At 47.9% G+C, this 55025-nt stretch overlaps 3 protein-coding genes across 9 annotated transcripts; 1 reads left to right on the top strand and 2 right to left on the bottom strand.

The window, feature by feature from the left end:
* Window positions 1-1628: 1628 nt before the first annotated feature.
* DYRK3 (dual specificity tyrosine phosphorylation regulated kinase 3) lies at window positions 1629-13092 on the bottom strand. 3 transcript variants are annotated; one of them, XM_071817928.1, is made up of 3 exons: window positions 12953-13092; window positions 11843-11958; window positions 1629-8204 (listed from the first exon to the last, which is right to left on the bottom strand). In XM_071817928.1, exons 2-3 carry the CDS (start codon window positions 11924-11926, stop codon window positions 6642-6644), a joined length of 1647 nt encoding a protein of 548 aa, XP_071674029.1. In that variant the 5' UTR covers window positions 11927-11958; window positions 12953-13092; the 3' UTR covers window positions 1629-6641. The 3 variants fall into 3 exon arrangements, with proteins under 3 accessions (XP_071674029.1, XP_065710343.1, XP_065710342.1); XM_065854271.2 differs by lacking the exon at window positions 12953-13092 and adding an exon at window positions 12621-12820; XM_065854270.2 differs by lacking the exons at window positions 11843-11958; window positions 12953-13092 and adding an exon at window positions 9271-11776.
* Window positions 13093-13158: 66 nt separating this feature from the next.
* EIF2D (eukaryotic translation initiation factor 2D) lies at window positions 13159-23510 on the top strand. 2 transcript variants are annotated; one of them, XM_065854806.2, is made up of 15 exons: window positions 13159-13380; window positions 14147-14337; window positions 15008-15091; window positions 17009-17099; window positions 17471-17578; window positions 17986-18275; window positions 18480-18597; window positions 19014-19059; window positions 19751-19854; window positions 21004-21162; window positions 21814-21903; window positions 22009-22104; window positions 22739-22859; window positions 22987-23161; window positions 23262-23510. In XM_065854806.2, exons 1-15 carry the CDS (start codon window positions 13325-13327, stop codon window positions 23330-23332), a joined length of 1800 nt encoding a protein of 599 aa, XP_065710878.1. In that variant the 5' UTR covers window positions 13159-13324; the 3' UTR covers window positions 23333-23510. The 2 variants fall into 2 exon arrangements, with proteins under 2 accessions (XP_065710878.1, XP_071674027.1); XM_071817926.1 differs by lacking the exons at window positions 22987-23161; window positions 23262-23510 and having other exon boundaries at window positions 22644-22755.
* Window positions 23511-24074: 564 nt separating this feature from the next.
* Window positions 24075-51598, bottom strand: RASSF5 (Ras association domain family member 5). Of its 4 annotated transcripts, none has more exons than XM_065854724.2 (6): window positions 51262-51598; window positions 41876-41994; window positions 29328-29441; window positions 27829-28126; window positions 27346-27461; window positions 24075-26833 (listed from the first exon to the last, which is right to left on the bottom strand). In XM_065854724.2, exons 1-6 carry the CDS (start codon window positions 51596-51598, stop codon window positions 26681-26683), a joined length of 1137 nt encoding a protein of 378 aa, XP_065710796.1. In that variant the 3' UTR covers window positions 24075-26680. The 4 variants fall into 4 exon arrangements, with proteins under 4 accessions (XP_065710796.1, XP_071673866.1, XP_071673867.1 ...); XM_071817765.1 differs by lacking the exon at window positions 51262-51598 and adding an exon at window positions 45443-45782; XM_071817766.1 differs by lacking the exons at window positions 27346-27461; window positions 51262-51598 and adding an exon at window positions 45443-45803.
* Window positions 51599-55025: the final 3427 nt, after the last annotated feature.

The following is a 55025-nucleotide window of genomic DNA, read 5'->3' as shown; positions in this document are numbered from 1 at the left end:
ACTTGCAAAGTTAAATATCAGAGTTTCCGAGCTAGCGGGAGGAATGCAAATCCTTACATGGCTCCGCTCCTCAGCAAGAGGCCGGGGCCGACTCTCCATCATCTTTAGAAAGCTCCTCTCAGCAGTTAAGAATGGGCAGACTTAATTCAGGCAACTATTTCATCCCCGCAGACAAAGCAAACAGACAGAAACGCACTTCAGGGACCGTTCATCAAAAGGCCAGGGAAAAGATGAGCCCATCGCGCTGCAATTCGAGAGCCGCATCCCGAACCCTCCTTCGGCTGCGTGTCTGTTGCCACTGGTTGCAAATGCATCAAGGGTGTCCCTGCACATTAATTCTGTCTGTGAAAACACCAGGGAGAGATGGAGAAAACACAGGAAAACACACAGTGTACATCATGTGTGCTTTGTTTGAAGAACATGAATTCGCATGAAGAACACAATCTTTGGAGGAAAAAGACATTTCTGAGCATCTGTGCATGTGGTTGTCCTAAAAAGCACTTGTAAAGCCCGTTAGGCTAATTGGACAAGGGGAAGGAAAACAAACCCAGTGCTGCCTGCCATCCATTCATCGCCTGTGCAGCGAAGAACAGTTTATAGAAAGGATTTGATGAATCATACAAAGAGTAGCACTCGCTTCCTAGCTGGTGCTTAAAGAAATCCTAATTACGGGCAAAATTCACCTCTGTGGTCCACACAACAAGCCCCACGCTGCCCCACACCCTGAGAACAGTGCGTCTTGGATGCAGCTTCGGGGTCGAGTTGGCACTGAGCAGCACTTGACATTACAGCACCCCGTGCAGCTCCAACCAGCAGAATCCAACACGATACCTTATCGTATTACAGCAACAAGCATGACAGCACGACAAGATAAGCTTATTTTTGTTTTAAATGAGGTGCTGTGCCTGAGAAAATGCCACACGGTCACACGAAATCCTCATACAGAAACGGTTCCACGAGGATCAGGAACCGTGGCAGACCGAGCGGGCACTGTGCCCAGGCTACACAGACACATAGGAACGCTCAAAGAACACTTTTACACCCCCACGTACATATTCTGTTACTGTTTTCAGATTGTAAACTTGTTTTAGTAGAATATTTGCCATTCATCCCTGTTAAAGCAAGGAAAAAACAATCACTGTGTTGTCTGCAAACTTTGTGTAACATGCGTCGTTTAATCATGTAGGTCATGGCTATTTTATTGCAGCATGATTTCATCTTCAAACTGTTCCAATATCCACTTGTGTACAGTAGGTTACCCATTTATAGGTTTCTAATAAAAGCAAATCTTCCTTAAGTGGCTATTACTGGATTTCTCCTTCCAGCCCAGGGATAAGCGGGATTCTGGGCTTTAAAAAGCTCTCCAGTGGGCTGAATAAGAAAGTGACAACTGCAGAATGTCACGGCAAAACTGCGATGCGTTCTAATTACAGCACCGTTAACGAGAAGAACATTTGTCAGGCCAGAGCATCCGTCACGTTTCACACAGACACACTGGAATCATCTGTTCACAAAGCCCGAAAGTTTCCTACCGATCTCTACTTCGATACCACAGAATGCAATGTGTGGTAATACGAGGTAGGTTACACCATTTATCAAGTGCTTCTTTTAGGAATTTGCACATTGAGTTGCTAAAGAAAATTATGTCTTTATTTTCTTTTAAAAATGAACCAAAATACAACTTTAGGCAATATCAATTCATTACATTCCAATAGTTTGAGACCGACTTATTTCCAAAGAGTTTTATTCACATGCACCTTATATGTTTTCTACATCCTCCACCATATTACACCTCATCATAATATTTCTAATAAAACCTGTATATTCTTTAGACATCGACATTTAGTATGAACGTCTGCAATGTATAAGAAACCCTGAATAATCATTTGATTGCACCGAGACAGATGTAGGCTGGTAAAACCATAAGGCACAGTGCTGTGTATAGGGAACACGGGTTATTCTTTTAGCACCACAGACTTACTGACCCAGTTAACCCGTATTTGGATTAAAGTCACTGCACCTACCCAAGACTGCTCTGGCGACCCAAGGATTTGTGTATGTAACATGCATCACGTTACAATGAGAGTTAAACACATTTAAGATATCAGTGGAGCTAAGAACATACAAGGGCTTCTTTATGGGAAGTACGAGACGGATACATTTTTTCCAAAGCCTTATCAAATTAAAACAAAAAACCAAAACCAACCAAACTAAACCACAAGAAAACAACCCTCCAAGCCCCCTGCCATCAAGTGGTATCTGGGATAAACACTAAATATAAAGACACGATGTCCAGTTCTCAAATCTGCCAGGTGCCCGCAGCTCAACACCCACTACAGCTGCAGGTTTTTGCATTAAGGACAAGCCTGGTTTGAACCTCAGCCGGGTACCACGGCTCTTCCCATGTTATTTTGGCTCTCGGCTTCCACGACAGCATCAAACTTTGGCAGGCGGAGGATTTGCATCCATCATTTCAGCAGGGATCTCTGGGTGCACAATCAGCCTTTCGCTTGTTTGGCCGGGATTAGGAAGGCGTTGCTGAGATCATCATGTGTACGTTTCACAGCCAAAACAGCTCTTAGTATGAAACAATCGATAAATTTTAAAAGGAGCTGTAGTTTGCAGTGAATACCCCTTTAAAAAGGACCTTAGGTTTATTCCGGAGCTCGTTTTAAAGTGGATGAGCATTGTAAAGAACCTCTGTTGATAAATCACTGCTTAAAATGTTTTCGACTGCATGGAAGTCCTAACAGGTCACGAGGGTTGTAAACAACTTCAGGTTGAGCAACACATCCCCCTCTTCCCCGAAAGTCACCTTAAAGCTTTCCAGTTAGTGTGTCCTGAACTCGGAGGTCACCAGACACATCGAGTTCCTACTCGAGCTGGACGGAAAGGATTCAAAACCCCAGTGAAGTGTATCTGTTGTAGTCAGAAAATCTCCCCAACCAGGTCACTGGTTCAATCTTGATTATCAGATAATTAAACCCGGCCTGGGTGGGGGTCTGTGGGGAAGGAGAATATTTTGCAGTCAAATAAAATGAAGTTTCTCCCTGCAACTCGGACAGGCAGATGATGTTTGGACCCCTGTGTAAAGCAACGTGTATCTGTCAGCCGTGACGCTCACGCTTTGCCATTCGTTAGCTAAAGATAGCACTAAACCAAACAGCTAAAACTGCAGATGAGAGCGTGTTATTTACAACACAAAGCATGTAGGAAAACAGAGGGAACATCGTCAGGAACGCGTTAAAACAAGTTTGGGTGACTTTTATAAATGCAAAGTCTGTTTTGTTGTAAAGCCAAGTAATTTGTATTTGTTTTGTGCTGACTTCCTACAATTTCCCTGAAAATAAGACCTACCCCGAAAATAAGCCCTAGCCTGATTTTTTAGCATTTTGCTCTACTCCAAAAAGAAACCCTAGTTACAATTCATTAAAAAGTCAATTTAAATAGTGTCGAGGCAGCTACACATGTAAAAAAGTAATACATTTTGGAGGAAAAATTAATATAAGACCCTGTCATTTTTGGGGAAACAGGGTAGAAGAACATGATTGAAGTTCCACTGGAACCTCACTAATGCTGGTAGGTTAACAAACTCGCCGAGCAAGTAGTAACCACCAAAATAAAAGCTGTTCTGTTCATCTATTTAAACGAGTTTACTTTTAGACTATTTTAACATTCTAACCAGTATCACTATTAGTTAAATATGGTGATTTCAGACCTCACTAGTGTTTAGTTTTCCAAAAAACCACAAACGTGTGAATTTGGGATTTGATCGTATCTCAGTGCAAGCAGCCCCTGTGACCGTGACAACCCCCCATGAATGACAGCACCTAGTGACACAGCCTGTGGTCCAACCCTCCACATTATTAATTATTATTAATAATTCCTAGAGGACTCAGCAAGCCCAGTGCTCGCAGGGACGATTCCTCAGCTCTCTCCCAGATATAACATTTCTTAGCTCACCTGCAGGGCTCTCCCAATGTGGGAATACCTGCTCATGCTCTTCACCGCAAGCAAATATTTTGTAAAGAAAATGGGGCTCAGTAACTGGAAACAAGACCAAAATATCCTCAGCTGCATTCCCTGGGTTAGGAAAAAGTGCTTTGCAATAGAGTAAAACTCTTCCGAGGCTGCTTAGTTTCCCTTCTCACCTACTGTGGCTTTATAGACAAGAGCCCCAAAGTAGCAAGTATGCCTTGGTTTTAAAACACACTAATCCCGAGTAGGAACGACTCAGTCTTAAACATCCGCAACTCATAACGGGCACCTTGTGCAATCAGGTTACGCCGAACACATTTTCTCGATAAAAAGCCCCGTTCTCACCAGCTCATTATTTATCTGCAGTTTCCCAGCACCAATCTGAGGTGAGATGCTGTGTGTAAACCCCAGGGCGTTACGCTAGAAGTTACCTCATCATAACCAATTCCCAGGAGCAAGATTATTCTACATTTGGCGTTTTATAGATGAAAACGGTTTAGAACCAAGCGGCTGCTCTGTGTTCCTATGAGAAGCCCTGTTTGTGCAGCACACACCCTAACAAGCTTTCCTAACAAGATATTGCTCCTTAAAAGTTCCTTTCTCCTTACTCACCAGGTACATTGAGTAAAAAAGAAATGCATAAAGGGCAGAGGAGGAAGAATATCTCTGGCTTCTGAAAATGTGTCACATCTAGTAGAGATTCTACCAAAAAAAGGATTGATGGTGTCTTCTACCACTTCCCCCAAAAAGCCACTTCCCTGATGCTCTATTCAAATAGAACTTCACCCATAGCAGCCATGCATCGCTCTGAAGTGGACCACAAACATACCGCACGCACTGGTGTTATTGTAGCTGCACAGCTAAAGGCTGGACTCCTATTTTAACATTATGACAAAGCTTATTGAATTGAAACTTGTAAAACAATAGAATTTCAACTCGTAAAACAAAAGAACCCGGAAAAAGCTACATACACGAGAACGTCGGTTTCAACAACGGTCCTGGAAAGTTTGGAGCTTTGCCTCTGTCTTTTTGACTTTTCACAAAGGTCTCCACCCAGAATTTCACCAGTGCTGCAATGGAACAGACGGAGGAAACGCAGCCCCAGTGTCTCACAGGGAGGGTCTCGCACTGAACATGCACTCACCTTATCTTAAAAATCCCCCTGATAATTCCTTTGTTTGCATACGGAGAGTCTCCTTGTTTTACCATTAAACGCCTGCTACAGAGAAACTCATTCCATTTCAAACCTTCCGTTCATAAAAGTTCTAAATTGTATTTAAAATTGTGCTCAGGCACCTGGCAAGAGATCAGATGGTTTTTGTAAATGGACTCGGGCCATGTGGCTGCAAGAAGAAACAACCCGGAGGAATTGTGCTGTTGTCGTTACGGGTCACATACCTTTTCATGTTCTTGGAAGATAAAGGAAGAGGAAATACAAACTCACATATTTCAAGAATGAGAAAATGTGGGCATGTCCCTCTTAAAGATCTGAAGACATTCGATTAGAAAGCAAGCAATTCTTCCCATACCGTGTTTTGATTTGGGTCCACCAGTTGTTGCACCTTATCAGTCTATGCTGTATTGCACAGATCACGCTTGGATTTCAGAGCACACTTCCAATTCTTAGGTGTGACATCCCACCCCTCCCGTTTTCTAGTTACAGTCCTGGGCCTTAAACATTTTTGCTTGTCTGATGAGGGTGGCATGCTTGCTTTTATTAAGAGTTCCATTTAATTCAATGGAACTCACTCTACACAAAAAGACACTTCTAAAATGACCAGAATATCGAGCATGTATATAAAACAGCTCTAAGTTCAAGCTCCAAGTTTTGGGAACAACACAGGAAAACCAGCACACAGACCTGGCAGAAGTGATGATGTAAATTTGAGCTCATTAATCCATCAGCCCTGAACAAACTGGCCCACGCTTGTGATGGACAAGTCCTGCCCTTGACCTACCAGCTTGCCATGGACTTCTAAGGGAAATAGCAAGAGTAGAGAGTTAGGAGTTTTATTTAGATATATCCTGTTCATGGCATTTCCATGTTCCTTTAGAAAAAAAAATAGAGATGATAAAATTTCAACACCAAATCCCTTTGGTGCCTCCATCCCATGGTATTTTTAAAAACCCCAGTCCGGATAGGTAAGGGAAGAGCAGCACAGAGAATCAAATCCTTCAAGCACAAGTTTGCAATTTGCAAGTAAGTTCCTAATGCATCAGATGAACACATTTGTGCTTTTGACAATAGGTGTAAAAACTCTCCCCAGACTAAAAGGAGCTCAGTTGGAGATATTAACTGAAAACATATATTTTAAATCAATTTCCCTTGCTGTTTTCAGCAAAAGAATGTGTTAAACCATCCTGATAAGAAATAGTTCGATTTCTAAAACAACATTATTGAATAGCACGCCTGTCCAAGTGTCATTTTCCTCGACAGCTGAGCCGACCTACCCAGTAACGTCATATGCACCACGTTGTCAGCGGAACAACTGGATCAAAGTTAGCCCTTTAAATGTGTACATTTTGACTGAACTTCTGCTGTTTAGGCTTTAGCCTCTAATAAAAAGTAAATCCATTAAAAAACTCTGCATGTAACTTCCTTACACATTATTAACAAACAATTAAAATACAAGGTGTGTATTCTGGGAATAGCTAATTCTCCATTAGCTGACCAGTTTGGGCAGCACAGTACAGAGAGGTATCGCGCTGTTGGAGTCAGAGGTCAAATTAGCTCTCAGCTTGTTCGCGACCCCAACTACGGGAGGCAACTTGGAACCTAATCCTGCGAATGAACTTGTGTAGCTAGAAATCCGTTTATTGGAAGTTTTATCAGTGCTGGGTGGTTTGGGCGTTCGTTTACAAATCCAAGGGTGTCTCAAAGCTTGACTCGGAGTCAGGCGGGTGGAAGGATCCCAGCTAAGACATTCCTTTAAGAACTCAATAAACAAGGGATCGTCGCAGCCTTTCAGCGCCGTCACCCAGTCTTTGTTCCCTGGAGCGCCTCGGATTTTACCGCGGCGCGATCGGCTCCCGTTAAGGGTCACTCTGCCGTCCGTGTGCGTCGTTACGGTGCAGTAGCGAGGATGACCCTTGGAGTTGATGAAGTTCTTGGCTCGCTTGGATTGATCCAAAAGTTTCTGAGGTGGCATTCCAAGCAGTTCCATCATGCAAGCCAGCTGATCTCCCTCGTCCTCTCCAGGAAAGAGAGGGTATCCAGTCAATAGCTCCACCAGAATACAGCCAAAACTCCACATGTCTATGGGCATCCCATAGCGACTGCCCAGAATCACCTCTGGTGCCCGATAAAATCGAGACTGAATATACGTGTAGACTCTTTGGTGCTCAAAACAGCTGGACCCAAAATCTATAACCTTGATTCCACTCCTCCCTTGCTGTTTTAGGAGGATATTTTCTGGCTTCAAGTCACAGTGTATGATTTTGTTTCTATAAAGGGCGTCCAAACACTGCAGTATAGAGTGAGCGAACTTGCGTACCAGTTGGATACTGAAGCCCTGAAACTTATTTCTTTTAATCAGCTCATACAGGTTCATACTCAGGAGTTCAAAGGTCATGCAGATGTGGTTCCGAAAGGTGAAGCTTTCCAGCATGTGGATAACATTCATACTGCCCGTTTTATCCTGCTTCTTCAGATGCTCCAGAATACGGATCTCTTCCGCTGCTTGGCGATGGAATCTCTTTTCATTGCGAACCATCTTTAAGGCTAAGTGTTGGTGGAGCTTGTGATCGTAGACTTTAGCGACTTGTCCAAAACTGCCCTTGCCGATGATTTTGAGTACTTCGTACCGGTACGCAAGATGGTCATGGGGCACGTGAATGTAGCTGCCTTGGTCATCATCATAACCTCCATTGTTGGGACCACCGATTACTCCTTGTCTCTTTTTTGCAGCTGGACCCACAAAGTAGATTTCAGAAAAATTAAATATCTCTTGCTGCTCATAAGCAGATAACTGATGTTTGTACTGTTTGACAGCTTGCTCTGGAGCTTGGGAAACGCTTTTATGGGCTTTTGAGGAACCACTACCTTTCGAAGTACTTATGCTCTCTGTACTTTTGTCTTTTGTCAGGGAAGGAAGAGATCTCTCAGTAACTCCTGCAGACTGGAGACTGCTGCTCCTTCTGTTGCCAGAGTCCTCAAATAACTGCTCCACTTTGACCTGACTTCCCGTCAGAGGGTGATCCTTCATTCCCAGTTTGTTGCTAGAAACCTACAGATATAAACCAAAACAAAAGCTTTACTTCATATTTTACAGCACAGACTAAGAATGAAATCAATACCACGTAAACCAAAAGCAGTAACATCAACAGGTTTTGCACTTCTGTTAGGAACAAAGAGAAAATGTTAGACCTAAACTAACTCAAGTCACAAGCACAGAAGGGCACACAAAGAGAACGCAACTTACTGAAACAAGCACTTGCACAAATGTAGTGTGTTTTTAAGTCCATAAAGGGTAAACCCCAGACAGTCAAACGCTCCAGCAAGGACACAATACCTTTCCCTAGTAGTATGCACGCAGTCAGCAAACAGTTGGGGGAACAGCTATGTTTAGCTTTAAACGTGGGTGCAGCAAACGTAACCACCGACAGATGCAACTTGCACCTGTCTGAACCATGCAACGGAGCGGGAATGTGCCGAGAAGCGTCGGGAATATTGCAAAGACAACTGGGCCAAAGGAGACAAAGAAACGACCACAAGTGACATCAGGCTGGTGTAACCAAGCTGAACAGAGAGCCAAAGGATGACAGAGCAAGAGAAGATAAACCATCCTCTTTCTTTTTTTTCTTTATAGGGGAGAATACCATCATATCCACAACTCCTTTTAAAATCATGAGAGCTGCACAACTATCTTAAGACAGGCTCAGAAGCTTTGAATAATCAAGAATCTCTCTCACACCAACGTTGCTGGCAGTTCTGCAACCACTGCCTCTTATTGACATATTAAAAGAAAGTGAGAAAAGCACTGTGAAATTTTTCAAGCTTGTCATTTGTACTAAATATTAAGTGCTCAGCTCCCTGGACTTCGGTTCCAGTTATTCCTCTTTTCTCCTCACTGACGCCGAGGTGTTGGCTCATCCTGCGCAAGGCTCGAGAGCCAGGACTAGAGTAGCAACATCTGTTTTCCATTTTGTCCTTTAATCTAAAAATAAAGATTCGAGACGCATGCCAAACCGAATCCCTGAAAACCAAAATAACTACACAGGGATCGAACAAAAAATATAAATAAACCTGCATATCCACAGCAATAAACCCAAATTCCTTTTTGAGTTACATACCATCCGACATCTCAGCACAGTCAGTAAATAAGGGAAGCGAATGTTCTCGCCAAAAACAACTACACACGTCTCTTTCAAGAGTCTGTTTGTTGGTGCTGCCTCGAAATGTTCGCTCTTGCTCACCAGACCTAAAGAAAAAGGGCATTTCCTGCCGAACTTGGTCCTTATCAATGGTGACAAGGGGCCACTGGACATATCCGACTAAGTTCCACTACTCTGCGTCCTATCAGCCCAAAAATACAGCATACCGTAAGAGACACGCCTTTCCAGAAAGTCTTAAAAACAAAACCAAACCAAAGCCCAGCCCTGGTAACTTAAAATAAACGCTGAACCTCCGAGATAAGAATGACATATTTTCACAAGTGGCTAAAAGGCTGTTCAGTCCAGCAGACTCAAACAGTGAATATAAGCACAGAACATGTGCATGTTTTCTGAAGTTTTCCAAGGGTGACAGGAGATAGAAGGGAAAACAACACAGTACAAGTCTTATTTTTGCCTTTGCAATCAAAATTTGGTTTCCAGAAAGTGGGGTTAACAGCCTGAATGTCATCGGTTGTAGCAATGTGACAAAGTATGAAAGCCTCGTAAAGCATGCTAAGTCTAAATATTCTTGCTTCAGAAGCAACAGCAACTCTGCTAATGCTGTTTGTGGCAAACATTTTGTACCTTTAAATCCCTAAATAAACAAGGAATTCATTATTCCATTTATCCTGGAACTACTTCTTAGTGAAGTAACTATGCCTTTGGATCTCAAACTTGATTCAACAGCCTTTCAATAGTAAGGACTAAATTTTCGTTCTCAGACGGCTACTAAAATAATTCGCTGCGTGACGGCTGGACACAAATATAGACCCATCTCAACGTGAGCTCCGAAGAGCAACACTCAACGTCAGGTGACTCCTGGGTAACAGCAGTTTTCTTTCAACAGCTTTCTATTACAAATCACAGGCCACACAGGTTTTGTTTTATTGCTAGAGTGCTATTAGCAGCCAAGAAATGAGATTGCACACGTGGCGCCCTGCTGAAGATTTTCACGTACTTACAAAGCTTTGTTTTAATTGAGGAGGAAACTGTTAATCCAATTCCTACACAATTGGTTTTGCAGAAGTGCATATTATCTTCTGAATACCGAATTAAACAGAGTTAAACCCACGTATTCTCCAAACACAGATATTCACGTTCTCTTGGAGCTAAAATGAAAAGAATGGACAGCTGCAGACAGCAGAACTCATCAATTCTCATGTCACATTGCATTGTAATACAAAAAAATCTTGCAAGAAGGAAACCAAATATCATCTAATTCCAGATACTTCCCATTAAAATCGAGCAACACGATTTCCCTCCTTGCACGCTTCACCTCAGTTCCTGCTTGCAAGATACCACTAAGGCTGTATTTTTTTGATGTGTCATGTCATCACGGTAAAACTAGACATTTATAATCCTTGATCTTGCCTTAAGAAGTTAGCAGGCTTGATGGGCAAAATACAAACAATAAGTTACACCAGTGAAACAAAATATTCACAGTGTTATATTTGTATTTAACTGTATGGTTCCATTCTACTGATTTCTGTTCAGTTATGAACTGTAGTTACACCACGACTTAAATACCACAGTTTAGAAGTTCCCACATCCCTACAAAAAAACCCCAAACAGCCCACTAGTCTTCAAACTCTACAAATCTCTGTATTTCTTCTGCTCTCCCTCAATATTGCTACAAAGGGAAAACACAGATCCACACTAGCGAGTGTGCTCTGTCAATGGCACAGACCGCATTAATTACTAATATCTCTTACAATAATATCCCACAGGGTGATGATGTTCCAATGCATCTTCCTCAGTGGAATGTCTATTTTCACCTTATAGAGAGGGGTTTTTTAAGCTCCAGCTCCTTCGCTTCTGCCAGAATTCAACAAGAGCCAAAACATATTTAAAAGTATATAAAGGTCAGATCACTGCACAGCTAAACATGACCACTACGCCCCGTTGAAACAAGTCAAGGAAAGATCTCATAACTCCACATCTGCTGAGGAAAGACAGCACTTATGAAGAGCCACATTAACACTTCCAAGTCCATAAAGAGCTATTTTGCTAGCAAATGAAGTGGCAGATAATGCCAAAGCTTTCAGAGGAGCAAGATACTTTTGTAAGATGTTTGGCAGCCGTGCAAACCCACACTGATCCTTCTGCTGTTTGTAAGCACTTACCTCTTGGAATTTTCATGAGGGAAACTAAAATGGAAATGTGCAAGAGTCAAAGCAAAGCATGCGTGGATTTACATGCTTATCGACATACAAGGTGTCACGGCAGAACACTTCAGCCTTTTGCAAAATAAATTTCTTTATTAAACATGAGCTGAGGAAAGTAAGGTGGGATTTCTGAGGCTGCCTAGCAAGTTCTACATCAAGCGCACCACCACATCATTTTTATGCTTAGCAAAAGCAATAACGTTAATAAGCTACTACAAAGCTGCAACATCTCACCTTTTAAATTTATTCTCTAGAGCAAGATACCTAACTCCTTGCCAGTTTTCACTGCCACAATGTGAAGACCCAGACAACTTTAATATACTCACATTAGATCTTCCAAGGGAAGGAAGTCCTGAAGGGCTGTGTTCTTCATTTGTAGCCTCTTGGTACCTAATCTGATCTATCCTCATATAGGAGTCATATAATCCATCTGCGAACCTGGCTGGAAATGTTCCATATACAAATCAGTTAGTCACGCCAATTCCCGTTGATCCAGACAGATACAAACACCGAGATGTGTCTCCCTCAGCACATTTTAGTCTGTAAGATCATAAGTTCTTGTTCATTTATTAAATGATCTTTAGAATTTAACTACATTTTAATACCACAACAGAGTGCAAAGCTCTTGGGAAATCTTAGTTTGTGACACTTCTACTTTAGAGCTTTTTTTTAATCAACTTTTACACCACAAGTATATTCTTAAGAAACATTAACCAACATCCTCTCCATTTTCCCTTAAGCAGGATAATCCAGAACGAGCCTCATTGAGAAGAAAATGAGCGCACACATAAATACTTGATAGGACCATCCTTTAAAGTAGGTTGTCCTTTAAAAATTATAGATGGGAATTAGAAATCGGCTGCAAGGGCGGGGGTGGGAAGGTCGTGCCGGTTCGCACCGCAACTGTTGGCAAATACTGGGAAAGAACTTAAAACCGCAGCGTTTAACGCGGCTGACTCCGCACCGGTGCTTGGAGAACGGGAGAAAAACCAAGAGGGGGAGCGGGGCGGGGGGGGATCCCGGCCAACCCCCCCCACCACGGGACCCCCGGGGTGGGCCCGGCCGCCGCCTCACCCCGCTCCGCTCCCCCCAGCCCGGCCTCACCTGCACCGAGCGGCGCCTCCGGCTTCCTGCCCAGCAGCATGGTGGCGGAGGGGGCTCGGCCCCCATCCCCCGCCGGCCCCCGAGCCGCCTCCCGCCCCGCGTTCCGCCGGCCAGCGCTGCCCCGCCGGGCACCGAGAGCTCCGCTCAGGCTGCGGCCGCCCGCCCGCCACCGGCCCGGCCGTTGCCACGGGAACGTCCCCCCGCCGCGCCGCGCATGCGCAATGGGGCGCGGGGGAGGGCCGGGCCGGGGAATGGGGCCTCCCCGGGTCGGGGAGGGGCTGGGAACCGCGACAGCGCCTTCTTCACCGAAAAAAAGTTGTATTTTTAAATACCCGTTCAAAGCGTTTGGGTTTAATCGCTCGTTTTCTTGCCCCTCTACCCCATCAGCGCGTCTCGCAGTGCTCCCCGCCCCAGGAGAGCCCTCACAGGATAAAGCACAAGCGTTTGGGGAGAGGAAAAGGCTCCGTTAGGAGAGAACCGCCCCACGGCGATCGCCTCCCGCGTGTGGAGCGGCCGAGGCGCACGGCGGGGCTGACCCAGCGGCGGGGGGAGCGGGCAGGGCCGGGCCGGGCCGGGCCGGGCGGTCGGAGCGAGGCCGCGGGGAGGCGGTTTCCAGCCGGACGCTTTTGCACCGCGGGACGGGCGCCATGGCGGCCGCCGCGGCCTGAGGGGAGCGCGGCGCCGGCCGGGGCCGCGGGCCCGCCATGTTCTCCAGGGCGTTCCGGGTGAGATCCAACACCGCCATCAAGGGGTCCGATCGGTGAGTGCTGGGCCGGAGCCCCCCGCCGCGGCTCGGCTGAGGGGAGCTGCTCGGTCCCGCTGCCCGCCGGGCCCCGGCGTGCGGCTCGGTCCGGGCTGGGGCCGGCACGGAGCTGCGGCCGCTTCCACCCTTGGATTTGTGCTAAACACGAACTGCCGCTCTGAATGCGAAACGCACTTTTCGTGTGAGGGTGCTGCTGTAATGAAACCAGGCTCAAATGAGTTATTATGTCGAGGTCTGGCTGCTTTACTATGATATTCTTGTGTAGCGATGCTGGGCGGACTTGCCCATCTTTGAGATTGACTTGGTGCTGCTGTGAATGGCCACAGAAACCCACCTTGTGCCCATCGTCGTGTCTAAAAATCAGTTAAAACTGTCCGAAAGGGGATGGGGGGAGAGGGAAGTTTTAACCCCCCTGCCCCTCTGTGACAGGTTGGGCTCAGCAAGGCACACACTCACAGATTTGTGCTCAGTAGCTCAAGAGCAGTAATGAAATCCCAGTGTGAAACCTCAAAGACAGCAACAGGAGCTGTATGCAGATGCTTAAGGAAGAATACGAGCAGCTCAAGCATAGTTGGCCTTTCTGATATTCTTCCATCATGCAACTGCCTCATTTGTAAAGCCGTGCATAAATGCTTCAAATTATCTTCTGTGAAAAAGTGGGAATATCGTGGACGGCCAACAAAATAGTAACTACTGACCTAGGGATTATTTTGAGCCGTGGTCTGGACAGCTTTGTAACGCATTTGTGATTTTATCGTTACAGGAGAAAACTGCGAGCGGATGTCGCAGCAGCTTTTCCTCACCTTAGCGCTGAGCAATTGGCCGAGTTTATTCCGAACAAGGAAGAGCTTAATGTCATCAAAATATACTCTCACAAAGGGGAGGCCATCACTGTTTACATGAATCACAGGAATCCGATACTGTTTGAAATTGAGAAAGCTCTGTATCCAACAGGTATGGGGAGTGGACTGGAATAATCCTTCCCCTTATTGGACACCAGCCTTTCCCCAAAAGATTTCCTTGTGTCTGTGTTAAATACTCATCCTATCACTACAGTATTGGTACACTTCATAATCTTTAATGTACTTATTCTACCAACATCTTTGTGAAATCAGTGGCATTTCTGGGTTCTTTATGCAAAAAAAAGGAAATTGAGGTGCTCAGAGCTTATAAACAAGGCTTTTAGGTCATTGTAGCATCTTAGCCCTATTTCTCTCTTTTGTCCATTGCGAGGTGTAATTCCAAGATGGGTGATGTTTGCTTCCAGTCAGCCCTGGATTTAGGCAATGAATTGCTCTGGTATTCTATGCTTTTGCTTTTCCCATACCCAGCAATTCTTCCCTGTTGGAGCAGCATTTCAGCTCAGAGTGCCCTTGATTTAAGGAAAAATAATGCAAACATTTGTCTGTATGTAACAATTAACAGGAGCTTGAATTAACTATCAGTTTCTTTTTCTCCATCACATCTAATTATAGTAGGATTGTTCTGGCTTCAGATTTCTCAATTACCCGAGTAACCCGAGAGTGTTTAGTTGTGGTTAGTATTGCACTTAAGGATGGGAAGAAGCAACAGCTAGAGAAGTTTTTAGTGACAAATCTTTATATTTGGTTCTGTTTTGGGACAGTGTACACGCTGTGGCTCTACCCAGATCTTCTCCCTGTTTTTTCGACATGGCCCCCTGTGCTACAGAAACTAGCAGGAGGAGCAGGTAAGAGGACCAGAACTTTGTCAAATTGTGTTGCAAAAAGCTGTTGCCTTCAGGGCTTTTTTTTTTTTTATGTTGTCTTTCCCAGTGGCAAAAATGTACCTGAAACAAAAAGGTGTGAAGAATACGTACTCCCAGAGTAATTCATGGTGATGCCCTAAGTAGGAAAATAATATGAATGAAAGAAAATGTAGGTTAAGCTGTTTAAATGCAGTGACCTGTTCCACGTGGGAGTTTTGGACTTGGAAATATCTTCTCAGGGCGATCAGCAGCTCTGAACTAGGACACAGAACTGTCTGTGTCATTGGTCTGTCTCTCATAACTTTCCTTGAGCAGCTGAGTTCCTTTGCTGCCACCCTGCTTCCTGTCAGTTCAGAGGTGAAGTAGCTTGTCCTGTGGATGAGAAGTGAGCTTATATGGGAACCTACAACTATAATAACTGTCAAGTAAACTGTGGATTGTGCAGGTGAGGTAGGATTTGAATTCCTGGATTACTGGCTCAGCCACCTAATTATGGATCAAGACTAACAAGAAAGGAGTCTGTTCTCTGGAACCTGCTTTGGATGCAATTCAGACTCAGGAGAATCAAGTCTTTATAAACTTGAAATTGCAGAACTGCTCAACCAGAAAAAGATTAAATTGCAGTCGCTGCACCCTTAGTCTGTCAATGGAAGTGTACGTGTAGGAAGAGACGTCATCTTTTTTCCATTACACAGTATCTAAAGTAGAACTGAAGTCCCTCTGTTTACTTTTGGGGATATAAAAGTGCTTTAATGTGTAGCTGGGATAAGACATCTGAGCAAGACTTGTAGTGACCTAGTTTCTGGGGGAAAAAGGTCTTGCTAAAAGAGTGCTGCAGGTCATTCATCTCCCATGGCAACCAGGCTACCTCAGGGTAGATCCAGAGATAAGAAGCTGACAGTGGCCAGCAGAGGCAAAGAGGACAGGTAGAGCCACATCTCAAGAGGAAAGGCAGGAGGCCATCCAGTGCTGCAGACAGACAGGGAAGGAGCACATTTAGGGAGCCTTCCATTAAAAAGAGATGCAAGGTAGTACTATTCCTACAGTCTGTTCAGTGAATTCAAATATCTGCTGTCTTCCCTGATTATTTACATGATGTACTCATGGTACTTACCTGGTCAGGTTAAGGTCTTTATGTGATTTCTGGCCTCAGAGGTGTGGAGCTTTTGTTGCAATTGCAGAGTTCATTCTAGATTTGCTGAAAGTAGTTGTGAGAGTGAATGGGAGGAAAAATACATCGGCTTTTTCAGCATACATGGTAAATCTATGATGCTGAGAAAAAAAAAGGGAGATGCCTTCAAAACCAAACGGCGGAACACGGGTCAGCCCATGAGACTGCAAGCTCTGGACAATTACAGCTGCTATGAGGGAGAGCAGATGCTCTTTACATTATTTGATGGTGACGTGATGCCACATACACAGCGTGGAAAACTGGTGTTTACTCCCATGCCGGTCTTCATCCCAGGGACGGAAAGCAGAAGGAAGCACAGCAGAAGGTGTCCTGTTTCTGTCCAGATGAGCAAGGAGATGGTTAAGGCGGCTCCCTCAGCTGAGGAGAGTTCCCAGCTATTGTGCGGATCAAGAGGGTTGGGTCAGCAGTTGCAAATTTGAGGCAATTCTTTCTTCGGGGCGGGGGGAGAGAGCAGCTGGGATTACCAGGGGCTGAGTGTGCTCAGCTCTTCTGCAATTTTTTGGGATGTGCCCAGCACCCTTGTGCATTGTATCCATTACTCCACAGTGCGGTAGCAAGAAGCGCTGCCTTGCTAGGAAAAACAGAGAATCGTGTGCTCAGCTATTAACAGGCTTGTGTTTTTGCTGAGTAAGAGGAAGGATGGGGGTGGAGGAGGTAGTGGCCGAGTCTTTCCTTGGGAAATGGATGTACTTTATTCTTTCCTTCAGATCTGATGCTACCAGGAGTTGTAGTGCCATCTTCTGGCTTCCCTCAAGTGGAGCGGGGCGCGCTCTGTGCTGTCGCCCTCTTGGGAAACAGGTATGGAGGGTTCTTTAGCCATGTCTTTTTCTTAGAAAATAAAAATGAAATGAAGTTATATTTTTTTACAGGAAGGCTCTGGGAGTTCTGAGGAAATAAAAGCAGAACTGTTGTCGTGCATTTGATTAAAGCAAAGAACATGTCGCTGCACAACCTTCAGTATCACAGCTGCACATATCCCTGGCTTTCTTTGGAAGACTTTACATAGCAGAAAGATAGCTAGAAAACACCTAGATGCTTTAAAAATCAGGCTGTAAGGAGCAAGGACCTTGTAAAAGCAGTTCAGTGTCTCACAATGGCACGGTCTTGTCTTTGTGTGAGCAGCACCGTGTGTTTGTGCTGTCCTGCTCTAACATCTTTTCTTTTCCCAGAGCTCCAGTAGCAGTTGCAGTTGCCACAATGTCCACGGCAGAGATGCTGGCGGCTGGAATGAAAGGGAAAGGCTTTGCTGTGTTGCACACATACATGGATCACCTCTGGTGGGTAAAATTATTCATTTGGTTCAGTCCCTTCAACCTGAGAGTAATTATTATAGAAATAAAGCGGGAACACCCCTGTTACTCTGATTTTAGAAAATCTTGTTCTACAAAAAAAATGAGCTTTGTATAATTTTTACTTGAAAATGGTCAACTGTGCTGATCTCAACCAAATAAGAGTTGCTCTGCATTTGTATTCAACTGGTCTGTTCAGTTTTAAATTGAGATTCATGGGGGGAACACAGAGTTTATGGAGGAAGGTGAGTTAAAAATAGATTTTATAGTTCTGAGAACGCAGAGGAAGATCCATGCAAGTGCCAGTGCCTCTTGTCAGGGTGACACTTGTTGTGTCCTATGGGTTTCAAAGCAGTAAACAGAAAGCTATGTTATGCTTTTTTTTCCTTTTATAGGGAATATGGTGACAAATCTTGTCCTCCTACCTTAGCTCCCTTGGTAACAGATTCTGCTGAAAAGGAAAGTGCTGAAGATGAGGAAGAGATGGAGGGAAAGGAGCCCGTCATCAGCTTCTCCACTGACCCATTGCAGCATGTGGACGTTGGTGATTTGAGCCTGAAGGAGCAAGACAGTTGTGCCGTTCTGATGGGAACAGAGGAGGTCGAGGCGAGCAGAGCTGCAGAAACAGCTCAAGATGCCAATGCAGAAGTTCAGCAGGAAGCTGAAGACAGCAGGACTCCACAAGGTATTTTTTTGCATCCACATTAAATGAAACTGTGCCCCTGTGGTTTACTGAAGCCCATACCCGCCATCTAGACCACTCTGGGCAGCTCAGTGCAAGAATGGTGTAGAGACAGTTCTGTGTGATCTGAAAGACAGTCTGAGAGAACCAAGTTCTCAAAAAAGATGGAATACTCACAGCTTACTTGTCCTTTTTTTATCCCTGCAGAGCAAATGGATGCGTTATTTAATCAGTGCTTTTTCCATGCCTTAAAATGCAAAGTCAAGAAGTCAGATCTCCCTCTGCTCACCAGCACGTTTCTACGCAGCCATATGTTCTCATGCTGGTATGTGGTAAGAAGATTGTCTTCGGATTTGCATGCTGGGGTTTTGGCTTTAAAACCATGGGGATCAAGTGTCAATGAAGTTTTTGACTTGTAAGTAAAATTCAATCCTTTTCTAAGATGATGCTCACTTCTTACATCAAATACTTTAAGGATTGGTTGGACCAGTGGTGCTGAACTCAAGTTGGCTGATGTTTGTTTCGGGTTTGCTTGATCATTTAAATGGCTGGTTGCCCACCCACAGGAACATCAGCACTAATTTCACTCATCATGTTCTATTTATTAGCTTATTTGAGGTAATTCTTTCTTTGTGTGATTCGCATTTCTACTCTTAAGAAACTTATAGCATAAGGAGCAAGATTTAAGAAGAAATGAAGGGTGACTTGTAACTAAAGAACTTTTAAAAAATCCATTTATAGCCCTGCTGGACAACAACTGGACATAAAGAAATCAAGCTATAAGAAGGTAAGGTTTTTCTGTTGGTTCTTGCATTAATTTAAATAAGAAATGGAAGGAGAGAAAAAGTTTCAAGTCAAAATTGTTCAGGTGTTAGTAAAACAACAAACAGAAAAGCCTAGCAGCTGTTCTTAAAAGCCAAGTTATTTTTTCTCAGCTCTCTGCTCCTGTGGGATCCAGGGAGAAAAGTAATTGTGCTGAGAGCATGAGCATCAATCTGCTTTGAGTGCAGCTGCATTTATCTGCCACTGTCTACTACCATAGCTCGTAGAGGCTTCTGATCTTGTTGGACAGTGCAATTACTTGCAAGAAGAGGCCATTCCTTTTCTAGGGCTGTTAACGAACGAAAATGAAGAGAAAGGAGACAATATTGTCCCTGTTGTGTAGATGACAAGCAAAGCACATTCCCAAAGATCTCACAGTGCTCTCCATGAGATGGACAGTGATTTGGCTGAGGTGCTCACAGAGCAAACAGACGGCAGAGCTACAAGAGGAACACTTGCTCACTCTGTTTTAGAGCCAGAGGCATTCACTGCTCCTTAGCAATTGTTGTATTTAGAGAAGCAAAGGCGTAGGATGTGTATTTTTTAATTATTAAATAAGTTTTTCCAACCTAGCGATGGACTTTGGTTTAGTCAGGAGCGCATGAGCGGGAATTTAAAATGTTTGACTTCCCATTTCTGGTGGTTGTTTCCTGCAGTTCTCTAAATTCCTGCAATGCATGCAGCAGCAGCACATCTTACAAGTGAAGGAGCTGAGCAAAGGTGTGGAGAGCATCGTGGAAGTGGACTGGAAGCATCCAGAGTATGTCAAATATTGTAATATTTTAAAGAGTTGGTAGTCTCTGAAAGAAGGGAGCAGAATCTGCTACTTGCAGCTCTATTACCTGTACTCTGCTTGAATTCCTGCAGCAGCTCTCATTTCCTAACCTTAACATGCTGCAGAGGGATTTTATACCCTGCTTCTATACAACATTGCTTATGTTTCCTGCTCTTTTAAAGTTCTTCCAGGTAAACTCTCTTCTTCCTCCTTTACTCAGTGGCACTGAGTGTGCTGAAGGTCTAATGGCAGTGTCATGATTTCCACCTCCCTTGTTTGTTGTGCATACATCCATAGAACTTCAGATCAGAAGGGACTGTTAAATGATCTGAAAATTGCATATGGCTCTTTATTCTTGTAGTGGGTGTACAAATTTTCCAGAGAAACAGCTTTGAAAGCATTACAGAGGATTCAATCCCTTGCAGTTTTTGCAGTGTTAAAATGACAAATTTCTGGCTTCCAGTTTGGATGCTAATAGAGGAGTTCTAGCATCAAGCCTGTTAGCAGTCACTAAAAAGTACATTCCTTCGACAGTGTCTTGGTAGTTTGTGTGGGTTTCTTTGTTGGTGTTGAGGGGAAGGAGGCAAGAAGGCAGTTTTCCATCTATTTAAGAGTGACTATAATGGTCTGACTTTCATGCCCTCCCAGTTTAAGCAGGTCTCCCCCTCCCCATTCCATCTATGTGACAAATCAAGCACTTTGCAAAAATCAGAAGCCAAAGTTATAATCTAAAAAAAAAAAGAAGGTTTGAAAAAAGATGTGTTTTCCATTACACCTACAGATTTGCACAAATACTCTTTCAGTTAGTTACTGCATGATTCCTCTATCGGTGTTCCTGTTCTCTTTTGAAGGGTTAGTAGTTACATCAAGAGCGTCCTACTCGTTCCTTCTGCATAGTGGCACATTAGCTCTCTTGGAGTTTCCCAGTGGGCCTGAGGCTTCCTGTTCCATGACATCTCCTTGGCAACTAATGGCATGGAGAACATTTCTGTAGATACAAGCGTATCAGCTTCTGCGTTTGGAAAGAAGCAGAATCACTTTGACTTTTTGCATTAACTTTTCTGTCATTGTACTTGACCTTATCATTAGGAGACAGACGTACTCGAACTCAGTTTTTGTCAATTCTGGTTTCAGCATTAAAGCATTTGCGGTACCTGAGGGATTTTCTTCAGCTTCTGCTGCCCAAGACAGCAAGAGTGAAGACAGAGAACACGCGTACCACGCTCCTGAAATAATTCCGCTTTATGGGGTCTCAACAAAAATGATCCCACTCTTTCAGGAATCTGGACACAGGTAAGCACTAGAAAAATACAACAAAACCACAGGAAGAGGGAGACTAACAAACCGATGCGGTCAGGAAAGGTGATGGGAATCAAGAATGTATTAATTGCTTCACAAAAGAGAAGATAGATAAGAGGCTGTGACAACTGTGTTCAGTAAGCACTCACATCACTTCTCCCACAGTTAAGGAGGCGATAAGTGTCAAAATTGATGCATTTTTCTTGAGTTGTCTTAATTTGCCATTGAATAAAGCATATTGTACCCACCCACAGTATGGTTTACTGGAAAGAGGGTGCCTGGATAATTTAAGGAACTCGCTTGCCTCCTCGTACCCTAATCTTACCTGTTCTGATGTAGTTCAGGTAGCACTGGCAGCCTGTCTTCAACTGGGCACTTCAGTACAAGTTAACCACAGTCCCCTGAAGTTTGAGGTGCCCTTGGGGTCACTCTCCCTAACTGGGCTCCCAGAACCAAGGGGTTTAGGGTCTAATTACTGCCACGAGCCTTTGATCTGGTACGCAGCAGCTAAGGTGTGACAAGAAATCACTCCCCAGCAGCTCTATTTCAGTACTGAGCTACCAAATGTAGTCAGGGTAGTGGGTGTCTTCTCTCTCAGTGACAGAACCCAAGTACTTAATAAGTTTAAAAGTTTCCTCTCTTTAGAAAAGGCAGCATCCTCTCAAGCAGTGAGGTGAGAAACATCATCATTAACTACGTGAAGACTAACGAGTTGGTTGATGAAACAAACAAAAAGTAAGTAGACGTGGAAGTTGTCCAACCCTACTGCCACAGGAGGGGCTGAAGTTAGAGGAAAAAAGTGAACTTGTTTGCTTCTAATGTTGTGTTTTTCTTTTGTAGCTTTGTAAGGGTGAACGCCATTCTGTGCGACTGCCTGCTAGATAAATCAGAACAAGATGAAATCTCCAAACTTAAATGGGATGACCTCTTGAGCAGGTGATTGTTTTCTCAATGTTGTGTTTCAGTATTACACAGATTTATTGCACACCACTCAAAGCCACATGTTATTTGAGCTCCACAAGTTGTAACTTTCTACTGGTAATAAAAAATACCCGGAGACCTTTACTTGAAGGATCTCTCCTTCTTCACCATTTAACAAACATCAGGCATTAACTGTTCTTTGTTGGGGTCTTTTTGTTTACCTGTTCACCACTTACCTGGGAAAGCTTCCTAAACAAACAGTGCCTGGTTCTGTGTGCAATCTGTATGTACATATTTATAAAGCCATCCTTTGCAACTGAACAGTAGCTTAAAAGCAGAATTAAAGAAGATTTTCCTCTGCAAGAACCAATTTATCAAATTTTGCCAGTAATGATCTAAGCTATAATTTTTGCAAGTCAGTAGACCAGCTTTATTTTAGTCAATTATTATTATTATTTAAATAATACCTTGAATGCAAATCTTTGCATGATGATATCGTGCATTATCTTAAGATACAAACTCTTCTCACACATAGAATCTTGGCTTTCATGTAGTCTCAAACGCCTGTGGAAGACTGCAGTGGAAAAGCGCAGTTAACATCAGACTTGCTGTTCTCTATAGACTAATTTGGATGATAAACCTTGTTCAGGTGCCTTGAACGGCTGCAGCCCCTACACCAGGTGACGTTTTTTGGACAAGAGCCTATTGTGAGGAAAGGAAACATTGAGCCCATCGACATAACCATAGCACAGAGATCATCAAATAAGAAGGTAAAAGAGACCTGAAATTACGGATTTTGAGCAGAAGCCCAGATTCCAAGAGCAGTTTTTCTGGGATGAATGGGACGTGACTTGCTAATACCCACACCAGCGATGTTTGTACTATTAAAACCCATAGGTGACAATTATCAAGAACCTTGAGCTGTACGGTTTAGACCCACAGTGCGTGGCCAACATTCTGCAACAAAAAGTACAAGCCAGTGCCACCATCACCCCCGTACCTGGAACAAAAGACAGGGTTCAAGTCCAGATCCAAGGCAACCAAATCCATCACCTGGCCAAGATGCTGCTCGGTAAGTCTGTTCTGGAACTGGGCTTGAACTGGTTACAGCAAGATACAGGTTTTCATGCTTGAGCTCTGAATATTTACCTGAATTCTTGGTTATGTTGCAGAAGAATATCAGCTACCTCGGAAATACATTCAAGGCCTTGAGAAGGCTCCAAAGCTTGGCCGGAAGAAATAGGAGAAAAATCTACTGGAAGAGTGACTCAGTTCTCATCATTTATACAAGCGTTCTGCCAACAAATCAAGATCATGTACAAGCCCTGTTCATTAAAAAATGAGTCCTGGGTGCTTGGGATTCACCCAAATAATATTGCTCCAACTGTTCATTTTTCATAAAAATAAAAAGCTGAATAAAACCTCTAGTATTATCTTTTTCCATGTATTTTCTAGAAGTTTCTAATAGTGCGCTGGTTTTCTGGCTGCAGCAGCTTTTGGCTGGTTTAACATTCTTGCTTTGCATCTTCTAGCAAAGGCACAGTAATAGAACCTCCACCAAAATGTAAGCAAAGTACATTGCAACACATTGTCCTGGGACAGCCCGGAGTGCCATAGATTGTGTCTGTCACAAGTAAAACCCATTTGCTTTTAGATTTTAAACCTTTCCAGGTATTAATATCAGACTTTTGATCACTGCAAATGAACTCTACGTATAATACAGTTCAGAAGATTAACTGTAATTTATCACAGGTAGACCTGGGTAGCAGTTCTGTCAAATCCAGCTAAAATATTAAGATTAATGGAACACTTTAGTCAGGTTTCCCAGGGGTAGATGTTCTGTACCTCTTCAGCTGGATCTTAAACACTTTATATAGCTAAGAAACTTAAATTCACTTCTAGGAAGGCTTCCTGTATTTTCCCTTTAGACTTAATACACTACAGTTCCATAGGAGGGCGCCAGAAAAAGAAATTAAAGAAATGTCTTTAATTATTGACAGTTTTATTATCGTTGTCTTTTACACTGTCTGCATATGAACAAATAGTTTCAGAACCTTCAAAAAAAGCTGGAAGTGAGACATTCTTTTTTTTTAAAAATGCCATAGAATTACTAGGGAGTAGTAAAAATAAATTACAGCATCGCAAAAATGCATTTCACTTTGCCATAGAAGCTTTACTATTCCAGTCTATACACATTATTTTACATGTTTTACAATAGAGCTGAAAAATAAACTCACGCAAACAAGGCAACACAATATATACCAACCAAAGGCACTGCCAACAGTATTTTGCGCTTAAGGAAGGGGCCGATGCTTCTCTCCTTGTCACAGCTCAACTGACTGTTGAGAATTTGAGTTTCAATATCTACCGATTCCTCAAATGCCCCGTATCTTGAATAAAAATAACCAAAGAAAGAGGCCTCCCCGTTGCGGGAGGTTTTCAGCAGCATTCACGGTAATTGCATAAGAAGCCATGCCTTGTACAAAATGTCAAAGACACGCTGGGTTCCAGGAGGGGAGAGGGAGGCGGTCACCAAAACGCCAGTAGAAAACAACCACCAAAAGAGGAATCTTTACAACTTTTAGCCAGGAAGAGAAGGGATTTAAAAACAAGCGGCTGGATCGATCTCAGAACCAATGGCGGGTTTTACAGGGTTCTTGCCCTTGCCTGCACAGAAGGATTTATACGGCGCCTTCAAGACTCAAAAGCACTAGGTAAACGTTGCTTAAATTACTTCACCAGTGCATAGTGAAGCAGCGAGTATTCTTGTAAATGGACAAACAGCCCCAGAGCATGGAAAACGCTGCTTTATTAGGGCTGTCGAGTACAGTACAGCTGGGAGGCCAAGCCCTGTTAGCAAACCCTTGTGCGCTACTGACTAAAACTGAGCTTGCAGAAAGTGGCGTTTAAACAAACTGAGGGGCTCTAAGTGATGCACTTGCTCTCTTCTGGTTTATACCAAACATACTCAAGTATAAATCTGGGGAAAAAAAACAAATCCCAAGCAGTCACTTTGAAGAAAGAAACAAAACAGCTCCTCATCCCTCTATAGCCAAAAGCAGCCTCGTCACAACAGGACTTGGGGTAACTGGGGGACAGGACTGACAAGGCCTCTTGACAAAAGCCCCTTCCAAGTTCCTCCTTAGCCCAAATGCAAGGTTTTCACACTTAAGGAAAAAAACAAACCAAACCAAAAGGCACTGAGGTAAGTTTTCGACTCTCTTACATTGTCTCTGCGGTAACTGTTACCCAAAACCTGGTCCCTCCCTCCCCGCTTCGCGCAGGTGGGATCACAGCGAAACCCATTCACGTGCTCCATCCGAATCCAGCTGGGATTAACGTTCCATTTTCTCTTAACGCCCGGTGTAAACAGAGGGAAGACTGGACCTGGCTGTGTGCAGTGTGCTGGGGACAAAGCACCAAGGGTGATGGGGACCGTCCCCTCTCGGAGCAGCGTCCCCAAGCCTCCCGTGTCCCTCAGCAACCCTGGCATCAGCGTGACCAGGGTCGCTGGTGGGAGTTATGGCAGTAACCGATGCTCCAGCTCAAGGGTTTTTATGAAGGATGCTTGGGAGACATGGGAGCCCTGAGAGAGGGAGAGAGAGGGACGTGCTGTCCTCTCCTAGCTCCACGTAGGGAGCAAAACCTGGTCATAACCCTCCTGGACACTCCCTTGGTGCCAGACCTGTTCATAGCTCAACATGGGTTTGATCTGTCAAAGAGGTTTTGCATTTTCCTGGGTTAGTCTGTTGGATACGTATTGCTAAATGTTCTATATTGAACCACCGGCCTGTGCCATAACCATCATCTCTACACTTTTCAAGCCGAATTTCTCACAGGTCCCAATTCCCACAGAGTAGAAAACCGGTAAAACACTGGCAAATTTAGCTAAGCATCAGGGATATTTACTTCAATTCACATCTATTTTTAAAATTTGAAGTTAAATAGAATCAAAATGCATGATTTTTCCTGGAATTAATATTAGCTAGTTTCAATAGCACTTCCTAACAGACTGTATGGGTGTTGCAGCTGCCTTGGTGTCATAACTTCAGGTTTCCCTGCCCGAGACCTGAACAAGTCTGTCCGCAGTTGGTTCCAGCTGCACCACCCACGTGGTTTGGTGCAACCACCTCCTCCGCTTTATCTGCTGCTTCCTGCGCTCGACTTACGAAACGAGAACTCAGCCATGCGGCACCTCCGAACAAGACCCAGTGAGCTGTTGGGAGGAGTGGGAACGGCAAGCGCTACCCTGCCCAAAACGTGAGCCCGTAGATGTTCTCGGTGGGTTCAGTGCTGTTCTCCATGAAGCTTCGCCATTCCATGGTACAGCTGAGAAGTGAACCAGCAGCTGCGTTTGGTTTGTCAACTGGCAGTTTTAAACCAGGCTTCCCATTCCTGGACTGGCTCCGGTCCTGGGAGAAGAGGTTTCAGAAGAAGAAAATGCAACATGTTCATTTTATGGGTGCTGTGAGCCAGTCCTTGATAGAAGAATGAAGAGGGAGAGTGATTACTATAAGGTGTCCTGAGAAGTGTCTTTTTCATTTAAAAAATATTATCTAGCTTAGTCTGGTGCCCAGTGCCTCCCGAAGGGTTATCCAGGCTTGCCTCTGGCTTCTTTCAAGGTCTGTTGCAGTTTCTGTTTAAACTTCTCATACTTCCTTTGCACTTGCTGGATTTTCTCCTTTTCCTCTTTGTCCAGTATCATCAAGAAGTTCTGTAGCTCCGGGATGGAGAACGCGTCCCACTGCGAAAACAGCAGAAGCAAAGTAAAGCACACACCATTCACCTTATTGCATCACCTTCACCGTTCACCTTATTGCATCATCTGCATCAGGAGCATGTTTGCTGACAAAAACTGACTGCAAATTTATTACCCTGGCTTCTACTTAAATTAGTAGATTACTTATCACAGCGTTTTGCTAATCTCATTATGGAGGATTAACTCCGGGGCGGTGTTGCTTGGTTCTGTAAACAGATTATGGTTTGGCCATCAAAACCAGCCTCAGCATTTTTGCAGCGCAAGTTTAATTTTTTAAAATCAACATCACTTAGTAGCAATAAATGAGCTTTTTATTTTTCTAAGTAAGGTACAGTCCATTCAGCTGCTAATTTAAACTTGGAGGAAAGCTGGTATCATACTCGGTATTTTAGAAGGCAAACAGCCTCTGCCATACATCTCCCAGCTCTACAACGCTGCCATGGGCTCTGTAACGCTAACGTTCATGTAAAAAACAAGGGAAAGGGTCACCCACGTACCTCAACTTCCCCTGTTTCGTTTTCCTTCAGCACAAAACTGAGCACATTGGTGTCAGGGCCCGCCAGCAGCCGCAGGTACAGGGGGTACTCGGTGAGCGGGAGCTTCTGCACGAGCACTGCAAGGGGACAGGGACATCGATGGTGAGACCTTGGCTGCCGGGGCAAGAGGGATGCTCAGAAGGTCAATGAGAGCATGTAAAAGCGGTTCATGCTCCTTAGGATCACGGTGAATTCAATGAGTCTCCATCACAGACCTATAATGATCCCTTAGGGATCTTAGGGGACATCGGCCCCCTTCTGAAAACCACTAATTCCTCAATAGCTTAAGCAGCAGCATCTCTCGTGGTGCTCAGGCCATTTATTCATCTGGCATTTAGGCACTGCCTGTCTGACACACCACCCAGCCCCAAACCAACGCTTCGATGACGTTTGTGTCACGCAAAACGGTCAATAAAGCTGGTGGCTCCGAGGGCGCCAACTCACCTTGCCCATCTTTCCGCATCTCCTTGAAAAGCGCAAACTTCTGCGGATTGTCCACCACCATGAACTTCTTCAGGAGCCCCTGGATCACCTCGCTCACCGTGGTCGTACTGCTGATGTGGAGCTGCTTGATGGCGTCCAGCGGCAGGTAGAAGGACGTTCTCTTGTCCGTCATCTCGGCCAAGTTCACCTCCTTGAGGGCATCATAGATGGACTGCGGCCGGATCCCCGCCGGCACCGTCACGGGGCGGCGCAGCTTCAAATGCACTTTAATGAAACCCGTGTATGTCCCATCGTCGTTCTGAAGCAAAGGAGAAGGGGGAATCAGGCTCTGGAGAGATTTTCCAGTCCTTCAACTCCTATGAGAGACTTGCTGGTCTACAGGGCTGCAGCCTATGGGTGACTGCAGGACTTTCCAGCCCTCGGTACTGCCAGGAGGTTGAGGGTTTCTTATTAATCATGTTAAAAGTAACCAGTAATTTGGGGTTAGTCACTGCTGCTTTTTCTCCTGTTGCCTCCACTCGGTCATGACTCATCCCTTCCTCGTGTCTGTGCGATCTCGTCTCGTTTCAAACCAACACCGTCATAAGTCAGCTATGGAAACCACTGCGTGTAATTTGTAGTCGCAATTAGGTGAGGACTGGAAACCTCCGGGGTGGTCTCTACCCCTTGTGTTCAGCAGGATCTCACTACCATATTCCTCACATTTTATTCCCCACCGATGGGATTCTCACCTCTGCATGTAATAAGTCACCATGCAAGATCAGCCTGTCTCACCACAGGTCCCTTACCCTACCCCCAGATCTACTATTTTCAGGTGTAGCAAGCACTAGGGAGTGATGTAGCTGCTGCTCTTGGAAGTTCTATGATTTAATTATTTCACTCTTTAAGAAGTTTGCCCCCTCCCCCCAGTATGATCCTGCAAAGTTTGTACCTTTGCAATACTCCAGTTTGTAAAAGAAGCCATTCCCTTGTCTTCCCACCACATATCAAGCCTTTCCTTACAGGTGGCGATAAGTAATTCTGCAATCAAAGCTTCAAAACATAAGCCATCTACTGTGGTTCTTAGACCTCAGCTTAAACAAGCCTGGCCGTGGCAGAGGAGAAAAGCGTCTCTTTCTAGAAAGGCTTTGTGTTTCTAAATCCACTTTGCGTTTCTAAATCCACTTTGCGACAGCTGCTGAACTGCAGAGCGGCAGCCCGAGTTCTCCTGTGATTCACCCCCACCAGAACAACGTGGGCTCAGCTGTTCGTGGCAAGACATTCACAGCACAGGCTGCCCAGAGACTCTTGTGCCAGTCAAGCGGGGATGGAGGCAGGGAAGGGTTCTCTCGAGTGTCCAGGATTGAAACTAAGGAAACCCCAGCAGGAGAGAAAGCAGATTGCATATGGAAAACAAGAACAACTCAACAAGCCCTTATGCCTTGGAGATGTGTTCCTACAGCCCAGAGAAACCAGCACTGACCTTTCTGCGCATTACCTAAACACAGCCAAATACGTACCAGCTTCATCAACAGGCAGTTTGTAACCTTTGCATTGTACTTCTCAATTTTCTGTTTGATCTCCTGGACGGTCGGAGGCTCAGGTTTTTCTTCTTCTACCGTTTGTGTTACATTCTGAAATCAGAAGAGACAGGCTTTAGCTGGTTTACATACTGGGTAACACCACGTCTGTTCAGCTCTACTTTTTTTTGGGAAATGCAGGAACAAGGTGGCTGCGCAGCTCCTGAGCTCACGCAAGGAATGATGGTGCAGATGGAGATGGTCCCTACAGCCAAAAGGTTAAATGTGCAGGATGCTACATCCCTGCCCCAAACCACCTCTGCATGCCAGGAACAAGCACTGGAGGGTAACACAAAACCAACCAGTTAGTGGGAAACAGGCACAGGGCAGTGAAGACATCCCAGTACAAACCAGAATCCAGCATCTAAAACCCACCTGTAAAAAAAGCCACCTACACCTGCTGAGGGCTTCTTTTCTTGCAACACTATTGAAAAATCACATCCTTTTTCCAGCATTCATGATTCTGCCCACCCAAGGGACCCCCTTAAAAACCCTGGCTGCTCCTCAACCAGCTTCCAGCAGGTTCACCCAGGCAGAACCTGAAGTCAAATCTCTGCTGTATTACCCCCTCCTTAGCATTGGAAATCATAGCTCGGAGCAGTAAAAAAACCAAGCAAGCAGCAAGCTGGTTGCATGAGTAATAAATCAGTCAGCGCAAACCCAGACTGGGCATCCCAGCCCGTGTCAGAAACTGTTCGGTGTCTGACCACGCGTGGGTTCCCTGGCAGGGCAACGGCTGCTGTTGCTCGCCCAGGTTTTGGGGAATTTCCCCTTTAGAGGCAAAAGGACAGATTTGATGTGTGGGTGAGCTTTACCTGCAGGTCAGGCATGGAAATGTCACTAATAAATAACAGGAAAACACAATCCTGTTGCAGAGAGGCAGCTCGTGGGAGCTTCTCAAACGCAACCCAGGGTTTCGAGCATTTAGCAGAAAGGCAACGAAAGGTTTGGATGAAGTGCCGGAGTAGAACCAGGAACACGCAGTTGCAGATGGTTTTGTAGCAGCCTGGAGCGAGAGCCGGAGCCCCCGCTCCCACCTCCACAAGCTGCCAAGGCCATGGACATCCTGGAAAAAGCAATTTCGGGATGCGATCCTCCACCACTGCATCCAGCACCACGGCAGAGCCCAGGCCCTGCGGGAACACAGAGCCAGCGAGCTCTTTTCCAAGCCTGCTGGAAGGCAGGGAAGGATGTGCAGGGCAGGGATGTTGTGTGTTCCTACCCTGAGAGTTCAAGTGCAGCCTCAGTGGCTGCAGAGCCCCTCAAGGCTCCCAGGGCTGTCCCTGGGTGCTGGTGCTTTGCCTGTGCCATGCATTGGGGACAGAGAGGAGAGGGAAACGCAGAGAAAAAAGCTAAAACAACTGAGTCCCCAGCAGAAAGGCAGCAAGTGCTTCTGGGGACACCCCCTGTATCCCGTCCCCATCCCCTGGGGATGGTGTCAACGAGCCCAAAGCAGCTATTTTAGGAAAAAAGCCCCCAGTCACCTTCAGCACCCATCTAGAACAGTCTGTTGCAGAATTAATGGCTCCTGTAATCATGAGATGGAAGCAAGGTCTTGTGTGACCCTGAAGTAAATAGAAATTCACAAGCTGGCTAAGAAAAAAAGACAAAAAAACATTAAATATAGGGAGCTAAACTGACCCAAGAGTTTCCCAGCTGCATGATAAAGTCCAGCAGCCACCTGAGTGTCCTCAGGGGAAACAACCTGCAGCAAGGAACCATTAGGAACCCCCTACATGAGGCTCATCTTGTCCTTCAAGGTTTTGCCACCACTTCAGCCTGGATTACCCAAAGCCCTTCAGCCAGGAGAGCAGGTCTCCTCTTAGCACAGCATCCCAAAACCCAGACCTGCCATGAACGAGCCTGAGTGTGTCTTGGATTTCGCAGCACCCGGCTGCCTTTCCAGGACTCGCCGCCTTCCCCCAGACAGGCTGTGATCACATTTCACCAGCGCCGCCTGAAACCGCGAGCGGTGCGCCCAGATTTTCTGTGGGTTTGCTCAGAAGTTGGCATTAGCACAGAGCAGAAAGCGTGAAGAGATGCGCTATCAAGGCCGGTAAGACTCAGAACGAACACTGTAACCTCTAAGAACGAAAAAAAGAAGGAAAAAAGGGGGGGGAAAAATGCAACTTTGGGAACAAAGCCCATCTCTTCCCAGGCAGCCCCACAGCACACAAGACAAGGAGGGAGCAAGCTGTAAATAAGCCAATATTGCCCAAGGCTACCCATGGTATTTCTTTTAGGAGGAGAAATCCTGGCTGCAATCTGGCAAGACAGCTACAGTCCTGGGACTCGAGAGCCCCACATTGATTCAAGTGATTCCCAGGTGAGAGCTCACAATTTCTGCTTGAGTCTGGCAAACAGCACGAGACCTCTTGAAACGCTGATCCGGAGCAGTAACCCACTGGAAGAATATTGATGCTGTATTACAGTCTCGGCATTGTTCAGTGACTTAAGAAAATAAAAGCAAAGCTTTCCTGGGGTATTTGAGATTTACACATAAATATTCACTTATCATAATGGCAATTTCAACTCCAGAATATGTCCAAGCCCTTAGGCACAGGCTTCACTGCAATAGGTCTTACACAGGTGCTGGGCTGGTGTGGGAGACTTTAAAAATAATGACAGACTTTCAAAAGTAGCACTGGGGGAAAGAAACAAAACGAACAACTACAAAGAAACTTCCCTTTAAGTTCACGGAAGATGTGCACTGAGAAACCCTTCACTTCCTCACACCACCCATTTCAAGAGATGGGCACAGCCATGCTGCCATCCATCAGGGCTGCCCCCCAAAAACTGCACAGCAAGTGGGGAGCAGGAGACCCCACAGAACTGTCTTCTCCTGCATGCAAAGCACCTTGTAACTGCCGTGGTAAGATGGGCTGTGCACACTACACTCCATCCATGGCACAAACACAGCACAGACCAGCAGCCATCCAGCCACGCACGGCAAAAGCAAACAGAGCAGCTCAGTCCGTCCCTGTCACTGCAATTTGTTTCTCCCCAGCAGGGCAGGTCCCTCCCCTCTTGTAATGTTTCCAACTGAGGAAAATAGCGGGTGCCAGCAATTAAGAGCCCGCGCCGACGGCACCCGGTTTCCATGGAGGACGCACGGTGCACCCAGGACTGCAGGAGCCTGGAGCGGTGCCGGTCCCCAGGGTTTCACATCAGGTGCTAATTGTTTCGTGCTCTGGGGAACCTCAACCCCTGGCAGCAGGAGGAGCGGGCAGCCTGGCTCAGGGACACGGTGCTGGTGGCACCACATCACTGCGGCCCCACGCAACTCCATCAACAAACCGCTGCCCAGCCCCCAGCATCCTGCCTCCCCAATGCATGCGTCTCCACAGATCAGACGTACCTGCGGGTTTCTTGGCTTGCTCAGCACCCCAACTCCCCCACTGCACCCCAGTTCTTGCAAAAAGCTTTACTCCTCCAGTCGGCCATAGGGGCGGCTGCACTGCAGAGCTCTGCCCAGGGCAGGGAACCCCCCGAGACACCTGAAGCTGCTCTGCTACTGCTGTTGGAGATGGAATTTTGCTCCCAGGAGCTGGAATCAGACACTGGTTTGTTCTGCTTGGGGAGGCAGCTCAGCTCCCACCCACCCAAACCTTTTCCCAAGTTTCCACCTTCCTCTGCCTGTCCCACGGCTTCGCGATGCTCAGAGCCTGGTCTGGGGAAACACGTTAGGAAAGAAACACTGCCCATCATTTATTTATTTACCATGCCTATTAGTTTTGATTAACCCAAACGTAAGCCAAAGCATCTGCAAACCCCAGGATCCACCTGCAAGCAGGGTCTGCAGCCCAGCAGCACCAGCAGCACGGCAAGGGGAGCACTGGAAAGGGCTGGGAAAGGAATTGCTGCTCCTTCCATCACGTACGATCAGATCAGCTACTTCTTGTTCTTCACGAACCTACCCAGACCTCCCGTTTTGCAAAGTTTCTAGTGCAGAATATGCAATTCTGACTGAAGGAAGAAAAACAGAAGCTATTAACCATAAACCGTTGCCACATTTCCTGTTGTACCAGGACAGGATGAAACAAGCTGTTAACAAAACAACAGCTCAGTAACTCTGCCTGTGCCTAAACCCTGGCAGTCACTCCTGGATCCCTGGCTCTCCTGGCTGGAAATTAGGGATGCTCTGGCTGTGGGGCAGCACATCTGTGTGCCAGCCTGCAAAACCAGCACATTCCCATCATCCCCATCCCTCCAACGTCATGTGCAACTGGAAGGAAAGCAATGGGGAGACTGGAGCTGCCAAGATGCTTCCACTCCTAACCTGTTAAAAACCTGATGCAGAACATGCCGTGGATGCCAGAGCTTCACCAACACTGCCAGCTTGCTGGCATCACTTAAAATCAGCAGGCGAGGGGTTTGCCGTCCCCTAGGAAACTGTCACAAAATAACTTGCAGGCAGTTGCGATCTGCAGTGAGACACAGGGACCTGCGGGCTGCACAGGACCAAGCCAGGGGCAGCCGCGGCAACGCAGAGAATCAAATGTGCCCTTGTCCTCCCCCTGCCCTGCTGCGCACCGGCTCCCCTTCCTTAACCTACTTTATTTCTCAATTGTAAGAAAGAACAATTATAAGAAAGGACTTGAGCCTCATCTGGCACTTGGGCTAATGCTTGGCAGGATAAAAGCTGCCCCAGAACAAGTGCCCCGGGAAGATGCAGGCGCTGCGACACACAATGGCCATGGCCTGGGGCTGGGACAGCCACGGTCACCACACCGGCCTCCTCTTTGCATCCTAGTGCTCATCTAGTGAGCTCGTGACAGGCTAGGATGGGGGAGGTAAAAAACCAACCAAGAGCCATCATGATTATGGTGACATACTCTAAAAAGAGCGATTCTGTGCCAAGAAAGGCAACAATGAAGCCTCCGTGACAGATTCTTGTGAGGAGAGACGCACTCCATGTCCAGCTGAAGAGCAGCCCTTCCTACAGCCTCTCGCATTGCAGAAGTCAACCCACAACTTAAAAAGCTTTCTAAATCAAGCAAAGTCCCGCACCACATTTCACTGCCTTTGAGAAACTCGAAAATTCAAATAAGATGCTGCGGTTTACTTTGGGCTTCAGAGGAAAAGGTAAAAGATAGAAAAGATAGGAGAGCAGTGCATCACTGGAGAAGGGGAGGAGTATTGCTGCATTTCAGAGAGGTTAGAAGCAAGTGGAGATGGGCTCAGTGTTTTGATTGCCATGGAGATTTCACTTAGAAACGGTTTTTTCCTGCCACATCCCCACTGAGAAGGTTCTCCCAGGGAGCTCCATCCCAAGAGGGGTCTGAGCTGGACAGGACCCCACATTGGACCCTTAATTCAGGGTCCCATCCCTGGATCCCACCCCAGATGAAACTACATTCTGTGCCTCTTGTGTTTTCTATTCTTGGACAGAAACTTGCTCCTTTCTCTCTCTCTAAACCAGGTTAGCTACTGGTGGAGGACTCGAAGAGCAATTTTGCAGAGTTTTAAGCAATCACGCTTCAGGCAGGAGCCACTGAAGGCATTCAGCTGAAGAGTCAGGAAAACGCCAAGTAATAGATCTCTGGGGATGAGGTCACTTCAGAGATCTAAAACGGTTCTTTGCTAATGAAAAGCGAATGTGCTGATGGTTCTGAAAATAAAAAGGAATTACAAAATTCCTAGAAAGAGGTGCTTCAGACTAATACAGTTATTTCAAGCAGAAAAATGGTTTCTCTAATCACAGTGGTCAAATTCCACTCTATTTTTTTCTTAATGGTGGGAGGCCTGCCTGTCTCCTCCTACCCCACATTCAACACATTTCCTATACAGAGATTGTTTCCTAGGCCTTTTAAGACATGCAGCCCTATGTTAGCTGGATTTAGCTTATTCCTACCCAGCACAGCATATTCCCATGGCTGCAAGTTGATGTTTTTAGCCCGTGGCCAGGAACAGGTACCATCCTTGGTGGTGAAAAGCAACGCTGCTGCCACACGCAGCTCTTGCAGTGGTGGAAACATTGGTCAAAAGAAAATGCCATGTAAAAAAGCAGGGACAAAGAGCGAAGTAAAACCCATAGGAGATGTCCACCTCGGGGCTGTGCCTGTCCCTGGCCCTCTGCTCTGCTGGCTGCTCCCCGGACACACGTTCTCCTTGCTGCTCCCCATCCACCATCCAGCCCAGCCTCTCCAGACCAACACCAACACCTCCTCCTCCATCCCACCACGCTCCAGCACCAGCTCCATCCAGAGCTGAGGTCCAGCCTCACGCTCCTGCAGGACCTACGCCAAGAACCCCCAAAACCTTCTCCCACCAAGGCCTGAGGATGTTTTCCACCCTCAGCTGGAGAAACACGAGGACCCACCTCTGCACACAGACCCATCACACATCATCATTTGCTTAAGCAGCAGATTTGGCGTGTGGTGTTTGGTTGTTTTTACCATTTTTTTTTCCATGCACAGGAACCATTTCCTCCCTATAACACCAAACCCCAAAAGGCTCCATCGTGCAGCCACAAGGTCTCCTGCCCACACCAGAAACATCCAGGTGAGAAGCTGGGCAAAAAGGGGCCACAGGAGCCCCCGACCCCACTGCAAGGGAGAGTTCCTGAGCACGAATGCGATCAGGCCAATTTTGAAAGGTAGCTGAGAATCTGCAGCGCCCTGGCTCAAAAAGAACAGAATTAAACTGGTGCGGGGTGCAGCGCCTATTGCACTAACACCGAGCCCTTTTACATCTCCTACACAAATGAATCATCAAATGACATTTAAAAACCCAGCAGTACCAGTCGGTTAATCATAGCGAGAGGGAGCTGCTGGCTAACAGGGAATATCCCATGTTAAACCCGAGGGAGAATTTCTTCAAATAAATTAAAATAAAATTACCAGTTGACTTAAACGCTCCCCCAGACCAAGCTCCCCCCAAGGAGAACAACCCCAGGTCACCGGGAGAGCCCTCCTGATGCTGAAAGCTGAACCACAAAGCACCTGCTGAGGATTTAGGCTCAGCAGCCTCGGGTGTGCAAATACAAGCAGAGCCTGAGCAGGGGCAAAGTCGATGCTGCTGGTTCACAGGGGAATTTCTGAGTGAAAAAGCTGCTCCCCAGGCCAGATCTCATCTCAGGCTCTTGTTCCTGAGCGAAACCCCCACTTCCGCAGCAGCGCCCGCTCGCCTTCTCCTTTTATGCTCAGTTCTGGTTGGGGCCCCAAAGTTCGATGGGGATTTTTTTTTTTAATAGACACTTAAAAAATATGAAGCAACCTTGTCAATGTTACCAATACAGAAATCTCATCCTGGGGTTAAACGCTGCCCAGCCAAGCACTCTCTCCAAGGCAGATCCATGCACCCAGACAAGGACCAGATTCATTGCTGTGTTCATAAGTTTGCGGATTAATTTAATGCTGCAACTTTCCCATCTCCCTATCCACCCATCAGGTGCAATCTTCACCAATGGCGCATATTTTGTGAGAGCAAACCACAGGTCCCTGACCCACGGATGGCAGCTGGCAGGGCTGCTGCCTGCCCCCCCCAAAACCTGAAAAACCACATTTGGAGTCAGCTCCTCCACTGTGGATCCCTTGTGAAGGGGCCAACCAGGCATGCAAAAGGTGGAAATGTGGCTGAGAAAAACCTGCAGCAGTGCAGACGGCGAACGGGGAGCCTGCAAGAGGCAGGTAGAGCCCTCCTCCCTGCCAGCAGCTCTGCCCTCGCTCCAGCTGCAGGCTAATTTTGGCAGCACCTGCAGCCAAACGTGCAGGAACACTGACATCTCCCCCCTGGCCAGCAAACCCCCCCACTTCGCAGCCAGCACAGCCCTTTGCACTAGTTTTTTTTAAGCTGTACCTTGGCAGGGACCTTGCTCGGTGTGCTCCGGAAGAACGAGGTTTTTGCTGTGAAAAAGCAATCCTCGAGGTCTTCATCCAAGCTGCAGTACCCGCTGCTCATGCTGCTGCCGATGGGTCATCGAAGCCCAGTGGATGCGAGAGGCTGAGTGCACACGGAGCTCGCCGGGGGGCTTGGGGGGCCGGTGACCATGGGCAATCCCCGCTCGGGCTCCCGCGCCAGCAGCGAGCCAGCCAGCTCTCACATCCTCAGCTCGCCGGCGCTTATCTGCAATAGCTCCTTCTGCTCATCCTCCAGAGCCAGCGGAGCTATTTCTCTTTAACAGGCAGCCGTGCCGGGTAACCCTTCCCTCTCCTCCTCCACCCGCCTCCCTGCGTGGCGGCGCGGGGGCAGCATGGAAGGGGCAGAGCTGCCAGTTTGCTCCCCCGGCTCTTGGCACCCCAGGGTTCGCTCACCACCCGCCGTCTGGTCCCTGGGGCGCAGCATCGCCTCCCCTTCCTGCGCTCGCACCGCGCGGCCCCGCCGCTTCCTCTTGCAAAATTGCTCACCCCGCTGCATCGAGGCGCTGGATTTGGCCCTGGGCACTGCCTGGTCCCCGGGTACCCCCAGCACATCTTTTGCTACCTGAAACACATTGCCACGGCTCGCTGGATGCTTGCTCCTTCCCTGTTAGCGCATCCTCAAGAGCTGCATTGCATCTGATGTCTTAGGGAAGCAAGCCAGGGCTGGACCGAGCCTAGCCATGCTGCTAAAGGTGATGGGGAAGGGGGGAAGCTGGTGAGGACGTGGCCTCAGACCCTCCTCGGGGTGTCAGGAGCCCCTGGTCATCACTCTCGGGAGGCAGCGGGTGCCTCCCTGCTCCACAGCTAATTTTAGAGCAGCGGGAGCGATTTCAGCAGCGCTGGCACCCGGCTGAGGCAGCTTTGATTGCAGCCCAGGAAAACACTGTTCTGCTCCTTGGTTCTGTTTGCAAGAAGCAATCGCCTCCGACTGATTAAAATGCTGTGTTGGCCTCAGGATGAGCCTCAGAGCAACAGCATCACCCCTGCTCCCCTTGTCCCCCACAGACCTGCGAAGACCCATCCCCAGAGCTGCGTCTTCCATCCTGCTTTCCCCCAGCCCCTCCAGAACCATCACCATCCTGCTAATATTCTGCATTTTACCCAGCGTGTGTTCAGGAGAAGGCTGAAGGGACTAAAGCTAAGCCTGAGGCATCAATTCAAAAAGGACTCTGCTTAGGCAACGCAATATTAACATATGTGCATACACACTAACAATTCTCCACCATACCTCAGAAAAGGAAGAGGGAACAAAGCCCGAGAGTATCGTTCCACTGAATAAATCCATCCTGTGCCTACACTTTGCATACTTCACGCAAGACCCAGCCAGCCCATCCAATAAGGAACCCGGAATTGCTAGAGTTAGCGTGAAGGACAGGGTAGAACAGAGGTACAGGGACATCTCCATGCCTGGGGTCAGCCTGGATCTGGAAAGGAAGGGCTAGAAAGAGCACATATGTGATGGAGAGCTACAAAATCGTAGGAGGTGTTTCCACACAGGATGCAGCAAGTTTAACACCGAACGGAACGCTTTTCCAGGCCGTGCATAATCAGATTTGCAGAATCTCACCACTGTTAAGTGCTATTTTTCCACCAGGCCAGCGAGCATGGGGAGCTGGCAGGTACAGCCTTGGCTCTTCTCCCCAGCTTGACCATCTGCAGTAGGACCATCGCAGAACTGGTTTGGTTGGAAAAAACCTATAAGATCATCCAGTCCAATCATTAAGCCAGCAATGCCAAGTTCACCTCTCAATCAAGTCCCTAAGGAGCTCAGCAAATCTCTCCTGTAAACTGGAGCTATCGCTCGCTCCTTCAGGCCATGAGGTTCCTTTGACTGGTCCAAAAGGTCTCCAACACCTTTGTACAAGCTACCACCCCCACACAAAAACCTCTTCCCTCTCAATATGTTGCAGATGGTGTCTCCTACCATTCCTTCTGTATCTGTTAGCTGAAGAACTTCAATTGCTACAAGCTTTTGATAGCTCTGTACCCCACAGCCAGCAGCATCCCCTGAATACAAACCGGGATGTCAATGTGAACACAAGTGGGAGGACGCAACATCTGCATCTCAAACAGGAAGGCAAGGATCCAAATGGCACATTTACAAAGCAGCTCGTAACAGTGCAAATAAATAAGCTATCCTCTTTGCAGCACGCGTGCTTCTGCAGTGGCACAAACCTCTTCAGCTTCTCAAGGCTATATTTAGAAGAGAAAGAGGCTTAAATTGAGCATGTGCAACACGAGCAGAAAGCGAGAGTCAGGCCGATGCACAGCACAGGCGTCGAGTCTTCGCTGAAGCCTCAGCCTTGAGCGTTTCACAGTGCAAACAGGGTCCGGCCAGCTCTGCCGTGCCCCATGCAAAACTGGATGCGCTCCCACCGCATTGCTCCGTGGGCTTCTCCACCCAGTCCTTACTTTTCCATTGCGGTCCACCTGCTTGGGAGACCAGCTCTGTAAAAATCCAACCAGGAAAAAAATCCCATGTAATTTTGGCCCGTTGGTTCAGCAGCAGCTCCAGTCAATGGTTACCTGCGCAACAGTCCCCAGAGAAGCCACCTAATGGTGATCCGCACCAGTTCACAGGTGGGGGTCTGCAAAATCCAAGGACCAAATTCCTGGTGCTGTTGAGACCACGCGAGGCTCCGTCAGCTCCAGCAGAGGCTGGATTTCACCTAGGCAGGCTAATCTGTGACCCAAGTGTAATACGCGCTTAAGTACTTTGCTGGATCAAAGCCCAAATTATTAATGCCTGGTATGACACAGTAACAGTACTTAACTACATGATGCTTACATTTGATAATACTATTTAATGGCTTCCAACTATGTCAGCTATTAATTTAAGTTTGTGTTTTCAGTGTGCAATTCCCACCCAGCCAGTGTATTCAGGCACTCTATTGGTCTCTTTCTGGAATACTGACATTGTTTTCCCTCCATCCTCCTCCTTTCAAGCAGCAAAACCTGCTTGGCCAACAGAAGCACATCAGGAATGTGGCTTTGTACTCAGTTTTATGGGCTGAGATCAAGTAAGCTTGAAGATGATTTTTTTTTCCCCCTGATTATCCACAAACGAGAACAGCGCTTCACTGCAGTGATTTACCCTCATTCACCCCCAAAACAGCCCACGCACCCCCAGCCTTACAGCCACAGGTAACGAGACTCCAGACAGCGCTTTGCTGTGCTGAGGGTTCAGAGGTGCAATCCCAGATCTCAGGTTGGGTTTATGGGTTTCTGTTCGCTGCTGTAATTGTAAAGAGTTTTGTTGCCTTGGCACAAAACGCCTCCCCCCTTCCTGGGATCACACCAGAGACACATCGGAGTGATGAATTGCCACAAAGCGCAGCCTACATGTTTATGATTAGGACCATCAATAACCCCTGGCTGCTGTTATCACCCTGAAGAAGAAACAAGCTTTTCTAATTCTTCTAAAAATCAAGCTGCTGGGGGAAGCCCAGCATCTGAAGGAGATGTAGACACACACAAATCTGGCTTTATGCCCTTATACAAACACCTCAAGGCTCAGTGGAGAACCCACCCAGAGTCCCTTTGTAACTCATACCCTACAGGACAAATCTCATCCACTTTCAGGTTCCCTCCTGACCATTTTGTTCCCAGCAGCAATCACTCAGCCACGTGCCAGCGAGGCCAAGCTCTGCAGAAACTGCACAGCAAAGCACAGACAACAACCCAACCCCACCAACAGAAACCCCACATCTTTGGAAAAAAGTGCACATTTCCATTTCCAGTTTTGCACAAGAGCCTCAAGGTCCTCCACAAAGAGGAATATAAATGAATGGGTATAATGGAGAGAACACAGTTTTAAAAAAGCATATAGAGATTGAAAAGGCTCTGTGCAAGTCAAATCCACTTCAGGAGGGTTTCTAAGCAATGTTTTAAGCTCCCCAGCATTGAGTGGTTTACATCTCAGCTCATGCAGCATCCGTCAGTCTCCCACGCTGCAGCCTGTCCCAGCAAACACCCACATGGGCTCAGAGGCCACTGCCGGTGTCACAGACACCACAGGACCCTTGGGAGGATTAAGCAAACGCTAAACCTTCTGGAGCGGCCCTGGGGATTACTGCACATCCCTAAAACGGATTGAAGAGTCTCAACCCCCCAGGACTACTGAAACTCTGAAAAAAAGGTTATTAAGCCAGAGCTCCTTCCAAACTCTGTGATGAGGTGCAGTAGAAATGCACCTTTGCTGTTTCTTTACAAGCACTTTGCACCCAGCGCTGGGACACAATTTAATGTCAGTATCAACCCTCCCTCGCAGGGAAGGCTGATGTCCCCAGAGGTCACCACTCTGCTCTGGGCAGCCTGGCCCATAGCAGCGTTTTAAACACAACATAAGTCTCCACATGCACATTTCTGGTGAGGGGATGCCCAGGTACACAACCTCCATCACACCAGATCGCTCTCCCCTGGGCAGGGCACAGAGGCAAGATATAACAAGCATATAGGCAAGATGCACCCAGTATATAGGCAACTCATCAGTGCACACAGGTCTGTGGGACAGACAGACTGACTTCTCAGACAAGACCTGCCTCCTGTAAAGCCCTTCAGGAGCAAGAAATCAGGTCTCTGAAGGAGATGCAATCAGTGTCTGCACCCCCCTGCCCCCCGGCATACCTGGCTGCAGGGCGGCAGCAGGGTGCTCTCGGGCGAGAGCTGCCCTTGGCATGGGTCCGGCCAGGGACAGTCCAGCTGGATGAGGCTGCGGCACTCCTGGTGACATGTGTATCTGCAGTCTGCATGGGAGAGAAATGAGAAAGTGAGGGGTCTGAGATCGGGAAGGGACCGCGTTCCTGCTGGAGGATGGACAGATGCTCCTGGGCACCAGTGAAACCAGAGCTGCCAGCCAGGCACACATCCCCACTCAAGCACCCTCCTCCAGATGAGGAGATGGACCAGAATACCCCACCCAGAGCAAAAGCTGCTCCCGCACCCTCTCCCCAGGGAAAGCCATGTTTCTTGCTGCAATGCACCTTAATACACAAAGTACAGAACATGCTCAAGTCCCACCAAACCACAGGGTAACACCACTCCCCAGCTCTGCTCCTTGGAGATGTCACCCACACAGCGCCCGCTGCAAAAGCTCGGCTACTTCACAAGGAAAGGATGCTTCACCTTCCAACGCATCTTTGTGCTAGACAGAAGCCACACTGTTTAAGGTCACTAAATATGAACACTTCAAAGGCGAGTGACAGTGACTGTGGAACGGATCTACCATCCGACTGCCAAAAAGATGTCCCTGGAGAGGGCACGGACACATCCCCAGCCCAGGCTGTGACTCCCATCCCAGCATACACGCCGCAGTCAGGGATTTACACAGCTTGTTTTCTTTGGATGCCGACCCGTCCCGTAACACATTAACTAGCTCAAGGTAGGAATTGCACAGCCGACTCTGCAGAGCCCAGGTTTAACCTCTTTAGGCACAGGGTCCCGCTCACCCACAGCTGCTGAGGGGCAGAACTCAGCACCACCAGCTCCATCAACCAGACAACAATTTTCATGTATTCCTGGCTGTCGCTCCTCCAGCCCTTTCCCTCAAAGCCCTGACTTCAGCCAACAACCTCCTTCCACTTTAATGGCCCTTTTAATCCTTTTAATTTTTAACTGTTGTACAAACAGCGTTAAATTTACTTTTTACACTACCCAAAATTCCAGAGCAGTCACCGACCTGAAAAAAACGATACATCCTAAAACCGAGGCAAGAGAGTTCACGCAACAGGAGGAGACAGGGCCAAGGCCCTGCCACTCTGCTCCAAGCCATCAAGCTTGTATTTTAAATACTCTTCTTTATCCTTTTCCTTTTGGTCATTGGTTTTGACTATGTGGGGCTTGCAGGAAATGCAAAGGAATATCCCATGTTTGCTCTGGAAAGAGGGATTTCTGCTCAACTCTGCTGAACACACACACAGGAATGCCTGGGAATGAATGAGAGGAGCTGAAGCACCGCTGGGAGCTGATGCCTGAGGGGGAAAATCATCGATCTCCAGGGGAAACAGGGAAATCACTTATCATCCAACATGCATCTGCCATGAGCTGTCTATCATTCTCCTATTCCAAGCCAGTTGTCTCAAGTAAGCCTGGGGGAAAGCAGAGAGACTTGCCTCTTTTTGGCTGTTTTAATTAGAGCTAAGCTGCACAGTTACATGGTATTTAATGCCTGACCTTCTGAGCAACTGGAGCAGCCTTTTAATGGGGAACATTCACCAAGTCTTTGCTGGAGGTGCCAATTTGGGGATGCTCCAGCTGCAGGTTCACCAGAGCATCTGGCACCACTGGAGAGTCCAATTCTGCCTGTTTGGTCCAGGATTTTCTGATTTGGGCAACTGCCTCCTGCTCCCCGGACCGCAGCCGGCCGGGATGGGAAGGCTTGAGCATTTGGGGTGAAGAAGACACATGACAAAACACCTGGAATACGTAACACGGACCACAGACATTAGAGTTCCCAAGCACACCTCCGGATCAGGCCCATTACGGCCAGGCATTTCTTTACGGGATTAAAGCATGACACGTCCTTAGTCACCGTCACCTATTAACAGACCTAATCACTCGGTATCCGGCAGGGAACACTAATTTTAGAAACCCAGCACGGCTTTAGGAAGCAGCCACGTGACAGGGTTGCCGAGAGGAGCAGGATGCCTCCACTTACGCTTTAAGATAATTTCCATTCGAGTCAAGCAAAGTAACGCTTGGAAATGGAGTTTCTTCAGAAAAAAAGTCAGATCATGATACTGTGAAAAACTTTGGTGGTTGAAAAGAATTTCCCTTTCTCCACAGATAAAGTTTCTCAGGAGGATAAAGTTGAGTAGAGTAAAACAACCCAATAGAAATGCCCATCTAGATGCCTAAATATAGGACCACAGTCATCCTGCTCACCCCCAGCCACCCAGTCCCACCTCCCCAGTACTGCGGATGCTGTGAAGCGTCTTTCAATCTGAGCCCCGTGCAAACTCCAGAGTTGTAGGTTACAGAGACAAAAGAAGAAGGTCAGAAAGGATCTAAAGTGTCCCAGCTCCTCCCTTGTGATAATCTCCGATTTCTGGTTAAAATTTGTGGTTCCTATAGCGGTGCTGGGCGACTGTTGTGCCCCGGAGCTGACTGTTCCTCTGCAGAGGGGTCGTGTTGAGAGTACACACTTCAAACAAGCTACAAACAAACCCTCGTGTGATGTTAAAATGAATCATGAAATGGCAGGAGTTATCTTAAAGCTCCAGTTCCTGGTTTATCTTAGCATTAATTTTTAAAGAAGGGTAAATCAGAAATGCTCCTAACACCAGCAAAGCTAAGGAAAATCTTTGAAGTATGACCCAGCTGCCATGGGAAGGCTCAGAGCCAGGCAAGAAAGAGAAATAAAATAACATGAGGTTTGAAAGCGTTGGGAGACCCTGCAGGTATTTGAGCAAGGGAAGGGGACAATGGCAAAGAACAGAGATTTCTCCCCTCCACCTTGGAGCTCTGGATCCTTCAGCCAAGGAGGATTCACACGCACCTCAAAACAGGGATATGCCCAACGTCACTCGGGGTGACCTCAGGGATGGCTGCAGGATGTGGCCCTGTGACATCACGAGAGCTGGCGGGTGTCACCTGCCACCGGGAGGGGACCCACGGCATCACCACCAGCTCCAACATCCACAGAGAAAATGCAGGGAACGGTCTTAGTTTCGATGCAAAGCTCCCACACAAGCACTTTCTGACACCCACCCCCAGCATCAATCCGGCCCCATCTCTGTCTGCAGGTCTCAGCAGTTTTAGGTCCAAATCAGGTAGTTTGGGTTTAATTCCTTTGCAAACAGGTGAAATCAGAGGGTGGTTTTCTGTCCAGAGCGACAGGACCGCTTGCAGTGACAATGACCCTCCTGGTGACAATAGCCCCTCAGAGATCTCTGCACCACGGCAGGGGCTGGATTGCAAACCCAGCTGCTGGGTGGATGCTCTCGATTCATTATTTACTAAAAGGCGAACTTTCCATTCATGTGGCAAGTATTGCAGAAGGGACAGAAGTTAAAGCCACCCGGTGCCACCAGTGTGGTGGCAGGGGACCATGCCAGCCGGACAGGAGCCCATGGGGCTGTGCATTGCCAGCGATGCTCTGCAGCACCGCAGCAATCCCCTAACACCCAGTTAGTAGCAAAACCCCCAAACAACCAGCAAATACACCCAGGTACCCCCATTTCCACCCCCACCTACCTCTAACCAGCAAGACCTCCCTGCTCGGCCTCCTCAGCAGCCGGAGTCTCTCAGACCAAGACTTTGACTTGGGAAAATGCCTGAATATTTTGCGAATTCTCTTTGTTACGAGCCCAAAGCAAGCGGCTGCCCCCACTTTGCCGTCTGTCATCCTTGCGAGGGGAGATCGATGTTTTCCCGGGCACGCGGAGCCGGGCGGGCAGCCGAACGCTGCCGAGATGCAACGTGTACCGGCACCAGTTGCGTCTGCTTCCACGAGAGGCCTTTCCTCCCGTGGAGATAAAACATTGACATTGTCCATTTGCAATCTGCTGCCATTTGATGGAGGCTAGGGGATGGTTTGGCTTTTTTTTTTGAGCAATGAGGCAACACACAGCGGAGCTTGTGCATCTCTGGGCTTGTCCTGTTAGCCATGGAAAACTTTCTATTTCTGGGGCTTTTTGCTTGATAAGATAAAACAACCCGACGGAAGAGATTAGCAAGAGAAAGCGCAGGACCCAGCCGAATGCTGGGAGGGCTCCTTCCAATACCCCCTCTTCACTTTGCTGCTTTTCCCCCACAGTCTTCTAAAGTTTAAGAAAATAAAAGCCTCCAACGTTTAGCCAAAGGTTAAATTAAAGGAATACGCTGAGACTAACTATATTTATAATATTGATTTAAACTCTGCACATAGTCAGCTAGGATTTTAGATCAATACTACAATCCTTTCACAGCATCGCTCAGTTACAGCTATAGCGGGTGTCGGATGATGGGCTGGGACACAAACATCGGTTTAACAGGAGGCTTGAAATCTGCCACTTTGTACCCTCTACATCCTGACTGTCCCCTCTCTGCTCTCTTCCAAACAGACCAGGCTCCCAGTACCCTGTACAACACGTTCTTCAAGGAGAAACAAAGGTGAAATTTAACCAATCCTAAAAAACACACCAAGTAAGCAATGAGTTAAAACAACACAGGAGACTTGCTTATTGACCCCTTGCTGTCCCAACACCTCAACAGCATCCCCATAGACACACATCCCAGCAAACTCAACTAAACCCACCGCACCAGAGACAAAGTGGTGGAAGAAAAGGGACAGCCCAAAAACGAACCTGCGCAGCCAGAGCTGGAGCCTTGGCTGGTATCTCTCTCCATAAATCCTTCCCAAGGCGTTGGACTGGATTGCAAGCAAGAAACATGACCCTGAAGACCTGAGCTGCTCCGGGCAGGTCCCTGTCCCTCCCGACACCTCCGTGTCCCCCGGGGAAGGGAACACCTCGCCCTGGGGAGCCTCAGCGGGCGGGATGCACCCCAGCACCCCACCCCGTCCTCATCCGACCTCAGCCCGCAAAGCACCATCCCAACCTGGCAGCAGGAGAAGCCTCAGGAATCCGTCTGGGCCAGCTACAATAGGGCACAAATGCAAAGCACTGCGGGTCCTACGAAGTGTTTGCAATTATTATTTACAGCGGCAAGACCAGAGACGTGACAGAGCATGGGAGGACGTGTTGGAAGGAAAGAACATGAAAAACCACTGTGTCCTGGCGGTGTGAGCAGAGCCTCATCCCGGCAAGGCTGGGCTGTGCTTTTTAAGAGCATCCACGCCTGCTAAAGAATTCATTATCTTAAGCAAACATCTACTGGAGAACCAGTAATATTAGAAATGTAGTTTGCTCTACAAACTAGAAAGAGAAACGGTGTGTGTTTGAACAACTTCCTCCTTAAGGAAATAGGCCCTGATTCAGCACAGTACTGGAACACAGAATTTACTGCTCTGAGAGATAAGGGCGGCTTCAGACCCGAGGCATAAACCCAGATTCACACCGAAGCACTTTACTGAACCAGGTCCGTGTCACAAGATCTTCAGAACAAAATCTCTCTTCAGTTACAACCACATTTGCCACCCAGATCATCAGGTGCTGAGGTTTTCACAACCAGCCTTCCCAGCAGGGAAGCACGGAGAGCTGGATGGATTTTCTTATGAAAAAGCACTTCAGTCAACAGCATCCTATTTTGTTAACACTGTGGCCATCAGAGCCAAGATCCACCACGTCCATCTGTGACAGCATCCAATTCCAGCTGCCAGCAGCTCTGCTGGGGAGACCACAGCTCCTGCCAGCAAACCAACAAGAATTGGTGATGGTCACTCCACACACAAAAGATGCCTCTGGCTTAACACACCCTGGCCAAAGAAACGACTCCATGGGACTTCATCAACACAACCTGGGAAATACGTGGGTGGTAAATGATGCCCCCCACTGCCAGGATGAGAGGTCATGGGGGAGCCCGTCCGGCACAGACTTCGGGATGGGGGACAACCCGGCCAAACTGGAGGATGGGGTCAGGTGAAGGAGAGGGGACACATCTTCCCATGGGCTTTGCTAAAAGCTGCAGTAATACAAACAGGAATTTTGTATCAGCACTGGCATTGTGGGTACAGCAAGGATAAGAAAGTCCACCAGGAAGAACTGGCCCATCTCAGGGTGAACTGGGATGCAAAGGGAGCAAAGTAAAATCCACACCCAGGTTAGGCTCTCACATCATTTTGCTGCCCCAAGCCCCGCTCACTGGTGACCACCCCGTGCAGTGCAGAGGGACCCTGAGTCACCAGCATGATGCTGCCAGGAAGAAAAGAAATAAAGAAAAGCAACAGCAATCCTGAAACTGAACCAACAGAGACTCTGAGAGCCAGGGGAGCACTCGAGCCATCGGCCAAAGCCTGACCCATCACTGCCCCATCTCCGTGCTGCTCCCACCACCACCCACCCAGCCCCTTCCCAGCGCAGAGCTCAGCCCGGTTCCCCTGCTGTCCCAGCTCCAAAGTGAAATAAAGCACATGGAAGGCTGGGAAGCTGCATTAGTCACCATTGCACTCAAATGACTGCATTCCGCCCCACCAGAATAAACACAAAAAAAACCCACAGCAAAAATGCACCTCTGCAACCTGCCCGTCCAGCCCCTTCTCCTCAGGTACAGCAGCTCTTCTGTTGGGAAAAGCTGTTGGCAGCAGGACACATTGATGCTCCTACACTGAGAACTGTTTTAAAATATCCACTCAGGCTTTGAAAGGTGCCAGCAGCACAAAGCCACACACCTTAGATATGAGATATTCAAGATACAGCATGTAATGTCACAGCTACAATCGAATTCAGGACTCAAAACAAGTATTTTTAACAAACGACCCGGGGTCAGTCACCCCCGAGCTCCCACCTCCCCATCCCTTTGCACTGATGCCCACGGGAGCCGCACGTCTTTTGTGCACAGGACCGACCTAGAGGCTGTGAAAAGGTCGTTAAAAGGCTCCCAACATCTCAGACAACATCTGCATCAGCCCCAGACACATCACCCACAGGTAAGACTTGAGCTAAACCTCCGTACGAGCCTGTCCGCTGCCTCCAGGGCCACGGGGCCGGCTCAGGACAGGAAGGGAAATGGATCATTTTGGGAGGGAGGAAGAATAAATACCACTTTCCCATTTTACTAAAGATGAGCAGATCTGATATAAATAGAAATAGTCCAGAACTGTACAAACTAAAACCTGAGTATCCTCAGGCTGCAAGTCAAAAACAAGCAGTGACTCTGCACCAGGAGAAAAACAAATATTCAGCAAGGGAGGACAACACACCCCATCTGCAGCTCTCGGGCATTTTTAAAAGGATAAACTATCGGGATGACAGGGAATGCAGAAGATGCTACGAGCATCTCCAGCGAAATCTCCCTCCTGCCCCCAGCAATGCTGCCTGGTTGTCTGGGGAGTTTTAGAGGCAGAACGACTTCCACAGTCTGAATAATGCTCCTCAGAAACGAAAAGGGAAACAGAGTTATTTGTTTCAATATAACTATGGAAAAAACCTGCCAGGGGAGAAGTCCCTCAAAACAACTATTTATAGCATTTGCAACACCACAAAATTCCGTGAATTATTACTTTAGATCAGGATTTCAAAACTCCCAGCCCAGTACCCCACCTCACATGTGAACCCTGCGACAGCTTTGCAGGGTGTCTGGTGAAGACAAGAGCCCTGACAAAGCTCGTTCTGCTTCAAATAAACCCACACTATTTCTTTAAGCACGTTCATTGACACATTTGCTCTGTTGTGCCAGGCACAGCAGAACCGGCAGTCCCAGGGAACACTCCAGCCCTGCCCATGTTTTGGGGGAGTTAATCAGGAACGGCAGCCAAAAAGCAAAGGTGCACACCAGCAAAACATATTTACATCATCTTTTTTCAAACAACGCACCACACAGCAAGTCCATCAGCCCAGCGTATGCCCCCATCACGTTGTGCTGGCCATGTGGTGACAGCCAGGTTACATTTAATTAACAGCAGTCAGCGCTAAAACCTTAATGTGATGCAGCAGGACCATATGGCGCGACTGTCTCTCCCAATTGCCCTTCATTTCCAAACGGCACCAGGAGGCATGTGTAAGAGCCCTGCTCACACCACGCCATGCAAATCACCGTTAGAAACATTTAATTGATTCATAAACTAAAGAAAGTCAAGCGTAAGAACCAGACGGGGCTGAGCGAGGGACTAATTGCCCCAGCGAGGCTGGCATTAAAGCACCTGCTTGGCATAACCCCCCAAACGAACCAGCAAACAAGCAATGAAGCTTCCCCTGGAACTGGCAGCTGGGCAGCCAGCCTGGGAACAGGGGGGACACAGCACATTCCCTCACCCCAAATAACAACCACCAGCCCAGTGCTGAGGATGCCCTCACTCCAGATGCCCCCGATCTTGTAGGCACAAGCCTGGGGTGAACAGCATCGGCATTAACAGTTTCTGCCAAAAATCAAAAGGCTCAGCTGCCCCCAACCAACAAATCCTGGAGTCACTCAAGCCCAAGCACAACTCTACAGCTGCATCAAGTTTCCACCCAGCCTGCAGCAGGAAATGTGCTCACAAATTGAGTTGGAAGGGAGCAGCTTCACTGTCAGCAGCACACAATACCAAGTTATCTATGACATGGGTTTGCTCAAACCTCCTCTGCCCATCACTCCCCCAGCTGCAAAAACTAATGCAGATTGCACCTTTCCAAGGACCATGCAAACATGGCCCAAGAGCAGCAGCCCAGGGACTTGGGACACAGAGTGTGTGCCACTGCACTGCCCCAGCTGGGTCACCTCATTTGACCCTCAGTGCCATCTCCCACATGATGGAAAGATTAATCTCCTGCAGAACACAAGCATGAATACAGGGTGTGTCTGACATGAGGAATACACGCTAGTGAAACTCGCTGGCAGGAACACTCTTACCTGGGGAGTGTGGGCAAAGCACGGTGTCTAACAACTAACAAACTTATTCTTTCTAGAGGAATTTACCCCTCACCATAAAGCTTTACAAGCATGAATCCTTCCCAGTCACAGAGACCTGCTGCCCAGTGCTGATGCCCACCCCTTCACAACCCTGCCCATTAACTGATAATCTCTTTCCTGGAAACAACCTTCATTTCCCAGATCCACCCAGCAGCATCTCACAGCAGCCCTGCCCAACACCCGGCCCCGTACTCGGGCACAGCGACCCCTTTTTGGGGAGACCCCAGCCACGTCCTTTTCTCCATCCAGCTCCCGGAGCGCAGCGCTGCAGGGCACCGGGGACCCCCCAGGGATGTCGGGGAACCCCCAGGGATGCTCGGCATGGTGCGGGGCTCTCCCTGCAAGCCCCCGAGGAACAGGCAGGTGGGGTCTGGGGGTTCACAGCGGGAGCGAAGGGATGGGAGAGGGTCCGAGCAGGGCGCAAGCAGAGCACAAGCAGAGCTACGGAGCGGGATGAAGCGCCCGGGCGGAGATGCGGGCAGGGGTGCGGGCCAGCGAGGCGCAGGCAGGGCGCGGGCAGCACTCACGGTCGCAGCGCAGGGCGCACTCCCGCACCGCCTCCCCGCACAGGTCGCACCAGCCGTGGCGCGGGGGGCGGAGGGCGAAGCAGTGACCGCGACCGCGCTCCGCCGGTTCCCGCGGCGCCGCGAAGATGCTTCGCACGTCGGGGAGCAGCCGCGGGGCTCCGCCGCGACGCCGCAGCCGCCGCGCCGCTCTGGCCCCGCCGGGGCTCCCGGGGGACCGGCCGCCCACCGGCTGCGGGGCGACGGCGGAGCTGGCCGGGCCGGGCGAGCACCGGCGCATGGAACCAAGCACAGAGGGCGGCAGCGGGCGGGGGCACAGCCCCACGGCCAAGGACGCCATGGGCTCAGAGTGCCGGGCGGGCGTGGGGCAGCGCAGGCGCCTTGAGCCGGCCCGGGGGGAGGAGACACGGTGCGGGGGTGGGGACCGGGACCGGCCCCTCCGGGGGATTCTCCTCGGATGCCCTCGGGTGCCTTCCCCGCGGGACTCACCAGCGCTGGTCGCGAGTTCCTCGTGGGAACTGTCCCCTCCGTGGGATTCCCCTTCCCCGAGCCGCGTGATGTCACCGCAGCGCCCACCCCCGTGGGAATCCCCCCGCTTCCCCGTGGGCCTTATTCCCACGGGACGCTCCCCCTCCCACGGGACCTGGGGTGCTTGAGGGGTGCATAGATTATCCCCCGCTCCAGGTCCTGCGGCACAAGGCGGAACCAGGGATTTTCTCTAGCATCTGCTGCTTCACCTCTTCCACATCCCCACTGTGTCCCAGGCTTTGCCCCCACGGAAGCTGTCAGATCACGAGTGGGCACTGCACTGGTGCAAACCCCCTCCTGTCACAGCACGCGTGCATGGACCAGGCTATAAGGGCAGCTGAAACGAATTACCCTTCCCCATTGCAGTGACAGCCGAGTGATGCCATGGGCAGTGAGCTGAAGCAATTATTGCTCCCAGATGAGGCTCTTGCGGTTGTGGGAAAAGCAAAAGGGAAAATATTATGGCTAAATTTTGAAGTGGCTCCATGCAGGCTCTAGTGGTGCAGCTCCACGGACACCCATGCCTGGCTACCCCGCTTGCAAACCTCTCCCCTGGGCAAAGGAGGCTTTGGGGGTGCACAAATGTGGGGGAGTGGGTCAGGCGCAGTGTGCCCCTCTGCCACTCCAAGAGTCTGATCACTAAGCGACTCCTTCCTCTGAACACAAGGGATATCGCGCACATGATGTGAAGGTCCCCTCTGTCACCATAACACCTTCTCCATTGGCTGGAAGAGGCACAAAATGAGCTACAGCCCTTTTCCCCGTGTTGGGTGCAGCACAGAGAGGGTGACACGGTCACCCTGAGTCACGCAGGACGTGACTGGCCCGGCATTGCCCAGGCTGCGGTCTAACCCAGGCCATCCCTTCTCTGCTGCCATTGGTTGTACTGGTTTGAAACACATAACTCAGAATTGCCCCCGAATTTCTTTGGTTTGTGTGACAGCAGCCGGGTGAAGAATCCTGGCTTCACAGGAAGCTGCATTTGACATCTCTCTTGAATTCTTGAGGACAGGATAAGCCAAGGATATCTACATTCTTTTCAAGGATTTTAATTTGAAGGATGGATTAAAACGCTGGCTCTGAGTTACAAAAGACTCGTGCCGTTAAGCAGTCACTATTATGAGCTTCAAACCAAAGGAGCAATAATGCAGCCTGAAAAATTCTGGTTTTGTTCTGTGCTAAGTAGCAAGATTAATTTTTGAAAGGTCTTTCCCTTCCCCATTCAGGATCCTGATTCACTTCCACGTGTCCTCTGCTTCTGCCTGAGAACAGCACCAGACGTATTCCTGAGTGAATTGTTTCCCAAAACCTTGGTATTTTATGTCAGTTGTCTCTGCAGGTATTCAGGTCTGACAGCATAGGAAGCTCTTTTAGGCCAAGGGTTAAAAAATTGGGGGAAAAAAAACCCAGCCCTAATTACCATTGACAGGAAAATTCCCATTTCATTTGGATTCCGGGAGTCCCCTTTGCAGCTGCTGTGTTATGGCAGTTTAAGCACGACAAGGGCTATTAGCAAAGACTCTTTTTTTCTTTTTGCCAAGAAATAAATCTCTTTTTCTTGAAGCCAAACATGTTCCAGGTCAAACGCTCAGCTGGTACAAATCAGCGCAGCTCCACTGAATCCGAGGAGCCCTGTCTGGGATCCCTGCCCTGTTCTTGCAGAGGATGGCAGTGAATTTGAGCTGGATTTACAAATAAAGTTCATTATAAAACTAAGAGAAACCTAGAAAACAATTTGTGGGAGAAAAGCTTTTAAGTGATGGCTTAGTTCCTCCTCTTCTACAGTAAGTAGCTACGTCTGACAGTCAGGATGTTGGTTTTTGCAATTAAAATTAATGGGAGCGTTTGGTGCCAAATTCCACTCAGGAACGTTTCCTGGGCGGGGGGAGCTCCTGGGTGCGCTTGGCCTGTTCTTACAAGAACACAAAGCCGGGCTCAGCCCTGGAGCTGCTGCTCCGTGTTGGTTTTGCTCCCTTACTGAGACTCAGGGCAGCACTGCAGCAAGATGTTCAGCTCCAGGGATGCATTGTTTTGCCTTATGTCCCCATACATGTCCCAGCAGAGTTTAGAAGCATTTGCTGCCACCATCAATCCAAGGAGCGGTCAGGCCAGGCACCTCCTTGCCCTGTTCTTGCTGCAGTTCTGCAGATAATGAGAGTCCTGGCTCCTGGGGGCTGGGGACAATCTCTGGGCAAACAGAGCAGTCACAGCAGTCCCAGACTCGGATGACGCTTTTTGGTTTATCTAATATGTGCCCCTTCCAGAAAAGAGGCTGGAAAGGGAACTGGAGGAAAGGTGAAGGGCAGAGCCGGGTGTTTCATTTTCTGCCAAGGGACAGGTCCAGGCAGGCGCTCTGAGCATCCCCACTGCTGGTGAGTCAGACACCTTTGCTTTCCCAGATGACGGCTCAACCTCTCCTTCCAGATGCACAACCAGTACCTGGGAGATGCCCCCAGTCTCTCACTCTCGGGCTTTGCTGGTGCTGGTGCTGCTGCAGTCCCAGTTCTGTGGGCCCTGCTCCAAACTCCTTGAACCACAGCTGGGGGTGAAGCTCTGGAGCAGGAGAAGAGGCTGCAACACCTGCTGTCACCTCCCGGACCCAGCACTGGGGACATCCTGGACCAAATCTGGTACAACATCCTCCTGCCCTGGGCTCCTGTTCATGCAGTCCCAAACTATGATTTGGGCTGGGCACCCATCTCTGGGCTTGTTCCAGTGTCTTTCTTGCGATAAGCTCTTCAAATTGAAAGCATACCAGACCTTTTCTTATGCCCTTATTCACAGCACACATGCTGCAATATCACAGTTGATCCTATAAAAACAGGGCTGGGGTCAATCACCGATTTCTTTTTCTCTTTCAAAATCTGATCTGAATCTCTTTGACATTTTAATATGCCTATTCCTACTGTTGATTTGCACTAAGATCTTCAAAAAAAGGTTGCAGAGGAAGAAACCAAGGGGGGTTGTCAGCAGTAGGATGCTGGGTTTTGCAGAGTTTCATCCAGAAATGGAAAACACCCACTTCTCCGTGGCAGTGAGCAGCTGCCAGTGCTGAGCAGGAAAAAGGCTGGAAAGAGGGCGTAGACACGACATAGCATTTGCAGGAGATCATGCTTAAACTACCAAGAACGATAAACTCTCTTCTGCTGCCAGATCATGATGTAAACTTGGTCCCATTAGAACCCCCATGTGAGCCAGCCCAGGAGAAGCTGTGGTTGTGCTCAGCACAGCTCCCAGGG

This window comes from Patagioenas fasciata, chromosome 21 (genome assembly GCF_037038585.1).
Source record: "Patagioenas fasciata isolate bPatFas1 chromosome 21, bPatFas1.hap1, whole genome shotgun sequence".
Lineage (NCBI taxonomy): Eukaryota > Metazoa > Chordata > Aves > Columbiformes > Columbidae > Patagioenas > Patagioenas fasciata.
This window is presented reverse-complemented; position numbering and strand designations above follow the sequence as displayed.

What these genes read in the sequence shown, in the direction of transcription:
- DYRK3 (XM_065854270.2), bottom strand. Translation starts at nt 9,465, where the DNA reads ATGTCCAGTGGCCCCTTGTCACCATTGATAAGGACCAAGTTCGGCAGG. An exon ending in CTGTGCTGAGATGTCGGATG is followed by an intron (nt 8,205 to 9,270) that starts GTATGTAACTCA and finishes TTATATCTGTAG; the next exon opens with GTTTCTAGCAACAAACTGGG.
- EIF2D (XM_065854806.2), top strand. Translation starts at nt 13,325, where the DNA reads ATGTTCTCCAGGGCGTTCCGGGTGAGATCCAACACCGCCATCAAGGGG. An exon ending in GCCATCAAGGGGTCCGATCG is followed by an intron (nt 13,381 to 14,146) that starts GTGAGTGCTGGG and finishes TTATCGTTACAG; the next exon opens with GAGAAAACTGCGAGCGGATG. An exon ending in GTCGCCCTCTTGGGAAACAG is followed by an intron (nt 17,100 to 17,470) that starts GTATGGAGGGTT and finishes TTCTTTTCCCAG; the next exon opens with AGCTCCAGTAGCAGTTGCAG.
- RASSF5 (XM_065854724.2), bottom strand. Translation starts at nt 51,598, where the DNA reads ATGGCGTCCTTGGCCGTGGGGCTGTGCCCCCGCCCGCTGCCGCCCTCT. An exon ending in TGCTGCCGCCCTGCAGCCAG is followed by an intron (nt 29,442 to 41,875) that starts GTATGCCGGGGG and finishes TTCTGATTTCAG; the next exon opens with AATGTAACACAAACGGTAGA. An exon ending in ACTGCCTGTTGATGAAGCTG is followed by an intron (nt 28,127 to 29,327) that starts GTACGTATTTGG and finishes CCTTTGCTTCAG; the next exon opens with AACGACGATGGGACATACAC.